The sequence below is a fragment of the Mercurialis annua genome, linkage group LG4 (genome assembly GCF_937616625.2).
Source record: "Mercurialis annua linkage group LG4, ddMerAnnu1.2, whole genome shotgun sequence".
NCBI classification, from domain to species: Eukaryota; Viridiplantae; Streptophyta; class Magnoliopsida; order Malpighiales; family Euphorbiaceae; genus Mercurialis; species Mercurialis annua.
The window spans coordinates 40530912-40602176 of record NC_065573.1 but is presented as its reverse complement, the minus strand read 5'-3'; the positions used below and the strand labels follow the sequence as shown (position 1 = coordinate 40602176).

Genomic DNA, 71265 nt, shown 5'->3' with positions numbered 1-71265 from the left:
CCATGAGAAGATAAAGGAATAGATATTGAATAAAATAACAGCACTATCTGAGAATAATAAGTCAACACCTACAAATCAAACATAGTGCAGAAAATAAACACCACATAGAGATTGAAGTATGCCCAAATAACTGACTAGGAAAAGATTGTAACCAATACAATTTGATTTCTTCTTAAATCATATCCATCCATGAGTTTAATTAACCAGAATATCCAAGAAAATGAGAAAATTTGGCTCATGAATCATGATAGAAAAATCATAATATAACAGATAAGACTGAAAATACAAATAGAATTCAGTGAAGAACACAAACAATATTTCTGAGATTCTATTCTAGCTCTACATGCAAATTATGAAAGCACGTAAATGATAAAAGTAGTGACCTAAGAAAACAAACTAGCACTTTTATTTAACATTGAAAGCATAATCCTGAGTCAGTATGGTGCCTGAACATTGCATAGTAAAAGGAGCCAAGGCAGGAGTACCTGATGGCCATCGTGGCAGGACAAGCTGCAAGCAGTGCAAACTCCAGCATTGCCATCTGGAGTGCAAGTCAGACATGAGAAAATTGCCTGTCTCTTCATATAACCTGCATTATAGGTGCATTCTTTGCCCTCATCTCCACCCAAAATCAAATCCGCTTCCTGCAAAGCATACCATCCAAAAGCAAGCAACTTATGATCCAAAAAACAAGGTTTGTGCATCTGACTAGAAAAGAGATTTTGTTACATGCTTAAGGTAAGAGCAAAAATAAAATATGTTGATTATAATTCCACGGGTAAGACAAATTCGGCCACCAACTAACAAGAACAACACTTTTTTAGCATTTGGATGCGATTTTCAGTACCAGTTCCGCAATTTGAATGTCGCATTTTTTTTAACTGAGGCTCATACGAGTATTGGTCTTATAAGTTATAATTACAACGTCGAACAAAACAATCCCAAATTTACAGCTTCTCTCATGCTAACTCAAAATTTTAGCACCAGCCTTTTTAATATGAAAAAGTAAATAAAATAAAACCCTAAAATGAATATCAGAAATGGAAGGGTATAATTTACCAATTCCTCGGCTTCAAGCTTATTAAGATACTCATCCATAGTTAAAGTCTGCTCATTCTCATCTTCAAAAGTATTATCCATTTTCCAACCAACAGTTCAAATAAATCAAAAAAAACTAAGCTCCACAGTCCGCACCTGCTGAAATTAAACGTATCAAAGCACAACATTACTGAGAATCTAGCTTGGAAATCAAGAATTTGATTCGGGGAAACTAATTAGCAATATGTACCCTAGAAACAAAAAACCCTAAATTAACCCCCAAAAAACAAAATGAAACATAATTGTAAATGAAGGTACCTTTTGTTTCAATGGTTGTTAAAGAGAGTTATGATCTGATGGAGATTTACAATGAAAGGAAAGAATTTGGAAGAGAATCAAAAATAAAAATGTATAAATTAGGGTTTTATATGACAAAGTGAAAGGACTGCACGGACATTTTCCCGCCAGATATTGTTTTAGTGGGTACATATCAAAGAAGCATACTTCATGGTCTGTTCCCTCCAAATTTTAATTTCTTTTTTTCTTTTGGATTCGTTTTTTTTGTTCATATCATGAATTTCTTTTTATATTCATTTTTTTTCACTATTAAAAGTTTTTTTAAGTTTAGAATGTATTTAATATTAAGTGTATTTTTTTTCTCACTAGAGGTTCAGTTCTAGTGAGAGATACCAAAGAATTCTAATTTCTCAATTAATATTCTAATAAAAATAGCTCAAAAGATATATAAATTCATTTTACTTGAATTTATAATTAAAGAGGGTAAGCATATAGAGTATAGACATCTAAGTCATCATTGTGCATAATATTTTACATAATCATAAAAAAACATTGAAATTATGAGTTTCTATATAAGAAAAACATTGAAATTATTAGTTTCTATATAAAAAAAACATTGAAATTAGGAGTATGAGTTTGCAAGTCCCAAAATTTTGAACATAAACACAGTTGGAAAGGTCTGGAAAGAGTGCATATTTTGACATTTGACTGGCATACATGGGCCAATGGGAGAAAACTTTATGGGCTTTATTATAGGCCTGTTTTCATTTGATGGGCTTAAAGCCTACAACAAACTACTTTAAAGCACACTAGTAAAAGAATGAAGCCTTCACTTGATTTAAAAGTATATTTTCGGAGAAATTAATTATTTAGGAAATTAAAATAAAAAATATATATTTTTTACCTAGTTTACTTACTAATTTTTTTTAAAAATTGCATTTTATTTTAAATCTATTAAAATTTAAAGTTAATATTATTCTTAATAACCACCTAAACTATCAATTTAACTAGAAAAGTAGAGCTTATTTAGATTTTTTTAAAAAATCATTTTACTAGCTAAAACCCCACGACTTCTCAAAAAGTAGCATGGCAAAAATAAAACAAATAAAAAATAAATACTATTTCTAAAAAAGTTATATTTAGTAAACTTACCCCAATCAAGTGAAGCCTAACACTTTCACCAAATATTGAGTATAATTTTTTTTAATACATTTTGATATTAGTTTTTGATTTTTTTCTCAACAAAAAAAATGAAAAATTAATGATTTTCAATGTGTTAATATATGTCTATTAAATATCTTTCTCAATAAAAAAAATAAAAAATTTGGTTCAAATTAAATCCAACTGAACTAAATTAAATCTTTTAAAATCAATGGAATTAGTTGATTTGGTCGATTTTTTGATTAATTTTGGTTACTTAATTTATTCGGTTTGTTAAAATTTAAATGAAAAATTTATGTCCAAAATAAAACAAACCAAAACTCAACTTTTTATCAAATAAAAATAAACTGAATTTATTAATTTACTTCGATCATTCGGTTTGGTTTGCTTTTTTCACATCCCTTGTAATGAACACAAAAGTTTGCTTTAAATTTTAAAAATCAATCAAAGTCTTAAGTCTATAAACTCCAAGAAAGTAGACACCCACCAAAGTTTGTTTGCATTCCACATTAATAATAATATTACCCAATTTTTTCCGGTGGGGGAGTTTAGGGTTACATCTCAAGTTTCCTTGTTTAATTTATTCATTTTCAAATTTCAAGTTGACCCATTCCATGGTTCCAGAAAGTTATAATATAATGTACTCAATATTTTACACTTAACATTAACTTAATTTAACACAATTTTGACTTGATACTCTCTAGCAAGGAAAATAAATAAATAAACATTACACCTTTAAACAACTTATTCAAAAACAACAGTTTTATATAGCACAAACTAATCAAAAATACTAATCATGCATGGTGAAGGCTATTAATGATTAAATTAATTTTTCATAATGAATTATGAGTTTCAGAAATCTTTTCATATTGTACTCAACGTATAAAATTTCTTAATAGTACAAGTTTTTTTTTAAATATTCATACATATTTTTTTATCTGAAATTCCGAACCGAATATCATATATAAAAATAAATTTATATATGTAGTAACTATTCAAAAGATAATGTTCTTATTTATATCCGATATAAATAAAAATTTATCACTAATTTACATTTCTTCCCCATTAGCTTGACTTGATTAATTCTTCATTTCTATTGGTCATTGCAAGCTTTGACTTGAATGAGATTCAGGTTTGGCTCCAATTAATTAGCAAAAAATAGAGAGATTAAATAAAAGACAGCACCACCGTCTTAATTAATTGAGCTCTTTGATACTGTGCACTGCCTTCTCTCACACTCACAGCCCACAAGATTTCATTCACACCATGCTCATACCCAAATATTGAACCTCGTTTTATTTCATTCACTCGTTTCATTTTGGTTTCATTTGTGTTTCATAATACTAATTCTCAACTCTTCATCAGGTTATCATGTCTCTGTTAAGCCTGTTCTTCCTGCTTTTCTTTATCAATATATCAAACAGCCTCCAATTCTGCCAAGAATCCTGCAGCCGAACCGGCCTAGTAATCCGATTCCCTTTCGGACTCACCGGAACTAGCTGCAGCTACGAATCCTATTTCAACCTCTCGTGCACTGGCGGAGGCCAAACTATCCTCAACCTCCCTCTCTCCGGCAACTTCTTAGTTCAATACATCGATTACAGATACCAAAAAATTCACATCAGAGACCCCGGAAACTGCTTTCCTGAGCGGTACTTCTTCAACAATTTCAGTCTTTCAGGATCACCCTTCGCTAGAGAACTACACGGAACCTTTACTTATCTGAATTGTTCATCGGACGTTTCATTTCCGTCTTCGTATAGGCGGATTAATTGCCTTAGCAGCGACAGTTTTACTGTTGTGGCGATACCCCATACCTATGATCAGGCGAACCAGACAGTGGTGTCGGCAAGTCCGTGTAAAGTTATGTCTGACAGCGTTTTTGCTCCGGTATCGTGGCATCAACGGGATGAAGGCGTTGCAGCGTTGACGTGGACGGAACCGGATTGTAGAAACTGTGAGCAGCGCGGTGGCATTTGTGGATACAAAGATGATGTTGGTTCTGAAGTTGGGTGCTATTATTATGATCAACCCAATGATAAACATGGTATGTTTTCAAATCTACTTTTATTTAGTAATTTTGATTTATCAGACAATTATCCATGATTTTACAGTCGTAAATTCATCGGAAAATTGTTAAATAAAACCCGTATGTTGCCGCTATCCGCTGTATATAAATTTTTCTGACGAAAAACACCAACCATGGATTCAAAATTCCGCAATAAAAATGTTGTTGTTGATCGATAAACCGTTTGGATCTTATTAACCAAAGAGATACGGCTTTGCACTATAGTTAGCTCAGCACCAACTAAGAATCCCCTTCGAGAAGGATTACATCCGTCCGGAATCCATGGCTGAACTCATATAGCTACAGATTTATCCGTTGTTATATGACTGATTTTTGATAATGGTCAAAAGTTAACTGCCAATTAATTTATATGTTGCACGATAATTTATCAAATTTTACATTTATTCATGTTTTCTTTTTTAAATACTTCTCCAAACTCTTGAATTTTACAACTTATTTTTGTTCTCGTTTTGATTTCCGTATATATTTTCAAATTTACTTTGTCATGTAATTTAAATTTATTAGGTCATTGTTGACAAAAAAAAATTGTAAATGTGTCGTATTTTTGTTGTAAATTCATTGAAAAATTATTCAAAAAACTAATGTTTTGCTAACGAAATTTTATTTACAAACAAAAAAGATCAAAGTGTAAATTATGATATATATAAAGTACTCTAAAGTAACTTGCTCATTTTTTTTATGAATAAAAGTCAAGATATTACTACAAGTAATCATAATAGATATAGTAGGGCAGGGCATATAGTTTTTCCTTAATAAAGAAATAAGTAATGTATTGGTGTTTCTAACTGCCACATGGTGTCAAAATGTAATGCCTAATTCATGTGAAATTTTTTCTTTTAGATAATTAATTTCAGTCTTGGAATTCAAGAATTAGAGTTGGCCATTTGTTATGGTATCTCTATTTTTGTATAAAAACTGGAAAAATCAAACAAGGCAGAAATTGACTTCCAGTTGTTAAAAGTCTTTTTTCTTTAGTGGTAGTTGTTAAAACTTAAAACATCATGTACTTGAGTATTTTGGTATTGGGGTCTTTACATTCTTGAGCTTATGTGTAAAAATCAAATTAAACCGAATAATTAAATCGAATTGATGTATTTAATTTTCGTTAGGTTTTATTTGACACTATAAAAACCAGTTATTCGGTTAAAGTTTAAAAGTAAAAAAGAATCAGTTAAATTTTGGTACAAACTGCACTAAAAAAATCAAACAGAAAAACCAAATGAACTGGCTAGTTCAATCCATTTGATTTTTTTCATTCTTATACTAACTTGCTTTGATCAGTTTTAAAAAATAAATATGTAATTTGATTCGGTTAATATAGGAAGCACAATCCAAATTAAACCTAAGTTATGAGATGACTATTAAATTTTGGCAGGTTTGTAGAAATCATGCACCCTTGGCATCAAGCTCCAAAGTCATAAACTTTGAATTCTAATTTGGACTATATGTTTTTATTTTATAAAATAAGCTCTATGGATCTCAAAGGCATAGAAAATACCAAGCTGAAGTAATATTTTTAGGAAAATTACTATCAAAATGAAAATTAGATTAAAAATATTATCGTCTTTCTGAATTTAAAAATTTATTGTTTCTATCAAGACTTTTAAATGTTTGGATAACTGATTTTTTCTAATGAAAAGGTTTAAATTATAAATTTATAAAACTTAAAGAAAATCTGTTATATTGACCTAACTATGACTACTCGACTATAAACGTGTTCATGGGCCAGATTATGATCGAGCTAGTCGGGTTATTTTATCTTTTAACTAAATTCAAGCTCGGCTTGAGCTCGACTCAGGCTTCATTTTTATTACCAAAACCCAGCCCTATTATTCTATTTTTGCGGGCTCAGGCGGGCTTTTACGGACTTACATGAGAAATTACACAAAAATCAAAGCTGGAGTCAGGCCATAAAATAGAGAGCATTTTTTGGATTTGGATTTAAACTTGGGCCAGGATTGGAATAAAAAAATTACCGTCCAAATCCAGTGCACGAGTTTAAACAGATACACAACCCTATGAACATGTATACTTAGTAGTATGAGTACCAAAGTGAATTAACCAATCTGATTTGGTTAATTTGGTTAATTTTTTAGATTGTTTTTGGTTAATTCGGTAATTCGTCATTGGTAATCATGCTAAAAGCTTCTGGGCTGTGCGTCTCGTTGTTATGATATTGGTGTACTTTATGTGATTTAAAGGTAGAGTGTAGAGGTTTGAAAATCGGTTAGCCGAATAAACTGGATTAACTAAATAATTATTGTTTTAAAATTGTTTTTATAGTTTTACGGTTCAACAAAATTAAAAGGTATAATTCAGTCTGTTTCGTTTTGTATGTTTAAAATTTCAGTAATTTGATTAATACGACCGGTTTATTTCAAGAGCTGAAATAACTCTCTAAATGTAGCTATAAATAATTTTGTTAGATTTTAGAATTGGGATTGCCTCAAGTTCATTTGAACTTGAGGGGGTCATGTTCACGATCTACACCGTTCATTATAAAATGAACGGTGTATATTAATTTGATTAATCTTGCGCTTTTTTGATCTACACCGTTCATTATATAATGGATGGTGTAGATCGTGAACATGACCCCCTCAAGTTCATTTTGAACTTGAGGGAATCCCAATCCTAGATTTTAACCTAACAAGGCTCGCTCCTACTCAAAAAATGCTTATTAAGCTGGTTGATGGTTGTTCTATTTTTGCTTTCAGCTCTGCCAAGAAGTGCAAAATATGGCATGATAATTGGTATTGGAATACCAGGACTACTCTGTATAATTGGTCTCGGTTGTTACTTATGCGGACGAGTGAGATCATATAGACACAGCCACAGCTCTAGGCGCAGCGAACTAATCACCACTATTCCGCACCAACCATCCGTCGTGACGGCTGGTCTCGACGGACCAACACTCGAATTGTACCCGAAAACCTTACTTGGCGCAAGCCGAAGATTGCCGAAGCCAAACGACAACACTTGCTCTATATGTTTATCCGAGTATCAACCTAAAGAGACACTTAGAACTATACCAGAGTGCAACCATTATTTCCATTCTGAATGCGTTGATGCATGGCTTAAAATGAATGCCACGTGTCCTGTATGTCGGAATTCGCCTGATGCTTCGTTGTCGGCTTCTTCTATCGCTACTACGCCTTCGTCTTCATTGTCTGCTTCTTCTTCTTCATTGTATTCAGGACCTTGACAATGTGGTGTCTATGTGCGTGGTTTTCTGGTAATTTTGTTTATGTAAATATGGTTTTATAGAGATTGTATTTTGTATCAGTGGGGTTTTGTGTTTTGAGTTTGTTGTATTTAAGTACAGAGGAAACAGAGGAGTGTTAAGAAGGTTAGTTTTGTATGTCAAAATCTTATTATGTTGATGGTTGAGATTGTTCAGAGTTAGAAATTCGGACTGTTCATTGCATAAATTGAGATTATTGTTTACTTTAGCTTAGAATGTAATCTTGTTAATTCGAATAGCAATACTGTCAGGTTCAAACTCGTTCGACTCTAAATTAAAATAACAAAACTTGATTCTAATTTGATCAAATCTTATTTTAGGAGCTTCAACTCTAGTCGGATTGAATCAATTGTCAATATAAATATATAAAAAAATAAGTATAAAATAAAAACATTATTACTAATATATAATTATAAGGAATAAAAAATTAAATTAATTAAAATTCAATTACGTTCTTCAGCTTGTCAAGTCTACCATTTTGATATTTAAACGTGACTAACAATTGACTCGAATAATTTGAATTTTAATTTGAATCTATTTACATATAGTTGATTCCAATTATTTTTTTAATTAATTTCAAATAGTTCGTAAATTGACTCGACTCGGTTATATTTTACTTTATCTTAACTAAAATTCAAGGATAGTGTGTGTATTTAATCACCTTCAACAAAACTTATGAATTAAATTATTTTTAGGGGAATTATGATGGATTACACATTTTATTTTTCCTTATCTTCACATTCTTTATATTCTTTCCTCAAAAAGAGCCAATAAAGAATTTAGCTTGGTTTCAGGTATCAGCAAAAGACAGTGGCTTCAAGCATTTCTTGTACAATTAATTAACTCTTTAAAGTCATAAAAATAGCAAAATTTTCTTGCATTGTAATTTTGCTCTTATTTTTTAAAAGAACATGCAATGTACATTTTACATTGTTAATTAATTTCAAATTAATCTACCCACAAGCCACCTGCTATAAATTCCCTCATTTCTTCACAATTCTAATAAATTCACATCAAATCCAACATTCAAATTATGACAATGAGGCAGCTGAGCAGGGTTTTCAGTTTGACCTTCCTGGTACTGATTATAGGATCAGCGGCGATTGACCCGTTACCACCGTGCAGTTCAATAATAAATCAACTGACGCCGTGTATTTCTTTTTTGTCAAGAAACGTGGCAACTCCGTCGCCGATATGCTGCAGTGGTGTGAGATATTTGGGTAATTACTCGAGCAACAAGGGTGACAGAGTTTCTATCTGCCAATGCATTGAGGGATCGGAGTCAATGTTTCCGCTTGTTGACTTCTCTCTTATATCTTCACTTCCGGCCAACTGTGGAGTGCGTATAACTCTGCCGCCGGTTACTCCGTCGTTTAATTGCACCACGTAACTTTCTCGACTACTCTCTTCCTAGTAGCGTGCATTTGCATATTCATTAGTCAGTAGGCTGGGCCACAGGCTGGTTTGAGCCTGGAATTGGCCCGGTATAAACCGGCCCAGAACCGGTTAAATCCGGAACTGGGCTTGAGCCAAGATTGGTCCTGAGGAAAATTGATATCGGTCTGGTTTCTTATTTGGTGGAGCGGAACTTTCGTTTCCGATTCCAATAAAAATCATGTTGAAATCCATTTTATGGGTAATTGATCTTGAAAATTGCCGAATTTCAATTTTTTTCATTTCAATTATCTACTAAACTATTTTTTTTTACCATTAAATTTTTATTTTATTTTGATCTTGGTATTTTCCGAAAAAAAATTGCTTAAGTGGCAGCCGGGCCGGAATTTATTTTTATTTACCTGAAAACTTATCATTTATGCATAATTTGATCTTATAACTCCTTTCCAAAGTAAACTTATGTGCGTATGATAAATTTTCAAAGTAAAAGTAGCAAAATTCGGCTGCCATCTAAGCATGTTTGGCCGGAAAATATCAAAATAAAAATGAAAGTTCAATGATTAAAAAAAATAGTTTAATGACTGACATAAAAAAACTTAAAAATTCAATTATAATCAGATAAATTATACCATTTTCATATAATGTTCTTTTTTTTCCATGTGAATGGAGCTCTAGTTAGAGTTTGAATGCGAATGTTGTACATAGAAGTTTGCAAAAATATAATGGAATCAATTTTGATTTGGTTTGATTTAAAAAGAAATAGATTTTGTAATTCGGTTAGTTTTAAAAGTAAAAATATCTTCATTTTTTATTCAAGCCGAATCTAAAAAGGCCAAATGACGGGTAATTTAAAATTATTAAATGTAATCTGTTTCAAAATGTTAACACATATAAATTTTAAATCGGTTTAGTTTGAAAATTTTATATTCTTATAAAAGTTTCGATTTTGTTTTAATATCATTTAGGCACCGTTTGGATTAAGGGATTTTGGAGGGAGCAAAATATGGTTTGGTGAAAAAAATAGTATGAGAATCCATGGATTATACCAATTCCTTATCTTCCAAATCCATCGTTTGATTTCCCACCTCCTAAATGGAAAAATTGAAATCCATCCCTTTTTAATGAATAATGGATTGTATTACAATTTATATATCTCAAATTTATTCTTATAAATTCAAGAATTTTGAAATTAATCCAAATAATGGAATTCATACATTTATTAATTTTACAATTCATAAATTTAAAATCTATCAATTTTATAGAAATTATAAATTTTAAAAATTCTCAATCCAAACGGTGGTGATTAGTCTTTTGTATTCTTTATGCATTAATGTGTGATTTTTTTTCTTTTGTAGGGCGTGACGTGAGGAGTAATTTTATCAACGAAATAAATTGGGTTTCTATATTAGAGATATAAATTGACAATTAAGATGGAAGACTTTTAATTATTGAAAGCAGTGTGCAAGTAACATGAATGATATGGCTATGTTTTTTTTTCCTGAAAATAAATGGTTAATGTTATTCTCTGTAATTTGTCATTGCAGGATTTATTAAGTACTACTAATGTAATGCCTATCATATATAAAAAATCTATTTTGGTCCAATCAAAATTTCACTCTTCGTATTCTTATTCAATATCCAAATTATCTTAGTAGGACAGAAGTATTAATTTTTTTTTTGAGATTCTAATATTTGTTTTTTTTTGAGAATAATGAAAATTTCATTAATAAAAAAATAAAAATACAACTTAGTCAAATATCATCAAATTTATAATAAATCAAAAGATAAAAAATAAAAAATTATTCTAAAATATATGGTGCTAATAGGTATGTGTGTGATATTTTATTAAGTAACAAATAGTCAAATACAATAATTTAATATTTTGTTTATTAATTTTTAGATGATTATATTTAAACAATAATTATTATTTATTTAAATTTAATCAAAATTATGGAAGAAACTGTAAAATAATTCAATTATAATCAATTATGTCCTTTATGATAAATTTAGAAAACAAATATAATCCACTAACAAAGACATTTAAAAAAAAACAGAATTTATTTTTCTATAAAAATAATTAAATAAAGTTTGACTCCCTATCTATACTATATATAAAAGCACGGATGGAGGGGGGGACAGGCAAATTTACCGAATAATCCTTTTCAGTTTAGTATTAAATAAAGGTTTTATAGTCATTACCTAATTAGTTATTTAATTAATCACTATTATAATTATAGTCCTAATTAGAATAGGTAGCTAACTTATCTTCAATTTAGTTTTAATATGTAAAAAATAACTAAATTGTTTACAAATTAGTAGGAATACCTATCTTTTAATTTGATTGAACTACAAAATTAAAATACTGTATGTGGTCAATATATTATTATTTAAATTTCTATCTTATTATTTCTAAAGATATTATTAATAAAATTAAGTTAATTATTTAATTATGGTTATTATAAAACCAAAAGAAGAATAAATTCAGTATCAAACAAATTTAATAACCGAATATATTATATTTACTTTTACAAAAATTCTTAACTAATTTAATATTAATTATAAATAAAAAATTGATATAATTATAATAAATTTACTAATATATTCATTGACCAGTTACGTTACGAGCCACGTGCATAGCACGTAATGCGAAACTAGTAATATTTAAATATTGACAATATTTGTAATTATTTCTAATCTATACTATATATAAAAGCACGGATGGGGGGGGGACAAGGAAATTTACTGAATAATCCTTTTCAGTTTACTACTAAATAAAGGTTTTATAGTCATTAACTAATTAGTTATTTAATTAATCACTATTGTAATTAAAATCCTAATTAGAATAGGTAGCTAAATTATCTCTAATTTAATTTTTAGTATGTAAAAAATAACTAAATTGTCTCCAAATTAGTAGGAATACCTATTTTTTAGTTTGATTGATTATAAAATTAAAATAATGTATTTGGTCAATATTTTATTATTTAAATTTCTATTTTATATTTTTAAAATATTATTAATAAAATTAAGTTAATTATTTAATTATGGTTATTATAAAACCAAAAGAAAAATTAATTCTTTGGATAAAATTAATATGTGTAATGTGTGAATGGTTTGATTGTAATCGCAGTGTCCCACTTCAAGCAACTAATCTCGAAGACATTGAGATTGGTCTTAGAGGAAGAAAGGTTAAACAAAGTTTAAGTGTTTGAGAGAGAAATATGTAACAAAAGAGAAATTTCTATTTCGATCAACTTTTTTATTTTAGGCGATTTTTTTAGAAAAATTCACCTGTTGGACAAACCTTAATTCATATTTTTATATTATACTAAAATTGATAAAATTTAAATCATTAATTACTATCAGATTCATTCAATATATCTACATCAATTTCAGTTGGCTTGCGGGAGTAGTCTGGGGATGTTGAGAATATGCCGGCTGATTATCAACGTCAAAAAATTCCATTTATACAAATTTAGAAATCATTAGCGCCTTCTCAAATTAAATTTTTTGTTTGGCTTGCACTATATAATAAAATTCCTTCTCTATATTTTTTGCTATTATGAATTGGTGGATACAGCATATAGTTTTATAGTATAGTATAATTATTTAATAGCTTCAAGATTATGAATTTATGATTACTGCATATGCTTTATAGTATCAGTATATATTAATCAAGATTACTGTATCATTATTATTGTTATTAACAATTTTTAATTAACTACTATTTAAGATATTATTTAATATTTTTGACTTAAATACAATTTATAATTATAAAAACAATTAATAATTAATTATAAATATAATTTCTCTAAATTTCTCTAAATATAATTGTAAAAATTTGGCAAATTGCACCACGAGCCACGTGCGTAGCACGTAATGCAAAACTAGTTTAGATAAATTTGTGTAGTAGCTTTTTAGAAAATTATCAGTAGAAGAGGTTATTTAATCAACGTTGGTCCAAAATTGATAAAAAAAAATAATTTTATTTTGAATTACAACAAAAAATAATGGTTAAGCAATTGGAACCCTAATCAAATGCAAAAGCCTGCTTCTATATAAGAAACTCTTTAATCATATTCATATGAGTAAACTCCATATTAAATGGAAGAGAAAAGCAAGCCAGGCAAGAGGAACAAATTGAGTAATGGCAGCGATTATATTAGCAAATTGGCGGATGATGTTATTGTACGTATCCTCTCCGAACTTGAGGTGCAAGATACAGTAGGAACCGGCCTCCTCTCCAGAAGAGTGTCAGCAGAGTGTCTTTTGAATCCGTCACTAAAATCGGCGAAATAATTCTCGTCAATTTTTAGAGACAAGTTTAGCGACGGATTTCATCCATCACTAAAATTTAATTAATTAAAAAATATTATTAAAAAAATTGAAAACATGATTATTTTTTTCTTAAAATTATTTATTATTTATTTACTAAAAAAATTATTTATTATTTTAAAAAAATTATTTATTATTTTTATATCAAAAAAATTGTTAAAAAATAAATTAATTATTATGTTGCAATAGTTTTTATATAAAAAAAATTATTATAAAAAATAATCAATTTAGAATGGGAGAATAAAGTGTGGGAGTAAATATTTTTTCTTTTTAGTTATATTTAAATATAAAACACATAGATATATAACAAAAATATGAGTTGGGTAAAATGGAGCTACGCACGGGGGAACTATATGGTTAAAGAGATATGGGTGGATGGATGACCTACTGAGAAGTTGGGAAGTCTGCAAAAATTGCGGGTCGGTGACAGTATGTGGTCTATCGCTGGTGGGTTACTAACGGTGGGCGACCGTTTAAATATTATTTTATTTTATGATTTTAATTAAAAAAATTATTTTTTTTATTTTTATAAATTAGTGACGGATTTAAATCCGTCACTAAATCCGTCGCAATTTTTTTTTTCCGTCGCAAATTTTGTTTGCAACCATATATGTCTGTCGCTAATCCGTCGCTAAACGAAATTTGGCCATTTAGCGACGGATAAATGGCTGTTTTCTAGTAGTGATATTTTTATGTTTCTATTCCCTTTGAGTTCTTGTTTTTTCCAAACATGAAACTTCTTATAGAGATCTTTGATCAGCCGGAATATTTCAGGTTTCATTTGGAGGATTAATTTATGAGTTTGAAAATTTTACAACTTAATTTAGGTTTTTTGGATTTATTATAGATCTAGACTCTTTTATTGTATTTCTTTAAATTTGTAATTTTTTTATATACCCATTTGTCTAAATTTATAGATAAATTTAGTTTTTCGGGTTTGATGTAATAGTTCGGTTTAGGTAACTCATTTAGTAGTTAAAATGCCCTTTTTTGGTTGTAATTTTCTAACCCAACGTTGTAGATTTGCGATTTTATGGTTAACTTAAGACTTTTGTAGTCATTTTTATGAGGGTTAATCTTAATAAAATACCAAACCTTTTCAGTTTGTGTCAGTTATATCCAAACCTTTTAAAATTGTTTATTTTAGCCATTTTTTGCGATATTTTAAACCTTTTTTAGCCATTTGCGAATCGAACTGAAAAAATTGACAGCTCACATGCCACATCGTTGCCCGGTCAGCAAAATTCACTGAGTTAAGCTTAGTTGGCATAATTTAAAAACCTATTCAAACTCAAAGACCGAACCACTAACCTACCCGACCAAAATCAAATCAAACCCCATATTTCAGAAGCAAAACGCATCGTTTCTGAACCCTAGAGTTCGAAATAGAAAAACACATACACCAGTCTCTTGAAAACCTTCGTCAAAACTGATTAACTCCACAACAATCTTCCCTGAAAAACCCTAATGTCTATGTTCTCGTCTCAAAGCCTTAGTTCTTCTCGTTGATCAACCCTCGCTTCTTCGATTAACAGCTCGAAGCTGTTTATGGAGAGACAAATGGCGGGAGGAACACTAAAGAATAATAGGCAAGTTATTAAATCCATTTTCATAATTTTTCCCCCTTGTTCTTGTTGTTTGAAGTATGATTTTAAGATCTCTAAAAATTATGGGGTTTAAGTTTATTTGATTCCGTTCTTAATGCGATTTATGAATTCGATAACCTTTAATCGCATTTACCGCTAAACGAATACCGCTTCTTGTATTCACTTGATCAAATCGATTTCTAAATGTTTTCTACTATAATTAATTACTTAAAATGTCGAGCTTAACTCTTAACTTATGATTTTCGGGGTCCTTGATTCATCGTTAAGATCTAATGTTCGTAAAATCAAAAGTTTAGGCCAAATATGGGCAAAATTTCCCAATTGATCCTTTGGGCCAACTGTGCGGGCGCACAAGAGACACTGTGCGTCCGCATAGTATACTGTGCGTCCTCACATGTTGTTGTGCGGGCGCACAGCCCCGAAAATCGATTTTCGAGCTGCCTCGTTGCTCCCCGACACACCCTACTCACTTCCAAAGCTTTTTCCATTAAAACCCGTATCTTAGTTCTCCAAAAACGCCAAAAACGACCTACTTATGATGAATTCGATATCTACACGTAGTGTAAAAATATAAAACAACCATCAATTCTCCAAGTTTAACACCAAATCTCAAAGTTTTACCTTGAAATGAAGCTCAGGGACGATAGAGGATCCAATTTCAAGAAGATTGACACCAAGAACGCGGGATTCAGACATCGGACAGCGAAGTTCTCGCGATCGCTGTTTCTTCGTCGATGGTTTTCTTCTTTCTTTGGAATCTTCTTCTCCTTCCTCTGATTTCTTCTTTTGAAATGGATTCTCTTATATTGTATGGTTAAAGTGGGTTTTGATCCTACATTTCTTTATTTAATTCTAAACTTTTCCTTTATTCGATTTAATCAATCACTTAATCAGTTAATACTTTAATCAATTCGTATACGTATTATTTATATCCAATAAATAATACGAATTCGAGAATTAATAGTTTTCCATCAAAATGTTTCTTAATTCCAATTTATGAGAATTAACTAGTTAATTTCCGATTGGGGACTTAAATTTTATTGGTGTACTTTTCTTAACATTTTCTTTAGTCCCAATTTCATCTTTTAATTAGTGTCTATTATCAAACTTCTCGCAATAATATTCTTAAAACCGACCTACTAAAATCTTATCTATGCTAATTCCTCAAAATTCATTCTGATGCCGCCACTACAACAACTCAAAACTTGACATATGATCCAATTAGATAATTTGAACTTATAGGGTATTACGCTAACCCAGCCATCATTAGCTTCTCCAAATCTACAGCCCCCTACATTTTGTAGTGTGGGTCCACAAGTTCTCTCAAGAGTAGTATTTGGCCAATTACTTAAATAAGCTGAAATACTTTTGGAAAAATTAAACTACATTATTGTCCATTTATCATAAGGTTTCACTTTTCATCACAAACTTCATGCACTTTGGAAATAATGAATTCTAGCCTAGACACTGGACAGCAAACTATTGAAACCAGATAAGTATATGGACAATCAACTTAAATAAGGATATATAAGCACAAAATTTGGAAGTTACAATGACTTGCTACAGATATTCTACCATCTTATGGGCATATGTTTCTACAGCATCCAAAGGGTTCCTATGAATTTTTTTTACCACACTTCTACCTATTTCGACTCTAATGCATGCTGCCACTATGGTAGCGGCAGGAATCTTCTTGTAGCTCGACTTTTTTCTCTTTTTGTAGTCATACCTTACATAATGAATCTAATAACTTTGATAGTTAATAAAGTCAAAAACACAGAGAAAAAAGCTAGCATTTCCAAAGCACATGCCTAATGACAGATTGCAAGATTCTTTGGGACTGATTTTATGATTAGCCCAAGGATGCACAAATGGACAAACTAATTTCCCATAACAATAATAAAAAAAATTATCTCACAAAATCTTGAAACGGAAAATAAAATTGAAATGAAGATCAAATTTACATCTATATCAGCAGCAACTATGATTTGATTCTCTTTTATTTTTATTCCTAAACTTGGGCGCAAAAAGAAGGATCGACATGCTTACCTGGCTCATCAAGAAATAGAATTGGAGGGTCCCCAATCATTGCAATTGCTACGAATAATTTGCGCTTGTTCCATGACAACCTGTTCAAGGCATGATTGGCAAATTTTAATTATGATAAACATAAACTATATGATTGTTAACCAAAAAGCACCTGGAAGACAAAATATGAGAGACAGACAGAGAGAGACAAGGATGTTTAAATTTTACTGCAATCATAAACTGATCAGAAAGGAATTTTTGTCCAAATTAAGATTGTTAAAGTAAAACATATTCTTAAAACAGTGATAAGAACAAACTGAAGAAAGACATGTCATATGAAAAACTTGCATGAATTGGCTTAAAAGAAGATATTAAATCTGAACGGTTTTAATATAATAGGCGAACCCCTTATAATTTCAGGGCATAAGAGTAAACTATGGATAAACCAGAAGGCGGTGACAATTAAGTACAAAATTTAAATCCACGTACATCACTCATTCTGCAATCAGCAACTCCTTTTATTCTTGCATAAAGCTCAAGATGCTCTTTAACAGTTAAGAACTCTAAGAGAGCATCAAACTGGGGGCAATACCCAATCTGCAAGCGATTGACAAAATCCAATAATTTAGTTACGATTCTACAGATAAATATTTAAACATGTCTATAATCAGGAAGCAATTTAAGAAAGATATCAAGACATACATGCTGACGAACAGCCTTGGGATTAGAACATAAGTCATTGCCAAAAATAAATGCAGTTCCATCAGTTAGAAGTTCTTCTGCTGCAAAATTTGAAGAAGGAAGAATTAATAATCTTAAACATAATAAATATTTTGCAGCATACAGAATTCCCATGTGTTTAATTTTCAGACATAAAAATCATTTACCATCGGTTCCTTTAATAAAATAAACACCATATTATAGTTTATGCAGGCAAACATAATTTAGGAAATTGGAACAATTCAGACAAGAAACGAAAAAAATATTTATCGTAATTGTTGAATACCAGATACACCTTAAATATGTGGCACAGATTTCTCCTCAAATACGGACACACAATTAAACCCTTGACATAGCAGATTGTTTTTTTTCCTATGCGTAGCTATGACTACAGACTAGTTTAGAAATAGAACTGTAGTACAAGATTAAGGAAGGACAAGATAAATTATGGAGGCATTCCAATCATAAACTGCATCACTTCATTTGTCTTTCATCCCTTGTCGTAAAAGAGCCAGTGACGCAAGTCCATCAACTGAATTTTTTTATTCAAATGAAAAGACGCTAATTTAAAGGTGGGATTTAAGTAATTAAGCCTTAATTTAAATAAGTATTTTATCTAATTTAGAAATGGATTAATTGCAAACGCATACACAAATTTTACCCTAATTTGCAATTACAACATAAATTTTGAATTTTGGCAATAATTAACTTTCATTTTTTGGCAAATTAATACACCGACCAATCACGCAATGACACATGGCGGTATATTACCATGTTCACGTTAGCGTTTTTCGTATTTGGTGTATCGATTTGTCAAAAGTGTAAAGTTAGTTAATAAAATTGCTAAATTTTAAAATTTATGTTGTAATTGCAAATTAAGATAAAGTTCGTGTATAAATTTGCAATTAAGCCTTTAGAAATTGATGAGGAGTCTCTATGGATTGATGAGAAGGAGCTATAAGTGTATAAATTAGGGAGTGTAATTGTAAACCCCGTGGTGTGTTGAAATCTCCACCCTTTGAGTAAAGCGCTCCTAACCCTAAACCCCTCTGCTGACAAAATTGAGGAACCTCAGTTAGACGAACATCTTCCTTGTCTGCAAATCAATGGCGTACAGACACAGTCTTACCTACAGATCAATCCTTCTCAAACGGAAACACCACCCTTCACCACTTAGCTTCATTATCCACCAACACAATGAAGATCCCAAACAACAATCCAATTCAAATCCAAATTTATTGCACCAACATACAAACTTCACTCTTAACTCATCATTTCAAGACAGATTAGCAAGCAGCAGCGGTTTTTCTTTTTCTTATCTTACACCAAGTATTGGCTCTTCATTTTGTCGCTATATGTCCACAATTGGCGAAGGATCAGCAGATGAAATTGGGCTAATCAGTGACGTTGTACTTACGGATTCCAGTACTGTTGTTCAATCTGTTGCTCCTGCCGTTAATGAAGTGGCGGCTGCTGCTGCTGATTCGTTCTTGCCTGTTGCTGTTCTTCAACATGTTATTGATGCGGTTCACTCTTTTACTGGCTTAAATTGGTAACCTAGTTTATTTTTTTTTTTGAATTTTTGTTGTCCATATTGAATTATATCATTTCCTTAGGTTATAAATTTGTTTATGTTAATTTATTTACTTATTGTTTCAGGTGGGCTGCTATAATTTTAACAACCGTGATGATTAGAATCGGAACTGTTCCGTTATTGATAAATCAACTTAAAGCTACTTCGAAACTCACTGTATGTTTCTTTTCTTCTTTTTGTGCTCTACTTTTGTGTGCTCTACTTTTGTGTGCTCTTATGCTTGTATAATGTACACAGAGCGAGAAATTTGTCTCTCTTTTGGAACTTTGAAGTTTGACCTTGCGTAAATTGTACATATGGTTATGGCGTAAATTTCTAGCTGAGTATGATTGATTATGGGGTTTTTCTTCTGTATTTTTAATCTTGCTTTCTCATATAATTTTGGAAAATGTCTCATGTTTGTCAATTTAAGTGGCTATACTGTCAATAAGCATGGTGGAAACAAATTTCTCTTTTCTTGAAGTACCAAAATTGCTTAGCACATCAGAATTATCGGATTTTATTTAGGCTCATCATGTTTTTCTTTGTTTTCCTATATTTATAATTCTAATCGGAAACTTCCACGTTGATAGGTAGTGCACTCTGCAGTACATTTTTCTAGATTTTGACTTCAATTTTCTGATTGTGTTGCCTTTAGTGGATGGGAGTGATGTGATTATGATCATGCTCAATTAGACTGCACCTGGATTTTTTTTATATGCACTTACAGTTTTGATACTGCCATTCTTACAAGTACCTTTCCGCACACTACCTTCATTGCTTCCTGAAACTATTATACACTTGAACACTTCTTAATTTTTCAATGTCAGCAAATAATTGTCTTTTGCCTTTTGATTTGTCTGTGTTCTGTAGCTTATGAGACCGCGTTTGGAGGAGATCAAGCAACAGATGCAAGATACCGTATGATGCTTCTTCTTTAAATTTATTGTACTTCAGTATTTCCATTAAATGGTTCACATCCCATATTTTTGGACCATCGTATGCTGTCATTATAGATCTTTGCCTTTTAATTTGGTAGCATGTTTGTTAACCATTGCCCACCCACCTTCTTTACTCTAGCAGAATCAGTTTTAAATTTATTGTACTTTTATTAGGCTCACATCCCAGAGATATTTTTGGACCATCATTGCTTACTACTGTCATTATACATCTTTGCTTTTTTAATTTGGCTGCACTTAACCATTCCCCTCACCCCCTCCCTTGTTTTCTCAAGCAGTGATGCACATTCACTGATTTATAAACATAATGAACTTCGGCCATTTTTTTTCTTTTCATACACCCACATAGACATTACTTGTTTTGACCCCTCATTGATCAACCCTGTAGCATATGATACTTGGAAATCATAACCTAACTGTATTTTATCTGTTGTTAGATTTTTTTCATGATGAGAAATGTTGATGCTTTCTTTGAATGAGGCATGTAATCTGCTAAATGCTTTCCAAGTTCAGGCTCTTATGCAAAATTCAAGCATTTTAATTCTTTTTCTCCCTCTCAGGCTATGGACCCTGCATCTGTGGCTGAAGGCCAGAAACGGATGTCTATGCTTTTCAAGGAGTAAGCCACTTTTTCATGTGCTTGTAAGGGCAATCAATTGCAAATAGGCTGTGGCCATTTTTCATAGTTAATCATGTATGCTCACTTTGAATGCATGCCACATGCTTTGAGATGCTGATAATCTGAGTTGTTTATTATAAGCTTGAATCATGTTGTACTATTATCTGGTGTTTTGCTGAATCATCATTCCCTTTGGAATTATTAAAAACGCTTATTACATATTTCTGTTGGAATGTTCTGGTAAATACAACGCTTGAGCAATTTTTTGGAACGCCTCATAAAAATAAATGATGTGATGTCTCAGCCAAGGTTACTTATATAAATGTTGCCAGCCCACTATAGTTGAATTAGTGTATGGTGTTTGGCAAAGCATGACTTCCAATTGACTTCGGTTTCTGTGTAGAAATGAATTTGTTGCTGGAACCTCATTAAGATTGAATGTTACTCTAGACGGTAATGGACTTTACAAACATTGGTTCAATATCAGATCTAATAATATCTGTTTTTTTTTTCAGTTACATAGACAATGGTTTTACTTGACCATACATAAATTTATTACTAAGAGGCATTGACAAAACCTAGGAGAGTCTGATAAGTCAGATCTACTTAATGAGATTGGCAGACCATTTGTCCTGCTTAAGTAATACACTTACGAAGTGGATTGAGTCTGTGATCTCTTTGACAAAAAAAAGTTTGTGATCTTTACAAGCCTCCATCCATTTTTCCCTCTCCTTATTTATAATTGTGTTTTTGAGCCTGCAATATTATCATTCCTTCAAAGGCTTTTTTCTTTTAATATTTTTAATCCATTTCTAATTGAAATTGCAGATTTGGTGTGAGTCCTTTTACTCCACTGAAGGGGCTCTTTATTCAAGGCCCTGTATTTGTTTGTTTCTTTTTAGCGGTAAGTTCTGATAGCAAAAAAGAAAAAGAATTATAGCCATGTAGATCTATCTTCACATTTTAATGTCTCTATAATACATATGTTTCCAGATCCAAAACATGGCAGAGAAAGTGCCATCCTTCAAAAACGGTGGAGCATTTTGGTTTGTTGATTTGACAACTCCAGATACTCTATACATCTTCCCAGTTTTGACTGCATTGACTTTCTGGATAACTGTAGAGGTGGGTTCTTGTTATATCAATTCAAGTTGTTGAACTGAAATTGTATAGTTTTCCTTTGGATTTAAACTTCATTTTAATCTTCATCTTTGTTTTACTCACAGTCTTTTTGCTTTGTACCTTTTTGTTGGATTTGATATTTAATCAACTACCTGTATCCATTCTCAGTTCAATATGCAAGAAGGTATGGAAGGGAATCCTATTGCCGGTACCATGAAAAATGTATCTAGGGTCCTTGCTGCTGCTTCAGTTCCATTGACCATGAGCTTTCCCAAGGCAAGCTATTTTTTTGGCTTAGGCAACTGTATGTTGTATGGCATCCATTTTGAATTGCATTATTTGTATCCCTTCAGTTGGTTGGTTTGACATCATCTCTTTTCTATGAACAATCCATTTTTTAAATCTAAGTTTGCGTTTTTTATCAATTACGATCAAACCTTTCAATTTTTACAATTATGTCTTAAATTTTTTGGATTTGGACTTAAATTTTGCTGGCCTGGCATATGCCACATATTGTCCTAATGGATAAAAGTTGCAAATGTTTTTATTGAAAAAGTGATTTGGTCCTTTTCTAATATTACTTCCAAATATCCTGATAAGATGAAGGTAGTTTTCTAGTATGAAAGAGATTGCTAGACTATTTTTATGAGTTCCGGAATTTTGTTATCCTTGATCCTTGTAGTTCCCCTGCCTCCACCAAATTTTTTCCTATCTACTTTCAGTTCTTTTTACTGATCCTACATGATCTTATGTGATTCTATGACTGGAGTAATGAAGCAACTTTTTACGATGGTTTCACTATAAGAGTGCTTTGATTGATGTTGAAAAATTAAGTCCATTTGTATTTAAATTGCAGGCTATATTCTGTTACTGGATAACATCGAACTTTTTTTCGTTCGCATATGGTGGAGGTGAGTTTGCAGTAGCTTTTCCAGGAAACTGGAAACTTTCTTTATATCCTGTTGACCATATAAATTATTGGCATAATATTGATGTTGCCTAATTCAGTCTCGGGTTTCCCGCTTATACTTTATATCTGTGTTGTCACTTTCAGTGATCAAATATCCTGGGGTAAAGAAATATTTGGGTGTTCCTGAAATACCTGTGGCTCCGCCAAGTACTACACCGCAGACTCCTTTCAGTCTGTCCGCAGTACTTAAACAAGCCCTGGCATCGAAACAGATACCTGCCACATCATCGCCTGTTGAATCACAGTCCAAGGGTTCAAATCAAAGAATAACTTCCACTTCAGTTCTCAGTCAGAAGATTAAAAGTTTAGAAAAACAAGTAAAGGGAAGGAAGAAAAACAAGAAGAGGTAATATGTTATTTTCCATCTCAGTGGACAACACCTTTTTTGTTCTCGTAACTGCATATTTACAATATAGACGTGGATGACCAGAAATGAGGTTGAATGGTTATTATAAAGAATGTAGCATTAGTGATATTCTTTGTTTTCCCAGAAACGGAATAGCCAAGTTAAGGTAACTTATTTATTACTAAATGGGAAAAGGTTTTGATGCCTTATTATTTGAATAAATATGAGTTTTGCCCAATTGTTAAAATATTTTGCAGTTGTATAGAATTAAGGCTGTACTGGCAGGACTTGTTCTTAGATTTTGGTTCTTGGTTTCTAGAACTTCAGAACTTCCTTTCATAAATGGTTTATGACTTTTAATGTGCCGTGGTCCATATTTTTAGCTATTGCGACCTTGTTTGGTTGAAATTGGTTCAGCTTTACATATCATTTTAATGTCATTATTATTTTTTAATCTTCACCTGGAAAAGTTAGATCTTTAGTGTTTTACAAAGCGGACTGACCAGTTCCACTGTGAATCAGAGTCTGTTTGACTTTCCCCTACAAACCAAAAATATGGTTTAACTAACATCTTTGAATCGAATACCTGCAAAAGTTGGATTCAATTGAACCAGTTAAACAGTAAAATTCATATGTTTAATTATTTACCGGTTTGGCTGCTAGTTCGGAGTTTAAAACATAGAGATCCTGGTAACATTCTCTTTATTAAAATTGTATATATTAGTAAATTTTTTAAATTTTAACAATAGGTATCTTAATTAGCTTCATTGAAGCTGATTGATGCAACAAGGCCATGCAAGTAGTTGGGCTACTTAAATTGTTAGCATTGGCACCTAGCTGAATTCAATTCTTGAACTATAATTAATGATTTTTATTTTATTTTGTGAATGTCAAATATGGATTATGGTTGGAGGGGGGCTTTTATGATTTTCTTTTGTTGAAACCCCTCTACATTGTATTATTAAGATTTCATTATTTTAAAATCCCTAATTATTTCAGTTTGAATGGTAATTTAATGACTATTGGGTCATGGTTTTATTGTTCAATAAAAAAAATCAGCCTATGATTCCAACAATCAGAATTCAGAAACAATTAGCTCAATTTAGCATGATCACAGTTAACTCTATGAAAATTAAAAAACTAGAGCTGCTAAATAATTTCTTATATAAATCAAACACAACTATATCCATTTAAAAGTGAACTTTTTAAAATTAATTTGAATTAAACGTACACACTTTCTCGTATAGAAGGCAAGATCTTAAATTATGAATTTCGAAGGTCGGTAAATTTACAGAATTCATGAACTTTCATAATCTTTTACCTTAAATATTGACTTTAAAATTAGTGAATTCATTTAAAAAGTCATTTATTTTATCACAAATATAAGTATAAATGCGTCTGACTATTTCATTACTTCTGGACAATGGTAATCCATTTTTAGACTCTTCGTTTTGGACTTTTTTTTTTCTATTTTTCAAGAAGAATGATCCATTCATGGAAGAAAATGGTTCCAAATCTCATAAATTATAATTATAATATTTTTTCTTTATAACAAAATTGAGAAAGTCAACTTGCATTTGAGTCATGAATGATGAATCAATTACTTGAAGATTTTCTATTCTCTTAATTTAGATTATATCAGATTCACATATTTAATTAAGTTGTTATTTATCTATATCAATGTCAACATTCCTTACTTGTATGATGTAATTCAAGTTCGATAGTTATAAGATAATTTTCTTTAATTTTGCATTACTTTCTGCGTGTCTCTTTCTTTGATTTTTAAGCATTAAATTAATTCTAGATTATTTAGATGAAGGTTTAGATTAAAAAAATGATGAATAGGACTGTTGCCTATTTATTCAAAGAATCAAAGCGGGATAAGGTAATTAAGTCGGAAAAAATGATGCTAAAGCAACATAAAAATAACTAAAAATAATCGGTAATTGGTGAGCGGTTCTACCCTTTTAGTGTCAATCGTGCTCCAAATAGTAGCAAGAGAGTTCGTAATCTAGCTCCAATTAAAAGATTTAGCATTTTGCTTTGATTTTCTTTGGCTTAATCAATCAAAAATTTAAAATATTTTCGTACGCTTCTATTTGCGATCTTATCTTTTAAAAACGTTTCGCATAATTTTAGTTTGTATAGTTCAAATATAGCTAGTTAGGTTTATTTTAAAAAATATAATTTTTTCAGTTATGAACGAATTTAATCTTTTTCAATCTAAATATACTTATCAATACTAAGCTACAGTTCATAAAATGAAGAAGATGTCTTTTCTTTGGAAAAAAACTTAATAGTTGATTACAATTGAAATTTAATTATCCAAATTAGATCAAAATTAACATTTTGAAAAGGCTGAGCCATAAAAAAAAAGAGTCGAACATATTGATATTTTTGTTTGGTTAGAATAACTTATTCTGTATTACAATTGAGTTATTGTAACTTCTTTTCGTTCTATATTTTTTGTAAAAAAAATATACGTTCTATATTTGAAAATTTTAAAAACATAAATAATAGAATGAAAAAAAAAACTACCAAGGAGGAAATGGTCATAGTTTTTCAAGAAAAATATGCATTATTGACATTGGAAAAAGAAAAAATATGCATTATTGACGAGTCTAATGCATAAAATTTAAATATTATTTCGTGTTGAACAAATCAAAATGAGGGATTTGTGCATAGCATAATAAAAAAAAAACTTAATTTAAAAATGTGAAGAAAACAGTGAACTCCAACGCATTTGAATCATCACAGAACATATATACTTTTGTACTTTTAGACTGAGGAATCTAATAATTAAAAAATAGACAAAATTTTATTATATTATATAGTATGTTGTTTATGGCATGGCACTTCTATTCATGTGCTTAGATTTTTAAAGTATTGTCGAATTTAAGTATATAATATTATATGAAGATGCCATAAATCAAATACATGTGATTTAGCTCATTCAGCTGCAACATACAACAAAGGATTGAGTCACAGCCATAAGTTGTTTGAAAATGTATTATTATATAAATTTTATTATTATCTATTTACCTCTTTAAAACATTTTGTATTTTTTAAATATCTAATTGATTTTTTTTCAAACATACTTATTAAATTTTAAAAAGTTGATTGTAATTGAATAAATACTTCTATTGTTTAATTAAAAAAATTCACTGTACTTAGTTAAGTTTTTGAGTTGTTTAGTTATAATTTGCAAATAAACGATTTATGATAAACATAAAACGTAATTTAGAGCATTTTCAATAAAGTCTTTAAAAGAGTCTAACTCTTTGTTTTAAAGAGTTTAATATTAAAATAGAATTCTAATAAACTCTTTGTATTGTAACAAAGAGTGTATTTGAATTTCTATATATGGAGAGCCAATTTCACTCTCTATTTTTTACTCCAAATTCAATAAATTCAAATCCAAAATAAATGATTTTTTCAATCTATATTTAGGGTTAGGTCTGATAATGTATTTTGAGCAAATTCACCATTTTAAATATAATTTATTGAATGATAGTCAACAAAAGCAAATAAAAAAAATACATACAAACTTTAAATAAATATAAAATTTAATTTTTTAGTGAGGCAAAAAAATGTAGGTATCCGCTTTTATATTTGCAATAAATGAATCCATGTTCTTCTTTGGTTAATTAAGTGGTGTAAGCATTTCCAAGTTCCAACCATGGTTATGTATTATCCCTTGTAGTGGCACAACATTGACGAAATTTTGACATAAACCTAACTACAAAATTAATAGAAAAAGTAAATTAGACTGAAAAATCAAAATTGATCAATAATTACATTAGTTTATTTTAAAAAATTAAAATTTGTAAAAATTTGATTGGGTTTAGTTTTGAAAATTTAGATTAAAAAGCAAGGTTAAGAAGATGAATTAATAGATATAAAGAAGTCAACATAGAGGGGCAGCATCATGAAATAAGAAGGGAACTCCCAACAATGTTATTAATTGCAAAAGATAGTGAGTCCAAAAATGCATGTGATAAACAAGCAATTATGCTGTAGTATCTTAGGATTGAAGCATAATCTAATTGTGTATGTTAAATTGGCAATTAACTTTTAGCAAGCAACTACCTCTAAAATGAGGCAATTAAGTCTACATATAAATTACAACCTAACTCCAACTCCCATTATAAACCTCACACTTTTGGAGTGAATGTGATGGCAAGTGGCTATGCATCAAAGCTTTTGTTATTTAGCAACTTTACCATTAAATGATTTTTCTAACCTATCTATTTCATAAAATTTGAAGTTTAATGTGTGGCCAATAAAGATTTTAAATTTAAATAGTTTTTTAGAGTGAAAATATCAACTACTTTTTTACACCCTCTTATTTAAATATAATTTATCATTGTGTTGATAAATATATAAGAAAATATATTTTCTACTATTATATAGTTTAGATTCATTGAATTTTTAAATATATATAAAAACTATGAAATAATATCATATAATATTGCTCTTTTTAAAATAATATTATTTTCATAGATGAAGAAAAGGCTAGTTTGTATGTTGTAAAGAAAAGGTCACCGGGTGTACTTTTGGTGTTTTCTAGTGTTTTTTCTAAATGTAATTTAATTTGTTTTAAATAAAAATTAGACAAATGAAAAATATTAAAATAATCAAAATATATAATGTAATTTTTAAAATTAACTTATCTTTTTATTTTTATTTTAAAAAGTGAATAGTGTACTTTCCTTTAATCAATTTACATCACATATTATTATTAATTTATAATTAAAATTAGTTTGTGACAACACAAAATCCAAATTTAATTTGGGTTCAGAAAACCAAAATCCAATTATACACGATAATACGTAAAGGGAAAAAAGGTGATGAGATGGATAAAAATTGTTGACCAAATATAACCGGAATTAGGTTTGAATATCCTGTCAGCCAGCCAGTTGAATTTTAATTTTGGTCTCCTTCTCCTTCCTGTCTCTGCATTATAAACTACTAAAAAAATATATTGTCTTCACAAAATTCACGTAATTCTCTTCTCCGCCAATCCACATACCACAGCCACATAATTTTTATATATCCTCCAATCGCAAAAAATATTTTAACACCTTCAACTTACCATTATTAATCTTTTTTAAGTATTTTTAAGTTGATTGACGGTTGAATCAATTCCTTAACAATGGCGCAACAACAACAAATGAAATATTTAGCACAAGTTGAGAATGCTAAAGAAGCTCACGACGGAAAGCCGTCCGTTGGTCCGGTTTATCGGAGTTCTTTCGCTAAAGATGGTTTTCCATCGCCGCCTCCCGGCATGGACTCTTGCTGGGACGTTTTCCGGTGTGTTTTCATTTTTCTTTTCTTTTTTACCTGAGAAAATTCATCTGATGATAAAGTAAAATATTGGTTAGTTTTTTTAGTTGTTGTCTGAAAATATTCTTATTATTTTTAACGAATTTGCTCATGTGTTTTAACTTGTCTGTTTATTGAAAAATTTAGTTTATCTTTTTCTTTTATCTCAATGTTAAAATTATTAACTTTGATCTGTTTCTTAATCACATCAATTTATTAACTTTTGATATTAAGTAGCTAATGTTTATTAATTGGTTGATGATGCAGATTGAGCGTGGAGAAATATCCTAATAATCCCATGTTTGGTACCAGAGAGATTGTCGATGGCAAGGTAATTTTTTTTTTGTGTGTGTGTGTATGAGTATGTTGTATTCTTTTGAATTGTTTCAGAGCTCTAATACCGTTAAGTATGGATTTTGGGTTGGTAGGCTGGCAAGTACGTGTGGCAAACATACAAAGAAGTGTATGATTTGGTTATCAAAGTTGGTAATGCTATTCGAAGCTGTGGTGTTAATCAGGTAAAGCCACTTATTCTGATTTTTTTAACAAAGTTTGGGCTGTTAATTTTGTCAAGCTGTAAGCAAGGTTTTTCTGTGCAAATTCCTTATAATTCATGTTTCTGATTTACAGGGCGAAAAATGTGGTATTTATGGCGCTAACTGCGCTGAGTGGATTATGAGCATGGAGGTACCTTGTGCCCCTTTTTTTTTTTGGTTTCATATAGTGAAGTTTTACATTGTAAATTGTCCATTCGGAAAGACAGACTGAAAAGATCGGGTGGGGGTCGAACTCTGAGTATCACGAATTCTTGTGTGTAGTAGTATAATAGTATTCATTTCATCAAATGACTTCATGTATCCATTTTCAGGGGATTATGACTTTGCCTTGAGTAGAACTTTGTTTATTCACCAAAAATTTCTTTATGCTGCTTATTTAGAAGATGGTGTAATTCTTTTTTCAAATCCTAGAGCAAAGATTAAGACTGTTATGTTCTTCTTAAATGTTAGCATGGCAGTGGATCGAAACCCTTAGAATCATAGTATACTTTTTCTAGTTCATATTATAGTTTCTAAATTATTACAGATTGTCATTTCCTTTCCATCTCTTGTATGCTAACACTCTATTTTGATGCAGGCCTGCAATGCTCATGGGCTCTATTGTGTTCCTTTATATGACACTTTAGGTATGAACTTTTATCGAGCCTGGAAACATAAGCACATAAATTTTCATATGTATCTTACATATTGCTAGGTTGCTATATGTTGGATTATGACCTATAAAACATGTCTATATTTTTTTTCTTCAATAATCTGTTTAGTACACAAATTTTAATTCATCTAATCCATGTTTTAGGTGCTAACGCTGTGGAGTATATCATCTGCCATTCAGAGGTGTCAATTGTTTTTGTAGAAGAAAAGAAAATTTCTGAGGTACATGTGATGCATATTTACACTTGAAAAAGCCATGGGTTTTCCCCTTAAATTTGATTTCCCTTTTGTCTTTTGAATAGTTCATCAATGTTGTATAAATTTTATTGCTAAGATTTTTATTTCATCGAGTATGTGACCTGTATTATTGTGCATTTGGTTAGGACTTGGGAGTTTGTCATTGCATGTTAATATCTTTACTGATCATAGTTTTCTTATTTTGTCTCAGCTATTAAAAACATTTCCAAATGCAGCACAGTACATCAAAAGTAAGCTGATCATGATTAAAGATGCCTTTTCCTTTCATTTATCACCTATCTAATGTTACATGTTTAAATCCTGTAGCAATTGTGAGCTTTGGCATCATTGCACCTGAGCAAAGAGAAGAGCTTGTGAAGTTTGGTGTAGCAGCATATTCTTGGGAGGAATTTTTGAAGCTGGTAGGCTTTCTTCTCATTAATTTTGTAACTTCTAATGGCTATTTTCTGCTCAGTTGTTAGTTTTAAACTGAAAAGTGAAAATATTGACCTCGAACCTGGATGTAATGACTCTGTGGGATATATCATATATTATTCTCCATTTGCTTATGCTTTAAACGTGATATATATTGAAATTGTCTTTACTTCTGTATCCTCACAGGGAGAGAATAATCAATATGAACTCCCGGAGAAAAAGTCAAGTGATATCTGTACAATAATGTATACCAGTGGAACAACTGGTGATCCAAAGGGAGTACTGATTTCAAATGAAAACATTGTGACTTTTATTGCTGGGGTGAAAAGGCTACTTGAGAGCGTCAATGAACAGGTTATTTTCTTCTCTTTCTAATTTGAACCTTCGGGAGTATGACTAATAATGTCAATGTCACTACATAAAGTTCAGATTGTTAAGAAAATGATATTAGCCCATTAAATTATTGATTTTTTTCCACCTGCAATCATAGTTATCTAACATTTTCCATATGTGTACATATGCAGTTGACTTCAAAGGATGTATATCTTTCATACCTTCCTCTTGCTCATATCTTTGATCGGGTGATTGAAGAGTTATTTATTTCACATGGCGCCTCTATAGGGTTCTGGCGAGGGGTATGCATGATCACTGCTAGTTTATTTTTTAACTTCACTTTTCATTCTGTCGGATTCGGTTTATGTGGGTCATAAATTTAGGATGAGGATGATATTTTAAGTTCCATGGCAAGAAAATATCAATAATTTGGATTTTTGATTGTATCTTGGACCACAAAACATGGGACCTTTAAACCCAACTCAATCTGAATTTGGATAGTCTTAGTTACACCCAGTGACACCATGGTCACGCTACATTTATCTGCCACTTTAGCGCAATTTATATTACGGGGGAGTCTTGCGCAACAGTAAGATTGTCGCCCTGTGACCTGGAGGTCACAGATTCGAATTGTGGAAACAGCCTCTTGCATTAAGTGCAGGTGAAGGTTGCATAATCAGGTCTGGCCCTTCCTAGACCCTGCAGTAATCATAGGATGCTTCATGCACGGGGCTGTCCCTTTAGCATAATCAATATTTAAGCTATTGGATCGCTTAAGTAAAAGTTCTACAAGTAAATGATTGATATTTTTCCATTTTCCCAGGATGTCAAGCTATTAATTGAAGATATCAGTGAGCTCAAACCAACTATTTTCTGTGCTGTGCCCCGTGTGTTGGATAGAATACATACAGGTTAACTTTTATGTTCTTACTTTCTTGTCAACTCTATAATTTGCAATTCTTATATTTGCTTACAAAATTAATATAAAGAGCTACCTGAATCTGGATGACAAAAATACCCTTCTGAGTCATGCTTGTTTGGTCCTAAGAGCTTTCAAGGTTTGGTAAGTCATTTTATAAATCTCTGGCTTGGTCAATGGGATTTAGGACCGAGTCTTTTGTTTAATTTTTGCAAGCGCTCTCCAGTCCCCGAAATTCATTCTCTCATATAGAACGACAATGACCTGAGGGATCCTTAGAAAATTAGTTTCCTTTTATTGTCCTCTTTAGTAATGCATTATATTGAAAATGAAATCATACTGATTTATTTCTCCAACTGCAACTTTTAGCTAACTACTGAGTACATTTTCAGGTCTAACACAGAAGATTTCTTCTGGAGGCTTTTTGAAAAACAAGTTATTCAATTTAGCATACGCATAGTAAGTTCTACTCCTTTATATGCTTTTAGTACATTAAAGAATTCAGATTTCATACATAATTTTTGTGATAATTCTACTTCTGCTCATATGCGGCAAACCCATATTTTAGCTTTTATATGCATATCTCGCTGTTTGGCTGTCCTATTCTTATACTTTGTGAACAATCTGTAGCAAATTAAAATGTTTGAAGAAGGGGGAACCACATGCTACTGCATCACCAATTTGTGATAAAGTTGTCTTTGATAAGGTAATTCGTTCTTTTCTCTCTCAATCTCTGAAACCAAACTAAACCATAGTTTTAGGCAATCCTGTTTAATGTTTCTGATTTTGTTGATTTTTCTTCCTCAGGTTAAACAAGGGTTGGGCGGTAAAGTACGGCTTATTCTTTCTGGAGCTGCACCTCTTGCGATCCATGTAGAAGCTTTCCTACGGGTGGTCTCATGTGCTCATGTTTTGCAAGGATATGGTATACTACTCTCAAAATCTTCTGTTGCCTTTTCTTAATCTTTTTTGAGTTTACAATTTTCCTTTTCGGCCTTTATATTTTTGTAATGATCATTTTAATTGCGAGGATTTTGGTTAATTTTTTTTGGCTCATTTATAGGTCTGACAGAAACATGTGCCGGCACTTTTGTTTCGCTGCCAAATAATATGGGAATGCTAGGCACAGTGGGCCCCCCTGTGCCAAATGTGGATGTATGCCTCAAATCTGTTCCAGACATGAATTATGATGCTCTTTCAAGTACACCGCGCGGAGAAGTTTGTGTAAGGGGAAAGCCTGTCTTCTCTGGTTACTACAAACGAGAAGATCTTACCAAGGAGGTCCTGATTGACGGGTGGTTCCATACAGGTTTGCCTCATATATTCCTCCAGAAATTTCGGGTTTTATGTTGCTTCTTAGCTAGCTTTATTAAAAAAAAAAATCTTTGTATCAGGTGATATTGGTGAATGGCAACCTGATGGGAGCCTGAAAATTATTGACCGGAAGAAAAACATATTTAAACTTTCACAAGGAGAATATGTTGCAGTTGAGAACTTGGAGAATATTTATGGTCTTGCTTATGGTGTTGATTCGGTATGCATTTCTGATGCTTCAGATATATTATTGCCACTCGCTGCATTTGGAGCTTGTGTTTTTTAACCCTGCATAGTGTCTGTAGGCTGTTGTCCATGTCCTTGGAACATTCTGAATGATATGGACTTGCAGGATAATATTTAGAAAACTTCTCCCGGCCTGTCTTTTTCATAGCTTGCTTGATCTGCATCGGTCTAACTCTCATGTTTATTTGTCTATTTCAGATATGGGTTTATGGGAACAGCTTTGAATCATTCCTTATTGCCGTTGTTAACCCCAATGTGCAAGCTCTTGAACACTGGGCACAAGAGAACGGTGTGACTGGGGACATAGACTCCATTTGCAAAAATGCAAAAGCAAAAGAATACATAATTGGAGAGCTTACAAAGATTGGCAAAGAGAAAAAGGTTTCAACTTGCACATTCTTATTATGGAAATTTTTTAATCATTTAAAATCTAAATTAACCTTTTTTGACACTTGTTGCTTTTTTCAGCTGAAAGGTTTTGAATTAATAAAAGCCGTCCACCTTGATGCCGAGCCATTTGACATAGAGCGTGATCTCCTCACTCCTACGTATAAGAAGAAGAGGCCTCAATTACTCAAATACTACCAGGTTAATCATTTGTTTTAGATCTTAAGTTTGGCTACTTAAAAAATCTATCTAAATATAAAAGATATCATGCTAAGTGAAGGAGCCATATTGTGGATCTTGTTTAAAAAACTGATGCTCGACTGTAGTCAACATAACCCATTGTGATGCTCAGTGTTGAAATTTCATTTATGAAAAATGCTGATCCAAAGTTCTATGTGCAGACTTTTATCGACGATATGTATAAAAAGGCAGCTAAACCCAGTGCGTGAGACGAGTATTTTGTTCTGCTGTCAACAATGCCCGGCTGGCTGGCTGGTCAACTGGTTTTTACATTTTTGCTTTCATATTTTTTCCCAGTGACTGTACATAGGGTAATTTCTGGGCATTTGTTATTTATGCGCCATATAGTAGTAGTATCTTTTAAAGGTTTGTAAATGGAGGCAATACAAACAGCTTATATATATTTCGATTATTTCTTCAGTTTATGTGATCAGACATTACAATTTGATAATGTATTTTATTAGCTTTCTTGAATTTGAGTTACTTTATCAGGTTTTTGCATGGATAGATAAGTTTTTTTTTCTTTTCATTATATTCAAGATTAAAAGTTTATCAGGCTAAAAACTTGAACAAAAAACCAGAAATTATCATAACCTGTTTCTGTTTAAATTGCACTATATTTCATTTTCGAACAAAGGATCAACACGCCTCTAAATTTATGACACGGGGTCATCTAACCCAGTTTATACATTTTTTGAGTAATTAACTCCAAAACTCTTCATTATTGGGTCAAATAACCCCATAATCTATATTTTTATTTCAAAAAATATATCTAGAATAATTATATCGCAACAATTAGGAAAATATCTAATTACTTTTTTTCATCCCTCACAGGGACGAAGCCAGGATTTATTTTTGGAGGGGTAAAAAAAGAAAAAATTAGATAGTTGAATGGGCATAAAAACTTAAAGAAAAATTTAAAGGATCAAGAAAAGTAAAAATAAAATTTTTCAAGGATGAAAAAATAAAAACTAAAAATTTGCGGGGGCTACTGGCACTACAAACCCCCCTTGTCTGCGTCCATGATCCCTCATCTCCGATTTTACGCGTTTTAAAAATACAATTATGTGCACAAAAATAAAGAGTTTTAGGGTTAGTCAAAAAAGTATAGATTGGGTTAGATGATCCCGTGTCACAAGTTTAGAGAGCGCGTTGACCTTTATTCTTTCATTCTCAAAAAGAAGAATGAACACTGGGATGATAAAACATTCTCTATTTTGACAATTATTAAGTACAGAGAAGATACATTTTGTGTCTAGTATTAGTTGTATGGATTGGCAACTAACCAAGTCAGCAATTAATCCTTTTCTTCATCACAATGCATCTCTGGCATTGCAAGACCTCTCTCTTGAGGATCAAGAGATACAGATTTATATTGTAATGCAAGTAATTCTTCTCTGCTATACTTCAATCTTTGATCTGCACATCAGAAAATGAACCAAAACAATTAGATGAAATTGGAATGCCTTGCAGATAGGGGTGTGCATTCTGTTTAAACCGAACCAAATTTCTAAGGAATTAAAATATTTCAAACCAAACCAAACTACTTGGTGTGGTCGATTTTTGGCTAATAATCACCGACGGTCCTCGACTTTTACCCCAAGCTTCCCAAAACCCCCTATACTTTCAAAAGCTTCCCTAAACCCCCCAACCTTTGTGGCGGCGCCATTCACGGCCCTTATAGACGAAAATACCCCTCAGCGCCGTCATTTTTTGGCGGCTGTCATTTAAAAAAAAAAAAAGGGCGCCAGGTGTCCACTGACACGTCATTAAATATCTAAAAAAAATTAAAACACCCAAAATACCCCTAAACACTCAATCAAATCGAACCACACCAATCGAACCTAACCCACCCGGTCAATTTTTCAATCACCGTAGCCCGCCGCCATAGTCCACCACCGTCGGCCGCCGCCCTCCGGGCATCTGTTCTTGAAGGAACAGATCATTCCTTCAAGATCTGTTCTTGAAGGAACGATCTGTTCCTTCAAGAACAGAGCTGTTCTTGAAGGAACAGATCGTTCCTTCAAGAACAGATCTTGAAGGAACGATCTGTTCGTTCAAGAACAGCTTTAAGGAACGATCTGTTCCTTCAAGAACAGATCTTGAAGGAACAGTCGTTCCTTCAAGCATCTTCTCAGACGAGCTGAGAAGACCACCGGTTGGTCTTCTCAGCTCGTCTGAGAAGACGAGAAGACGACCCAGCTGGGTCGTCTTCTCACCTGAGAAGACGACCTGCTCCGGTCGTCTTCTCACCTGAAAAGACGACCGGAGAGGTCGGATGGGTTGGGCCGAGTGGGATGGGTCGGGTGGGTTGGGTGTTGGGTTGATGATTTTGGTTAGGATAGATTTTTTTTTCAAATATTAATTTGGGGGTATTTTGGGTTTTTCAAATTTTTAGTGTATTTTGATGACGTGTCAGCTGACATGGCGCCGCCAATTTTTTATTTTTTTTTAAATGACAGCCGCCAAAAAATGACGGCGCTGAGGGGTATTTTCGTCTATAAGGGCCGTGAATGGCGCCTGCCACAAAGGTTGGGGGGTTTAGGGAAGCTTTTGAAAGTATAGGGGGTTTTGGGAAGCTTGGGGTAAAAGTCGAGGACCGTCGGTGATTATTAGCCTCGATTTTTTGGTATAGGTTGTTTCAATTCGGTTTGCGCTAAACTTGAACTGAATTTTTTTCATGTCTAAAACTGAACATAACCAAAATAACGAATTTTTTTATAACATCAAACCGAAGCGAACAGAATTTATCTGTTTGATTCGATTATTCGGCTTGGTCGGTTTTGGCACACCCAACTTGCAGATGTAACAATCATTGTAATAAACATTTCAATCTAATCTGTGGAAGGGAAGCATATGCACCTATAAAATGGAGAGGCATGGCTGAAGACACAGGCATCTTTCCTTGCTTCCGGCTCATTTGTGAATGTCCGGAAAGCATGCGCAACGGAGATGGACGATAAGGATTACTTTGATCTGGCATCGACATGCCAACCAATTCATGCTTTAATTCAATTGCAGGATGTTTTGCGCAAAATGACGATATAACCTCCTTGGTCAAGAGCCAACATCCCCTCAGGTCTAGCATCTTCAGTGCCACTGGAGGTCTGAATAAATCTAGGCCACAGTTTGTCAGCACAGCATCACAAACAACAAGATTTGTCAGCTTTGATGATAGAGAAGACAAATGGTGCAATGTCCCATCCGTGAGGGAAACACTTCTAAGAGATAAATGAATCAAATTTTGGAAGCTTGAAACAGGGGCTAGGGCTGCATCCGAGATTTGTGTATGCTCCAAATTTAAGCTTTGTAAATTACTGAGCCCCTGCAGTGCTTCCAGCGAAAGAGTCAATTTTGTTTCTTCATCTCGGTGAATATAACCTGGAAATGTAGGAAAATCCCAGAATAATGGCAGAATTAAACAAAGATATATCAATTACTAGATAACTTAAACTACTGGAAATTTCATCATTACTGCTTTTTAGTATTAGAATCCAAGAATCTAGACAAACTGAGATAAGATAACTTTAGAATACCTTTGATTTTTGTATTGCTCAAGTCAACAGCCTTTAGCGAAGATATCAAACCAATATATGAAAGGGCCAAATCATCGATTAGAGCATGAGATAGTGATAGATATTCAAGCTTCGGAACATGTTGAGCGAAAATTGCTATTCCAGCAGAGGTAACTCTTGTTTTGCTGAGATTTAAATTTATCAAGTTGGCTCCTATAAATGCAACAGCTTCAACTGAATCATCACCCATCATGCTACGACTAAGATCCAAGTATTTCAACATTTTCATATCAAGTAAGAAGTAGAAACCCTGAATAGATGAATTGGAAACATCCAAGAAAGACAGAAAACTGGGTTCTACGTTCGCAAAAGCTTCAGCCTCGTTTGAGAAATTGGCTCCTGATAATATCAGTTTAGTTAAAGGAGCTTTATCACCATCACCTTTAAGTATAGACTCAATAGTGCAGTTGCTCAAGTTTAAGCTTTCAAGAGATGGCATAGATGGCAACCTTGTAACATTAGTCCAGCCAATGCTGAGAAAACTCAGTTTCGGAAATAATCGAAGAACATCGACCCCTTTGTTAGATATGTTACTTCCCCAGAGGTCAAGATACTCTAGCTTTGTTAAAACCTAATAGAACAACAAACATTACAGTCATTTTACATGTGCAGTCGCATAGTCTCATAAAAAGCTAGCTTCCAAAATATAAAAGATTCAAAACTTCGATTAGCAGAGCTGCAATGAGACATAGTAGTTCTGGCGAGATAAAGTAAGAGCACCAATAATAGAAAATGTCCGTGATGAAAAACTTTAAATAATAGAAGGTGCTAGACTACAATTCAAACAAAATCATCCGAACACCATAATTCTTCTTACTTCTTGAATCTATTCCATATACATTGCAGAAAACAACTATAACAATGAAGATAATCAAAATCTAAGTTTTTTAGATGCTCATCTTGCAGTCATTTGAAAAATCAAAAAGCAGGCACATAATTTTTAAAAGTACCTGGAGAGAAGTCAATACATCATCTGTGACTGGCAAACCACCCAAATCCAAGACAGACAAATTTCTAAGAGAAGAAAGAAGTGCAACCCCGTTAGCAGTTACGCCTGTTTCTGAAAAGCGCAGTATTTCTAATGTGGAAATGGACAGAAGGTGCCTGATACCAGCATCATTAAACTTGGCACATCTTGAAAGGTCCAATTCTCTCAAATTACTAATCCCTAAATTCAACGAAAAAAAGCATTAATTCTCAGAAACATTGAAGTACTGAAATGCAGTTTCAGGAGACTAATACCACTTAAAGCCCAAATCGCAGAACTGGTGATTCTATGGCAATCAGCAAGATTCAAGTAACGCAAGTAACGAAATGCGCCCAAATAGGCCAGCCACTCTGCATCCACAGCATTGTCACCTCTCAGATCAACCACCTCCACGCTTAGTTTGAAAACTCTACAAAAAATTAAAACGCAACAATTCACTTCAAATAACAATAATGATCCTTTAAAAGTCTCTAATTTCTGCATCACCGTTCATCAACCAAATCTATTATCATCCAATTTTTATTTTTCTTCATTATGCAGGAATCTAACTGAATTCTTATCAAGCATTGTCTTTTTCAAGTCAAAATAATTAAACTACAAGATTTTAAATTGTTGAATTTAATTATAGACATGCCAAACAAGAGCTTCTATATTTTTTATTTTGACACCTAATTAAAATTAAGATTATAAAAACTTAAGTATATGATTAAAAGAAAAAAATGGATAGGATTATTACTCGAGCAAAGAAGGGTAAAGGAGGCGGCGGAGATGGAGGCGGCGAAGGAGATCGTCAGCGAGAGGAGAAGGAAGGCTCTGCAAACTCCGGCGCTGTCTCCGCCATCTTTCAACAGCATCCTTACTTTCAGAAGCTGCTTCTAAGCATAAACGCACCAATTGGGTCTCCATTTCCGAGACCTGCAATTGTTGTTGTTCTTGATTTTAGATTCTTTATAATAGGTTTAATTGATTGAGGAGCAAGGTAAAGTCTTTTATTTTTGGTAAGTGCAACATTAAAGTCTTTAAATTCATATCAATTGATTACTAAAATATTTGAGTATAATGCCACTAAATTTGCGAATTAATTATCCCCATCACCACAAGTTTCTCTAATAATTTCCCTATTCAATTTTGTAATTAGTTATAATTCATAATCTAAATTAAAAATCAATTTATAAATAAATGACATTAATCTAATATCTCAATTTTATTAATGATTTACTTATACAAATAATTATATTTTTAGTTTATTATTAAACAAAAAATTAAATCAATAAAAATAAATAAAATTAAAAGAATTATTATTACTATTTTATTATTGAATGTCATATTCAATCAATAAAGAATATTTAATTCTACTAAAAATATCACTAATTAACGTGTTATTTATTTAGATATGACATTCAATAACGCCACGTGTCATACATTTAAAGAATGATTCGCAATCCTTCGTGGCGAACTAAGTTTACACAAGTAATTTTTAACACCACTAAAATACCAACGATTAGAGTGTACGGGCTGGGTTCGGCGACCAACAAGTATATGGCCACAAATAGCAGGGCGCAGCGCGACAGCTCTTCGCGGTCACAGCAGTCAAATGAGGAGGTCGAGTGTCGTATGAGGCCAGCATCCAGGAGGGCCTGCGGCACGTTGAGGAGCGGATGGCCGCACTTGAGCGTCAGCAGCAGGCTAGCAACGACGAGCGGATGGCGCAGCTTATCCGTGCGGAGCTTGCTAAGACGCTGCTGAACCTTCTTTCAGAGTATCTCCCACAGTTCCCCCACTCCCACCAGACGATGACGACGCTTCGACTTTGTAGTGTCGTGTTTGTTTTTTTATGAACAATCTATGTTATTTTTTTATTTTATACATTTAATCTTTTATGTAAACTTTGAAATTGATTTATATATACATTCAGTGTTTAGGATCATTTAATTTGATTTGAAAATGAATTATAATTACTATATTTAACAGGTTTTAAACGACAGGGAAAAACGAAAAAAAAAACAGAGAAAACGGCAAAATTCTGTAGAAAAACTTGTCGTTTTGCGTCGAAATATTTTGTTTAGCGACGAATTTATCCATCGCTAAACACACTTGTTATGCGACAAAAATGGTATGTTTAGCGACAGTTGTAATTCATTGCTAAATAAATCATTTAGTTTCCATCGCTAATTGATTATTAATACGTCGCTAAACACACAATTCCACCGCAAATTACATCTCCATTTCCGTTTCCTGGGTTGGTTTTCTACAACGGATTTTTAAAAAAACTAGCGACGGATATTATGTCTCTAAATTGGTGACGGAAATAAAATGCGTCGTGATCAAGTTTTGCGACTAATTGAATAGTCCGTCGCTAATCCGTCTCTATAACCATATAAAAATTTAATGGTTTTATCTTTGTTATAAGTAACAAAAAGATGAGTCTTTTCCTTTATATTATTTTTAATGAATATAATTATTTCATTTTTGTTTTATAAATTTTAAAAATAAACTTAAAATATAAATGATTCTTTTAAATTTATGTTTAACATTAAAATTCAAACTAAAAATTAGACCAAATTTGTTCTATTTAACTAATTAGTTTAGTTTATTATTTTTAGTTTTTATTAATTTTTTTGATTCAATTTTTAAAATTATATTAGAATAAATTTAAATAAACCATCATATTATATATTCTTTAAATATTCAATTTTAATTATTTTATTCAAAAAAGAAGAGTTGTGCAAATTAACAATCAAATTAAATTGGAGTGAAATCCTAGCTAAAAAAAAAACCTTTCAAATTCAAAAATATATGGTATGGAAAAAAATCAAACAACATGTTATCCGACTAAATAAAATTCTGCCCGTGATTATATTTCCTTACTCCACCATTGATTATCTTTCACAGTATATGAAAATTTTAATCAACTCATTCTAATTTCATAGGTCTATACAAGTATTTCTCCAGCAATTACCCTACAACATAGGCCTCACTTGATTGGGGTAAGTTCACTAAGAAAATTTAACTTTCCAAAAAATTGTGTATTTCTTTTACTTGGTTCCATTTTATCAATCTACTTCCCGGGAAGTTGAAGGGTTGACTTCCTTTTGACCATGGAAATGACTTCCCTAGCAAAATCTAGGCTAATAATCATCAACGGTTCTCGACCTTTACTCCAAACTTCCCTAAACCCCCTATACTTTCAAAAGCTTCCCTAAACCCCCCAACCTTTATGGCGGCGCTCATTCACGGTCTTTATGGACAAAAATACCCTTACAAAAAAAACGAAATGGCGGCTGGCGGCGCCACGTCATCTGATATGTCAGAAAAAGTTCAAAAAAAAATTAAAAACCCAAAATACCCCTGAAATAAACCAATCAATTCAAAACGTAACCAAACTAATCAAACCACGCTCAATTTAATCTAACCCTCAACCCGGTCAACCACCCGCCGGCCGCCCCGCCCGCCGCTGCCCGCCGCCTCCCTCCGTTGCCCACTGGTCATCTTCCCCAAACAGATTTTTCGAAATCTGTTCTTGAGAACAAATTTCGAATCTGTTCTCGAGAACATAATTGAATCTGTTCTTTAGAACATATTTCGAATCTGTTCTCAAGAAAAATATGTTCTCAAGAAAGAACAGATCTGTTCTTTCTTGTTCAAGAACAGATCTGTTCTCAAGAACAGATCTGTTCTTTCTTGAGCAGATCTGTTCTCAAGAACAGATTCAAATCTGTTCTTGAGAACAGATTTCGAAAATCTGTTCTCAAGAACAGTTTTGGGGAGGATGACCGGCGGCGGCCGCTGGCGTTGGCGGGCGGCGGACGGCGCTGGCGGCGGACGGCGCTGGCGGCGGACGGTTGACCGGGTTGGGTTTAATTAAGTGTGGTTGGTTTGAATGAGAATGGTTCGATTTAATTAAGTTTGGTTTGGTCAGATTTGGTTTGATTGGTTTATTTTAGGGGTATTATGGAATTTAAATTTTTTTTGAATTTTTTTCTGACATGTCAGATGACGTGACGCCGCCAGCCGCCAATTTATTTTTTTTGTAAGGGTGTTTTTGTCCATAAGGATCGTGAATGGCGCCGCCACAAAAGTTGGGGGGTTTAGGGAAGCTTTTGAAAGTATAGGGGGTTTAGGGAAGTTTGGGGTAAAGGTCGAGGACCGTTGATGATTATTAGCCCAAAATCTAGGTAATTTCTACTTCTCTAATTAAATTAATTAAAATACGATTATAACCCTACATTTAATTAGACAATTTACCGTTGATGATAGCTAATAAGATACAAATTTTTAAAGAAAACTGGGGGATTAAATATGAAAAATGCTATAAGCCATTTTTTAAACTCAACCATTTTAACCCATTTTATATGACAAGGTTTCATTCGTCAAATTCTCATCTAAAAATGTATATATTAGAAAATAGAATTTAATTCATTTATTGTTTGATTGTCACGCCATACGGTACAAAAAAGTAGGTTGAAAGTGTTGAGTCATATAGCAATACTCAATAACTATTTTTGAGAGCAAAAAAATAGGATTTTCATATTATCTATCAACAATCTATAGGTGGCTAGACTTGAATTGCGTTAGAGAGCATGGCTTTGTATTCTTGTTATTTATTAAGGTTTATCCTTTAAACCATTGATCCCACTTTTAGCGAGCGGTAAGGCGGTACAGAAATGGCCGCACCACATCAACTTTTGAATACATGCGTCCAATAGATGGCTCAAACTTAATTGCAAACCGATACTTTCACTAGAAAAATCTTTAATAATGCCAAATATTAGTATTATACTCCTTATAATTTAAAAGAATAATGCTATATAATCTATTCTGTTTTCTTTTTTGAAATATACGCCTTTAGATGGAATTATATGAATGAAACTTTGCCACGTAAAGTGGGTTAAAAGCGTTATGTTAAAAAGGTGGGTTATAAAGCATTTTCCAATTTAAAATTTAACTGTTAAAAGTTAACAGTGATGATTCGGCTTATTACCGCATTTACTTTTTGTATAACGACTTTATTCATTTATAATCATTTTAATAATATTCGTTATAGTATAACGTTATTACTGATTATTATTTTCTTATAGTGTTTGCTTTCTTCTCTATGAAGAAAGGTTTGTATTATTATTGCAAGCTTTTGTGCATAAGAATATAATATTTCACTTTTGAAACCCTAGAGATAAAACGAGTGCATGCCAAATTAGATGACACCATGAGCAGGCCACCTGATATTATATGAACCAAGACTCCATTAATGACCGCACTGGTTCGATGATCTTCTAAAGATAAAATTTCTAAAAATAGAGCTACTATAAGTTCAAAATTTCAATCAAAACTGGCAAAAAAAGGCGCATTAATTTAAGTGTACGTAGAAGAACAAGTGGAATTTGCATACGCCAATTCCCAGCTATGAAATTGTTGAAAGAAATGGCAGACTTTCCGGATTCTCACATGTTTATGTTTCTATATATATATAACTCCAAATTTCACTTTTTCACTTATCCAGATTTATGTTTAATTAATCTGTGAACCCATCACTGTTACAATGAATTACATCAAAGAATCAAATTGCATACATCGATTTCAGAAATTGTAACGAGGCAGACGGATACGAGTCAAGCTTCAATCGGTTCTTAGATCGGCAACCAAAAAGGCAAATGTTTTCATTATTTAACCAATTATTTTCATATGCATTTCAATTACAATTACTTTCTATACGTCTAGTGTATACAGTAAGGTTTAATAATGGTGTCAAAAAGTAATTTTTGCTTTTTATAGATTTATTCAAGACTTTTACAATTTATAAATCAATTTCAATTTTAATAATTTTTTTATAATTCTATCCGACTTTATATAAAGTTAAGTGAATTTATCTACCCACAATTTTAATATTTTTTACTATACCATGATCTTTAAATCCTGCTAATTTTTTTTTTTTTGTGCCAGAGATAACAATATATAAATATGTATATAGAAGAATGACCATCCCATGAAGGAAATGAGTCATTCTTTAAATAAATAAGAATAAGTGGACTTTGTAGCTATTATATGAGTCATCCAAATACACATCCATTTAACAAATTAAGATAAACCAAAGTTCAAATAATTTGTTAAACAAACGGTAGAACGATAAAATAAACTGATAATATTAAAAAAAAAAAACATACCGTTAGTATAAAGGATATGACAATAGTAGTACCTTGTGAGTTTATTGCAATATGTAATAGCGTAGATTGAACAATTATCCAGAAAAAGTTCCCCAACATAGCATACCTGTTCATTTATTTTTTTAAATTAAATAAAATAATAGTTTAGCGTAATCATACCTGATGCTGGGGGAGTTTTCCTGAGTTATCTACTGAAAATAGGAGTTAGAGGGGCCGATTGGGAGGCCCCTCATATAGAATTGGTTTTTTAATTAATAATTAAATAGTTATTTTAATTAATCTATTATATTTGTAAATTAAATAGTTATTCTACAAGTCTATTGCGAAAGATAGTGAGAAATATGGAAATAATAATTGTTTTCTGATTTTGGTATTTTATTTTTTATTGATCATCATTGTAATACTGCGTTTCTTATTTTACTATAAATTAAAAATATAAAGATAACATGACCAAGTACAAATACACAAGTTCTACATGCTTTTTTTAAAAAAAAAAACATGTCTTACATTTGTTTTTAGTTTGTCAAACTTACCATTATATTGATTTGAGAAAATAGAAGTACATAATGTTTCTCAGCAATAGTTGTCGCATTTTACAAAATTTACTGAATAACTCATAAAAAGAAGGATATAAGGACTTATTAGCCACTTCATGGGCCATCCAATTACACATTCGCTTAACATGTGAAAATTCGCAAGAGATAAACGATAATGATAAGCGAACGGTATTAAAAATTATGACTTCTATTGTTCCGGTGTCTCCTTACTTTATGCTGTAATGATCACATTTAAGCAATCACCTTCAATAATTATGTTGGTAATTCAAACGATGCTATATCTGAAAACCAATAAATATTGCAATAAATAATAAATATAAATTTATCAATAATACTAACCACATAAACGGTCATTAAGGCTGAATCTTGCTTTGAAATTGATCTTTATCTTCATTGACATACATATACCTTCACCTTATAAGGAGTACAATAACCTCAGAAAGAGTATTTTAACCTCACAAGGAGTACAATAACCTCACAAGGAGTACTTTAACCTCATAAAGAGTACAATAATATCATAAGGACTATTTTAACCTCACAGGAAGTACAATAATCCCATAAGAAATACATGAACCTCACCTCAAATCTATCTTTTTATTAATGCAAAATTTGCACATGTTAACAATAAAATGAAGTTTTCATAAACAATCTACACCATTCAAAGATTCAGTCATTTAAATAGATTGACCAAAAAGTCACCACCAATCAAAAATTAAAAAATGATAAATAAAAACTTTTCAAGAAAAAAAAATTTTATTTTTTGTGTAGATCTAAAAATATGTATCATTTTAAGTCTTTTAATCCAAAATTGATTTCATTAGAAAATAATTGTTATAACTCTCTTTTTATTATTTGATCTAAGTTAAACTACATTTTCAGGAAAAAAATGCTTATAAAATAAAACATGTAGTAATAAAAATCTTACTGAATTTATAAATTAAAATGAAAACTTAAACTTGGAGTAAAAATTGGTCAACCCATTTAAGCAAATTGATGAAATGTTTGAGTTGCAGACAAAAATCATGAATTCAGAAACCAAACAACTGTAATACCAACATATATAGAACACAGATCAACTAAAAATTAGGATTAGATATTTTGAATGTTGTCTTTTCTTTTAAATAAGTTTCATAAATAAATAAGAGAGTAAGAAATCACCATTTAATGCAAATCAAAAAATTAACATATAATAACATAAAAGAGAAAAGACAGATTCAACAAAAAGTTTGAATGAGAAATGACGTTGATGAAATGGAGTTAAAAATACTCATGTCTATTTGAAAAAATTGGTGAAAAGAGGGGAGATAATAAATTGAAAAAGACATAGCAGTGTGCATGTTGACATTAAGGATTGGGATTTGAAGGATGACCATGCAATCCAAATATAATTTCATACGTAAAAATAGAAGAAACAGGTTTCCTTTTTGATTTAACGTAGGTGTTAACATTATTTATTTTGCAAATAATGGTTTGTTTTAGGCCAAATTTTCACATCACAAATATAAGAACAGAGCAATAGAAGATTTATTACTAGAATTATTTACTTGGAAACCATATATGATCGCCGATTGAGAAAATATCGCCGTCGATTTGATCCTTTTTATTGCATGCAGTTTTAGGAAATCCTGCTAATTTGATCTATCATTTTTCGATATTTGCTCCAAATAGGTCGGGAGTATATTTGGCAAAAATTTTAAAAATGAGGATCAAACTGGCAAGATCATGATATATTTGACAAAAATATTAATATTAAGGGTTGATAAATTCATTTGGCCTTAATATACATATAAATATTAATATTAATTAACGTTATCAAACAAAATTTTAAAATCATAACTAAAAAAAGTTAGTATTACGTTTAACACTTAAAATTCAGTATTAAACCTTTAACGTTTAATGCCAGATTTTGTCAAACACCACCTTCATATTAAATTATCTTAATTATTTAATAGTAGTAAGCTAAACACACACAATACTAATTTGTAGAAGTAGTCTCTTTTGGTTACTTTTTCGGTCAAAAAATGATAGATTTATTATAATTTATATGTAAATTAAAACTTAGTTTTTTTTACTAAAATTACAAATATTTTTTATTAAGTAAATGATTCATATATTTGACATATTTTATTCCATTTTTATTATGGCTCAAAATGACAACAAAAATATATAGACAGATTGTATATCAAAAATAAATAGTTAACCAATTTTATTTTGGAAAATAAAATTATAATTTGAAATATAAAAAAAGTTATCCTTTTATTTTTTTTTAATTGTTTATTTAGCCAAATGTATTTGTCTTTAATTAATTGCCATTGAAACATTCAAGATAAATTTGGTCGTTATTTTTTATAGGCTTAATTTCTTAAAAAAACCCTCACCTTGAATTTTTTTTTCGTTTATACCCTGACCTTGTAAAAACACCATTTGTACCCAATTTCGAATTTTTATGTTTCATCTCTACCCAAAAGTATTAAATTGTACTCTTTTCATTTGAAAAAGAGTTTATAACAATCCTTCGTTTTTAACTTATATACTAATTAGATATTAATGTTATTAATAGTACAAAAATACCATCTTCTTCAAAAAAATTAAAAATATTTCCGATTTTTTTTTAATTTTTTAAAAAAATATTTCCGAATTTTTTTTAATTTTTTTAATTTTTTAATTTTTTTAAAAATATTTCTGACAAAAAATTAAAAATAATAACAATTTTTTTTATTTTTTTTATTTTATAAAATTAAAAAAAATTAATTAATTATTTGGATGTATTTAATTATTTTTTAAGTTTAAGGATTTATTTGTATTTTTTAAATAGATAAAAGTATGTTTTAAAATCTTTTCCAAATGAAAAGAGTATAATTTAATGCTTTTGGGTAGGGATGAAATATAAAAACCCAAAATTGGGTACAAATGGTGTTTTTATAAGGTCAGGGTATAAACAAAAAAAAAGTGCAAGGTGGAGTTTTTTTAAGGAATTAAGCCTTTTTTATAATATACCTATTCTTAATAAACGATGCTATATTTAACTTATGAAGTATTTACCTTTTACTATAAACTAACAAACTAAAGGGGTTGTTTCAATTAAGAAATTGAAACGGAACAAACTTATTCCCTGTCCCATTTCAGCAGTTATTCTTTTAGAGGAATAACAAATTGTCATTAATCTCATTACAACCACCAATTAATCAACTTTTTTCTTCACAAACCCTTAATTTATTTTATACTAATATTTTCCATTAAACCATTAAATTAATTTCTATCTACTTCCTATATTTTCCAATTAGTTTCTATGACCTAATTTTCATATTTGCTAACCTAATTTTTCTAATTATAAATTCTCTTTCAAAATCAAACAATCTCAATTTTAAATAAGTCTTGTACAAATGAATTTAGTTTATATATTTGTAATATTGTGAAATAATTACACTAACTTGATTTTTTTATGTTCTTTAACTTGATTTATTCAAAATTAAAGATGTGATTGTCATTTTTTTTTGTTGATAAATAATTAATGAATTTTGTTTTTGGTTATTTTTTGTGAATATTTTAAAAAATAATTTGATAAAAACTAATCAAAATAATTTAATTTAGGTTATGGATAAATTTACTATTAGAAAACACCAAAAAAGACAAATGATAGAGAAAATAATTTGGGTACAACGTATGTATAAAGAAAAAACATGTTATTAATTTCAAATAAATCCTCTAGTCAATTGTTTATTAATCTTTAAATTTTTAATCAAATTTTCTAAATTAATGTCTCCATTTTTAATCAAATTTTTTTATTTAGATTTTGCCTCAATTAAATAATCTTCTAGTTTTTTTCTTCCAAAATCGATCCACCCACATCCGATTTTAACTAAATTTTTTCATATACATTATTTGTATAAATTAATTTAATTCATATATTTGCATAATAATTGTATTATAATTTTAGGTCATTTAAATTGATTTAGCTGTGGGAAATTAAAGAATTGATTAGACACATACAAAGCACGGGAATTTCGACAAAGTCGCGTTTTCCATTTCGATAATGTTTCAGAAACAAAAAAACTCTCATAAACTCATACGAAACATTCGTGTTGTCTAATAGTTGTCAAGAAAATACTCTTATGAAACATTATATTGTAATTATTTACATGTTTCTCTCACATTTTGTATTGTCTATTTAGAAAAAAAATATTTTTCCGTATCGTTTTTGTTTCCTTTTACGTTTTCATGCTACCTAAACTATAATAAGTAAGTATTTTTTAATTATAATCATTTAATTTTATTTTATTGAAAATTAATTTTATTTTATTAACAATTGATGATTTTTGATAGGATTTTTGTGATATTTTAAAAATTAACTTGATAAAAAACAATTAAAATGAATCAATTTAGATTATGGTTAAATTTATTATTAGAACACCAAAAAAAGTTAAACACTTTTTCTGGAAAAAAAAACATATTGAATTTGATTAATTGCATGTATTTTAGCCCGGGCTAAAAACAATTCCTAGTTCCGCCACTGGGTATATGAAACCAATGAGATTACATCGGAGTTCAAAAAATTAGGATGATAATTGGGAGACAATGGGAGCACTTGATTTCTTAGAAGACGATAAACATTTGGTTGGTAGATTTTTTTGTATATAATGATGAAATTAAGCTTTCTTAGTTGAAGATGAAAATGAAAGGCATGAATTAGATTTAGAATTTCTAATAAAGTTATGCTATATTTTGATTTTGTGAATTTAAAAGAATAAACTATGTATTTGCATGTTCATTTAAATTAGTAGTTTATGCTAATAACCGGTTGGTTTATGTTTTGACAAAAAAAGAATTGTTGGTTTATATATGTCGTTATATTTTTTCGTAAAAATTAGCGATTTTTGGTGTATTTAAATCTAAATAAAATTGTTCGAAGAGGGTCGGGTCTTGCAACTAACTATATACTGTTCTCCTGTATCTGCAATTCCCCTGTATCTGCAATGTAATTAAATTCTATAATATAGAACTCTGATCACTGGTGAAGATCTCTGTAGAAAGAACAGCTAGCTAGCGCCTCTCTTCAAACCAATCCTTAAACCCTGAGGCCCCCACCACAACCAATTCCCTTCCTCCATATAGACTCGCCGCCCGCCAGCAAAAACGACTCAACTCATACACTCATTATCAAATCCTTAAGCCACGTGCGCTCTCCTTCAATCTTAACCCGTCCACGTCTCTTTCTTGGTAACTCCACCTCACCGAGCTCGAACCCAAGCCCTGCTATATAAACCCCCTTCACCAGCATCTTTAGTTTCAAAACTGAATCACAGAAATCCCAACAAACCTGTATTCATGTTGGAGAATCCGACACATCATCAATGCCTGATTCCCCGAAAGAGTTGGTAATAACTTGCAGTTGTCGCAGAAGATCAAGAAACCTTGATGATCAAGAAATGAACACTATTTGCTCATCCGTTGATGCAGAAGAATATTCAAAGAGCAAGAAACGAAATTCTTGCGATCCTCAATCACCGCCAGCATCGGAATTTGAATCCAAGAACCGAACAGATGGTACCTACAAAGGAAAAAAAGGAGTAAATCGAGTAGGAATAATCATGACTAGCGGCGGCGGTGGTGATCAACGGAACGATGATGGTTTCGATAGTTCGACATGCGTGTCGCATGGTTCGATATCGGTTATCGGACGTAGGAGAGCTATGGAAGATGCTGTGATGGTTGCACCAGGAGTTGCAGTTATTGAGTTCGATCATGTTTATGATTTTTTCGCTGTTTATGACGGACATGGTGGAGCTAGGGTTTCGAATGCATGTAGGGATAGGTTACATCTTTTGGTTGCTAAAGAGGTGGAGGAGAATGATACGACTGAGACGGCTTTTGGTGATAGGAAGGGACTGAGTTATTGGGAGAAGGTGATGGGGGTTTGTTTTAAGAAGATGGATGATGAGGTGACTTGTGGTGGCCTGAGGGATGCTGATGAAGAGGGGTATTTGTTGTCGGAGAAGACTGTCGGCTCAACTGCGGTGGTGGTTCTGGTGGGGAAGGAGGAGCTGGTGGTGGCTAATTGTGGAGATTCTAGAGCTGTTCTGTGTCGTGGGGGTGTTGCTGTGGCTTTGTCTACTGATCATAAGGTGATATTTTTGTCACTTCTTTTAAATATTTATCTATCTAGTATTAATAGATATATGATCCAATTAAGTTTGATTTGTTTCACCTTTATAGAGCTTAATTATGATTAAATAAAATTAGAATACATGACTTTGTACAATTAAGAACAAAATTAGCGATAATTCGCTTGAAAATACTGAAAATAGAAGTTGAATTATCAAAATGTAAAAAAAAAAAGATGATAAACGAAGTGTAACAGTCTACAGTTTAGTGATCGTAAAAAAATTAACCCAACCAAATTTATATATATTTTGATTACTGTCATTTGCAGCCTGACCGTCATGATGAGCGACGTAGAGTGGAAGCAGCCGGTGGAAGAGTCCTAAACTGGAACGGTAGCCGGGTCCTAGGTGTTCTTGGTACTTCAAGATCAATAGGTATTTGTTTAAAGTTTAGTTTCTTGAAATTATAGTTTATAAAGAAATTTATCATATGGTGCTGAAAAGAATCTGAATTTGTTATGTATATAGGAGATCAATATCTGAAGCCTTATGTAAGCTCAGAACCGGAGGTGACAGTAGTCCAGCGAATGGAGTCGGATGATTTTCTTGTAATAGGATCAGACGGTTTATGGGATGTGATATCCAATGAATTTGCTTGTGAAGTAGTGAAGAAATGTTTTGGTGGGCAGATAAAACACAGAACATTTTTAGATGATTTTAATGGAAGTTGGGCTGCAGAAGCGGCAGCATTGCTGGCCGAATTGGCGATGGCGAAGGGAAGCAGAGATAATATCAGTGTCATAGTAGTTGAGCTCAAAAACACTCCAAAATAGATTATAGTCTTTATGTTTGTCATATGTTTTGTTTTAAGTTTTTAATATTTTGAGAGATTTTGTACTTTGTTTTGTTTTTCTGGTGTTGATGAATCCTATGAATGAATGTGGTGTTTGTATATAGGTTTGTTATTACTACCATTTGATGCTAGTTATACAATATGAGATAGCTGTTTTTATAAATATATTTAGAGACTGACAGGTGTTAATTATTCTCTTATGGTAATGTTTTTTGATTATTTTGCTTCTATTGATTAATTGAAAGGGAAATGCAAATAGTTTCTTTTTAGCAGAAATGAATATATCATTGATCAACGGTTTTATCTAGCCACATCATTTGAGCTAGAGTATTATTACAAAAACTATATTGTCTTTGAGGGCTTTCTTGCCCAACAAATATGCCATTCAATTACATGATCTTTTAACAAAACAAAACGAGTGAGGCAATGATATTTGCCCCTGAGATTTTGCAATCTTGAAAGTCACTATCAATCTCCACAGCAGAACCCTTGAGCATGGCATCAATAATACCTTTTGCTTCACCCTCAAAAATAACCTCTGGGAGCCTTAAACTGATCGCTAAACGAATGGCATCCCTCAAGGCCATCGCCTCAAGTAGGACAGGAGAAGTCACATTGCCATACCGATGAGCCTTTGAACTAATGACTTTGCCAGAATGATCTCTAGCTAACCACACATGCTCCCACTCCTAAAGCCTCTCCTGCAAGAAAAGCTCCATCAAAGTTCACCTTGTAGACTGACTGGACAGGAGGAATCCATCTCGAGTCTTCCGCATCTGATATAGGGCAGTTCAATGAATTTGTTGCAACTTGGGAAGAGACTCCATGCCTTTCGAGTTCAGCAAGGTATGACTGTGACTGCGTTAGGACCTCCACAAGAGCATTCGAAAAATTCCTGAAGATGAAAGCATTTCTAGACTGCCACAAGGACCACATCACCCACACTACCTTTGACAAGAAAGAAATACAATCTGCCGCATCTGTATGTCGATGCTCCAAGACACTGTTGCAAACAAAGACAAAATGCAAATAACTGAGTTGTTTTATATCAGATGTCTTGTTTTGAGTTGTTTTCTGCTCATGAATCAGGCAAGGCATAAGAATTTAAATTATCATATTTTAAACCATGCTGAAATTGTTCATGTTTTAAATTCAGGGTCTGAAAGTTGATTAATCAAGTTTCATAGTTCGGTATTCTGAAAATTTAACTATTTTTTCGTTTAAATGATTTTTCCGCTCTGTTTCAACAGTTGGGAAGTTGATTTATCGAGTTTTATATTTCGGCATTGTGAAAGTCTTTTACCATTTTTTCCGTTTAATGATTTTTCCACTGTCTGCTTCAACTATTTCTTTGATAATTTGTTTTCATTTTCGTGCCTCAACGCGGTTGAAACTGAAGTATTACCAAATAATGTTTAAGGGGTTTAGGTAAAAAAAAGACAATGAAATCGAGGAAAGTCTGCAATTCAATAAGAGAAAAAAGGAAGGAAAATAATGTAATTGCACAAACTATATATTCATTTATAAGGGAAATTTAAAGCTGTTGCAAAGCTTACAACATCAAAATGCAAGAAAATAACTGTTCTCAAATACAAAAGAAAATATTGCAATCTCTATTGAGAAGATGATCTTTTTCACTTCTCAATTCTCACTCTCTCAAACATTTCTATATAAAAAAAAGTAGTGAAGTGAAGGAGAAAGAGGATGAGCACTTTTTCATCGTCTCGTCGCTCCTTTCGTCCTCCAATCCTCAAGCTTATTTATAGCCTTGCACTAATCAACAAGTTGAAAATCCCAAATGAAGAACAAAAGGTGCGAATAAAAAGACCTTTCTGGACTGCTTTTTTTGTTTTGTTTTTGTATAGCTGCACAACTCTTGCATTAAAACCTCAGAAGCTATGAGAATCCATTCTATTTCTGTAATTGAAAAACTTCCATTATCAGGCTAGAATGTAGCTTGAAACAGAGACATCTGCAGCAGATGACGAATGAATATAAACAAACTCGAGACTTTTCCCGGCGGGTAATGAGTTAATCCATGACGGAAAAGTGTAAGAATTTCCAGACTGTGTGATACCCCAAATAGGACCGTAAAGCTTTGATATAGAGAGATTAATATTTTTCAAAGTTTTTGTTGACTTGTTGGTCACCATAGTGGAATATCTGTAGTATGTTCTTCCTTTGGCATACCATGAAGCTGTCATTTTCTGCTCAATAGCAATAGGAACAGAAGTTGATGCTGCAAAATAGACATCTCAATTAGTCGTCCGTTCACAGAAAGTCAATGCATTTAGAAATAAACCGATATATACCTGGAGCTGGAGTTACTTTTGGTTGCGGTGCAGGTTTCTGCTGGACAGGAGCAGGATGCGGAAGCACAACTGCAGGGAAAAAGCCATCGTCGATACATTAACAGAAATTCGTTTTTCGAGTCGATCACATTAATCAAATTCAAAGACTCAATAGTTTATATAGTATATATACCTGGAAGAAGCTGGTTGTAGCCTCCATGACCACCGTGCAATCTAGCTAATATACCAACAAGAGGAGCGTTGTTGTAAGTAGCAGGCTCGGTTTGTTCATAGTTATCTCTTTCATCAGCAAAGTCATCATACGCATCAGGGCCACCGACGATAGCACCAGCGAGAAGATTAGGATCACTTGCTTTCCGGCTAAACCAAGTGGCATAACCACCTCTGCAGGTGACAAATGTAGGATTCACCTTATAGGAAACAATAGAAGAACCCCTATGGTGAACTTGTCTAGGATAGCTGTTTCCATATCCCACCATATAACTCGTCCCTCTCGGATTGTCTCCAAGAATGTAATCCACCTGAAACGATTTTCACATCAGCTTGCATTCGCAACGAGTAATAATATCTCCATATATCATAATCTGATCATGAAATGTACCTGAGATTGAGCGAAGGATAGGAGTTGAGATGGAGCAACATTGCCCGAAGAACACCTCATGCTTTTACCGGAAGAAGTAAGATAGTCAGAGTAAACTGTGGCAAGGAAGGAGGCACTCGTAACAAACTGCATATTGTTCCATCTTTGTCGGAAAATCAAGCCACCAGGAGTTTTCTGAACATTCTTGCTGTTCTTTCCGAGGCACGAACACATAAAGTATTCAGCTTTCTGTTGGTACCTTTCAAAGACTGGTGCATAGTGGCCAGCTTTGCCTTGCATCAAGAACTGCACCATTTTCCACACAAAAACTATTAATACCACATCAAATTCTAAAACGTATGCAAACTATTCGGTTAATAAAACGTCAACAATATAGAACTCGATAACTTTCCGTTCAAATTGAATACCTTCGCGACGAGGGTTTGCACACCAGCATACTTAACATCCCAGCCAAATTCAGTCATGCCCCAGCCAGTCCCACCCATAGAGTCGCCATTTTCAGCAAGGTAGCTCAAGTAGTACTGACTGTTAGTAGCCTGATACAACCAAGCAGCTGCCCACAACAACTCATCCTGCAATTTTTATAACCAAAAATATATTAACAAATTAATCAATCAGAACGTTAAATTCAAATCATGTTTTAAAAATAAGAGACGGTTAATTAATTTCTTACATTGTAGCCACTGATTGAGCGGTAATATTTTTGTGCAACAGTAATGCTGCTGTCATATTTGCCTCTGTACTTGTCTGCAAAATCAAATAGCTGCAACCAAAATTCATGAATTAGAAAATATCAGGGGCAATTCTGTGATTACAAGAAGCTCAAGGGTGGAAAGGAAATGAGACTAAACGACCGACAGTTTTCACACGTGAGGGAAAAAGGACATAAGTGTAAAACTATATGAGCGTTTTTATGAGTGCTAACACGTGGACGGTTTAGATCTGAGAGATCAAATTAATTTGTACGGTCTTACAGACAACAAGCGTGACAGACGGTGAAATGTGTCCATTTGATCCAATATATGCGCCGAAAGATCTTTATTGAGAACCAAAATTTTCTATATGAGACAAAACGGTGTCGTTTCTTTGAAATTTCCTTTATTTTATTTTTATTGAATGGAAAGAGAAATTGAAAATTACTAATAGTTTTAAAAAAAAATTACTTTGAAGCCTCTCACATTTGATATAATTCATATTTTAGTCCCTTTTATTTGAAAACTAAACTATATGACCCTTTACTTTTGCTTCCGTCAACATTTTAGTCCCTCCATCCATTTTTAACGTTAGTCAACAAAGTCAAGGAATTTATGTGAAAATTAATTATTAAATCTGAGGAACAAAATCGTTAGCAAAAACAAAAGTGAAGGGTGAAATCATTGAAAAAAACAAAAGTGGGGGACTATATAGTTTCGTTGAATTCCTTGACTAACATCCAAACTGGATGGAAGGACTAATCGTTGACAAAACCAAAAATAAAGGGTTATATAGTTCAATTTTCAAATAAAAAAGACTAAACTGTAAATTATATCAGATGAGTGTCATAATAATTTACTCTAGTTTTGAACTAAATTGGTTTTTTAACTGTTAAAATTTACCGTATGTAAAAATATTTATGATGCCCATTTGATATGGTGCTCAAATTTGTGCCAATTATAAATGCACCGCTAACCTAAGCTGTCAAGTTGCAGAGGCTCATCCTGACAACAAAAAGCGAAATAACGCAACTGCCTTATTTATTTTTAGCACTCTATTTTGCTATTATGCGCCACCTACCTCACTAAAATACGCTTAGCCAGACACTGAACCATAACTAACCATTCACCGACAAAAGTACTAACAACCGAGCCATCATGACCCACTCAGTCCCTATTAGTGGCTCTTTGTAAAATTAAAGACCGTTTTTTTTATTTTTGATTTGGCGCTTCTTTAAATCAAGAAAACAAACTTAAGAAAATGTAATTTTTCTTTACCTGACGTGCATGAGTGAGAAGTTCATTGGCATAAGCAGGATTACTGTGGCGGAAAACCATGGAGGCAGCCGCCATAGCTGCGGCGGTTTCACCGGCGAGATCCGACCCGGGATTACTTGGGTCTATCTTATAAGCATGGCGATCTGTTGTCATGTCTTCTGGTCTTTGCCAACAGTAATGGTCAGTGTTGCCATCTCCTACCTAACCACCAAGAAAAAAACATAAAGTTAAAATTTATTTAACGACATAATATTAAATTATCATTAGTATTATTCCTAATGGCTATTTATAATTAATTAATTATTATTTAAATGTCAACCCCGTTAAAAATTAGACAATCTATGTGAAAACGACAAATAACAAAAAGGCTCAATTAAATAAAATAGAAGATGTTTTGTCGGAATTTTTTTTAGTAAACCCATTTTAAGATCTAATTTTTGCTACTGTCAAAACAGAAACAAGTTCTTGATTTTAAGCAAAAAACAGAGCAATTTCTTGAAAAATTTACCTCTCCATAAAGAACATTAGGTTCAGGGTGAGCTTTAATGAAGTAATCAGTTCCCCATTTAACAGCATCCATAGCATGACCAAGTTCACCACTACTAGCCATTTGTTTACCATATTCAATAATACTCCAAGAAACCATTGTAACAGTGAAAGCCATAGGCAAACCAAACTTCACATTATCTCCTGCATCATAGTACCCACCAACAAGATCCACCTGCAATTTCAAAACCCAAATTTTTTTCAGTAAAAATTTAAAATTTAACTAACCCAGTTGGTTTAAATCTTTAAACTTACCCCACTGGCTTTGCCATCATTTAGACCAGAGTTAGCTCTCCAGTTAACTCTTTGGTTATGAGGAAGATAACCAGATCTTTGTGCTTCGAAGAACAGAAAGCTTTTGCTTAGGGCTTGACCATAGTCATGCCCAGCAAAAGCTAAAGGCAGACACAACAACATAAACAGAGGAGCCATTGCAATGAGCTTTGTAAAGCTTGCCATGATATAAATTATGTTTAATGACACTAACCCACTAAATATTGACAATGTTGGTATGATTTATCAGTTAAAACTTCTGATAAATCCACCTGTAAGAGAATTAATGGACAGAGCTCTTACAAAAGCTTAAAAGAGAAGAGTGAGAGTTGGGGAGGAAGCAGAGAGTTCAAGGCTCTATATATTGAGGGAGGAATGAGATAAATAAATTGGTAGAGCTCAATAAATGAAGGGAAAAATTATTTTATTTTAATTTATTTTAAAGATTGTTTTTTAAAATTTTGATTTTAATTTAGAAGACTGAGAAAAACAGTTGAGGAAAGAACAGAATCATGTGGGTGTCCTTTGGCACTTCACTGGAAGGGTCGGTGTGGATTTAACGTACTTTTTGGAAATATAATTAATTTCTTCCAATTTTTAAATATTTTGTTACTGTTTTTTTTTTTTTAAAATGGCAGCTAAAGAGTCAAAAAGGCTCAAGACACTGTCTATTTTATGTTCCCAATTTGAATTTCCAAAACTACCCGTAGTTAAACTCATGCTCAATTTCTTTCAAATTAGCTAAAAAGGACCTACTGAGCATTTTGTTTGTTTGAGAAATAATATGTGGAAATATATAAGTTTTTTTGGGTAAGGTGTTCATCACCCTAAATAAAGGTTTTTTCTTTTATCCAGCTTTTTAACTTATAATAGAGGATAATCTGATTTATGAACAAACTAATTAAAGGGTTCTCAAGATAACTTTCAAGTTGCAAGTAATTCATAACCTAACATATATTTACCTGCCCTTTGACTATTTTAGTCTCATACTAACAATAGTTTGAACATTAGAAAACATATTGTATTGCTATCTAATTTAGGTGTAGTATATAATTAAATAGTAATAGTTGGTCTTGTTGTGCACAAACCAAACCAAATCGAATCAATTGACAGATTCAGTTTGGTTCGGTTTTACACTTAAAAATACTTGATATTTCGATTTGATTTGATATTGTGTATATAAAAATTCACTTAAGTTTAATGGAAATTGAACTGAATTAAAAAAAATTAACTTAATTGAGTGAAGTGATCCAATTTGAATAAATTTCCATTTTATAGATCCAATGTGATTTTTAAAAAAGATTGTGTTTAGTTTGGACTGAATGTACACCCCTAAGTAGACGGTTAGGTTAAAAAAACTAGTAAAATTCCAATCATGTACTTATATATATTTATCATCAACAATTTAACCCTTTGGTTGATTTTCAAAAATATGTACTATCAAAATGTTTCTTCAAAGCTTGTGGACTGCATATCAAAACATGTGAAGAAGGTGGATTGTATAACAATATAAATAAAGGACCACTGACTCACCATTATTTATACTTGAAGCCATTTTGCTGTTATAAATTCATATGTTTTATTCACACTGTTTATGCATTAACTCCTCACAAATTCCTGCAGTTAAAATATATATAATTTTAATTACAATGCTCAATTTATACACCAAACTCACATGTTATCAGACCTAATTTTAAAAGCTTATAAATAGTTTTGATAGATCGTTAAATACCAGCAGGACACAGTATATTTAATACACTGCCAAATATGCAAAAAAAATCATGAAAATGTCGAACTGCATTTTCTCAGCTTCTTCCTACTAATAATTTGAGGACTGATTTGAAAATCCGACAAGTTCGACAACTAATTTTCATACCTGGAAATACTATTAGTTTATATCACCGACAGTGGCCAGTTATAAATCAATTTTGATGGTACATTTGTAAAATTAACTTCAGGTAATGGACTGCTTTGTCTTATTATTTTGCAATATATAAAAAGTTAAAGGACTGGGCGATAAAAAGACAAAAGAAGATGTGGTCAAAAAGGTAGGTCCTATGTCAGGGAGCTTTATTCCAACCGCAATCAACGGTCTGCTCCTCGCGCCGAAAAAAAGATAAAAAATCAAATCTTAAATTTTTAACTGATTTTTTGTAATTTTGCTCAGTTTTTTTTTTAAATTGTAGTGGTAAATTGTTTATGAGGAAAAATAAACAGTGGGAACAGTAACAATTGACACGTAGTATAAGTCAAAGAAACAAACTTCCGTAATGACCGGTAGTCGCCGGTTCTTTCACGGCTGTAGCGGCGGTTCCCATTTCCCCATTTCATGCTCTTAACGGCTGTCGCCGCTGTCCTCATCGGTAAAATATCACCTTCCGGTGACTTACTACTAGTATCCATCTTAGATCTTGCCACGTTGTAACAAATTATTATTGGGTCCTATCATGTGAATTCGAGGGCAGAGTATTAAGTAGGGTGAGCTATCGGTTGGCTGGATTAAAAATCAACTAATCTAATTAAAATTGAATTAATCAGATAATTTTATTTTATTGATAGATTCATCAAATTTCTCAAAAACTAAATTACCAAAATGACTAAATTTGAAAACTGTTGATCGGATTAGCTTGTTAATTTGAATAAACCGATAAAAATAAAAATAAAAACTATTAAAAATGTCGTCTAATAGTTGAGACCGTTCAAAAAATCCTCATGGATTTTACCAGAAAAAAGTTCATTTTCACCAAAAGTCGCTTGAATTTTAATATATATTTTTTCTACTAAAGCTCTTTTAGTTTAACTTATAATTACAAAATCCCCCATTTAAAATGATGTAATCGAAAAATCTTACTGCCATTTTATAGCTTTTCGGTTAAAATTTCTGATCTAAACACCTATAATACAATTAATTCGATAAATATAAACTATAATTACAAAAGAGTATATATCAAATAATTGTATTACCAAATGAATGATAAGAATTTATTTACTATAACATTTATAAAATATATACTTATAAACTTTAAATTGAAATTAAATAATTTAGCAAAAAAGAAAAAGTCTAAGAACTATAGATGAACATTATTAAAAAAAAGTAGTAAATTTTCAAATGGGAAAGGAAATGGTATCTCTTACCTTTTAAATTTTACTTTCATAAATGAAAGTCTTTGTTATTCATGTTTGTTGAGTCCTTAGCTAACACTATGCCCCAAAAATAATGGTTATTGTTTCCTTCTTTTTCTTGGGTTAGGTTCTCTTTTGAAAAATTTAGGGATATGCCCACTAATCTAAAAGTTCAAAGGTTTTCATATTGTATTTCTAGTCAATCGTACAAAATATTCAAATCTAGCTAGTGCTGAATTAGATACTAAAGTAAGTAATGGTTATTGTGCTAACCAAGTTAGATTAATTTTCACTCAATTTGTCATCCTTGATTGATTGCCATTTTCAAACATGATGACTTGTTGCAATTATCTATGGAATGACTGGAATCAATGTAATATAATTTAATTTAAACTTGTAAAATATTTTATGAAATTCATATGAAGGCTCGGACATCATTTAAATTTGTTTGGCCATTAAGTCTTAAACTTAAAATCGAGTAAGATCAAAAAAAACATTATCATTACTAGAAAAAATCTCTCAATATGGTATTTGTATTTCAATTTATAACTAAAATATATTTGAACTATGATATATAATAAAAATAATTTATTTTGCCCATGACGTGTCAATATATCTGATGAAATATCATTTTAAACTAACTATTCCCAAACAGAAAGGATATCGTGGCATAAGGTGTCAATTGGTGTTCATATGGCAATCATGTCAGATCTTACGTGACACTACGTGACGCATTATTTTAATGTGTGGATAATTAAATAGAAAAAATTGCAGATTAACTTATTACATCACTTATTTTTAACGGAATTAGAAATGTTTGATAACTAATTAAAGATATTTGTTGTTATAAAATTAATTTACATATTTAAATTACAAATTAAAATAGAAGTAATGCACTCGAAGTTAAGAAATATCATGAGTAACATAAAGGCTAATCCTCTAAAACCCCCCTCACCTTTCAACCCCCTTTCGTTTGCACCCTCAACTTTCAAAATCTCCAATTTTACCCTAATTACCACCTTTCACTTTCAATTGCACCCTCGAAATATTAAATTGACCTCTTTTCACTCAAAAAATTTCAAATCAATATTTTTTATTTTAACTCATTTTCTAAATAGTACTAAATGTTAAAATTTCAACAATAAAAGCATTTTTCCTAAAAAATATTTCAAAAATTACTAAATTTCACATTCACTTTTATTTAACTTTACCGTTTTAATTCCATAAAATTAATTAAATTAGATACTATTATAATATTTATTGAAATAAAAAGTATTAATTTGAACTTTTTGCAGTAAAAATAGGTCAATTTAATATTTAAGGGTGTAATTGAAAGTAAAAGGTGGAAATTAGGGTAAAACTGGGGATTCTAAAAGGTGAGAATGCAAATGAAAGGAAATTGAAAGGTGAGGGGTTTTTCAGGGGATTAGCCTAAAATAAAATTGGGACTGTGATGTGATTGATTGCTTGTGGTATAGAGATAAGTATGTTTGATATCTTCGAGCCAATGTCTCTATCTTGTATCTTACAAGGGGCCAACTGAAGAAGCAGAATCTCAGAGATATAAGTCAAAGATACAAGAATCAAAGATACAAGACTCCAACGGCTAATTCCTTATTAGAATAATTCCTTATCAGATTATAACAGCAAATTCCATATATTGTTAGCAACAGCTATCATTTGATTAAGCTTTGTATATTTGTGATGCTTGATTTATGGTTACTATTAGAGTAACCAATCCTTAGTTTCTTTATTAAGTTATTCTCTACCAAAATTATCTCTTGTGTGTATTTGTATATATAGAAGAGGATTCCTCTCTATTTGATTCAAGGAATGAGATTTGAACTTTACTATAATCCTCTTTATGGTATCAGAGCTGTACACACAAGAGTTGCATAGTAAATTTTGATCCCATGGCCAATTCTTGCTTCACTACTGAACCTCTACTCACAATACAAAATTTCCATCAATGTTCCAGTCTAGTGACATTGAAACTCAGCCAAACAAACTTTCTTCTTTGGAAATCTCAAGTAATGCCATTAATTCGAAGTCTTGGTGTTCAAAGTCATCTTGAAGATGATGAAGAACCTCCACAGAAGATGAAATCAGACGATATAGAAGTAATCAACCCAACATACAGCACTTGGCTCAACAATGATGGCCTTTTGACCACATGGTTATTAGGAACCATTGCTGAAGATGTTCTGCTTGACTTGGATGATACAACCACAGCCTTCCGTGTTTGGAAATCCATTGAAGATAAATTATTACCAAGCTCTAAGGAAAAGGAAATCCTCCTTACTGATACTCTTATGTCCCTTACAAAAGGGAACATGACACTTGATGAATATCTTCGAAAATTTAAAGGGCTTTGTGACAATCTTGCCGCAATACGAAAGCCGCTAGATGAAACCCACAAGGTGTTTCAACTTGCTCGAGGTCTTGGCTCAAAATACAAAGATTTCCGGATGGTGATGTTATCCAAGCCTCCTTATCCTTCTTACAATCAATTTATTCTATCTCTCAAGGCTCATGAACAATCTATACAATTGGAAGCTGAAATCAATGGTTATCAAAACAATCATAATCAGGCCTTCTATAGTCGGCGAGGAAGAGGTCGTGGCCGTGGAGGACGTTTTAACTCCAGTGGTCGTGGTTTTGGTCCTGCTGCTCATCAAAATCAACATGCCTTCAAAGGTAGAACTGAAGGAAATCAATCAAACAATTCTTTTCTTAAAAAGAATGACAGCATAACATGTCAAATATGTGGTAAAGGAAATCATACAGCAATTAAATGTTGGAGCAGGTTTGATCATTCGTTTCAACCCGAAGAAGAGCTACCACAAGCCTTAGCTGCTCTTAACTTAAATGAGGAAAATGATCCTACTCTCTATGCAGACTCAGGGGCAACAACACACATCATGAATCATACTGGTACACTTACTAAACTTACCCCCTACCATGGTAAAGATTCATTATATGTTGGTGATGGAAATAGTCTCAATATTACCCATGTTGGTAAAGGTGTTATAAATACTAGAGAAGGAAATCTGAAATTAAACAATATTCTCATAGTACCTAAAATTAAGAAAAATCTTTTGTCTATTAGCCAATTAACTCAAGACAATGCATGCAATATTACTTTTACAGCTAACGAATTTTTTGTTGAGGATTTTCAGGGAAGAATGATAGCTAAAGGTGTCAAGAAAGGTGGTCTGTATGCTTTAGAAGAATCACGAAATTTCGCTCTCTCCGCCATTTCTAATACTGCATCTACAACAATTTGGCATCAACGTTTGGGTCATGCAAATTCTAAAGTTTTGAATTTCTTAAAAAATAAAGAATTTATAAGTGTTTCAAATTGGAAACAACAAGGAACCATTTGTCCTTTCTGTCAAATGGGAAAGAGTTGTAAACTCCCTTTTAATTCATCAATGAATATCTCTCAACAACCTCTTCAAAAATTACACTGTGACTTATGGGGTCCTGCCCCCATTTCTTCTTGTCAAAATTTTAAGTATTATGCGATCATAATTGACGATTTCTCGCGTTATTCTTGGCTTATTCCTTTAAAAAGAAAATCTGAATTCTTTGAACAATTTGTTAAATTACAAAAACTCATTGAAAACAGATTTGAAAAGAAAATTAAGATCTTTCAAAGTGACGGAGGTGGCGAGTTTACTTCTAAACAATTTGAAGCTCATCTACAACAATGTGGAATTCAGCATCAATTTTCTTGTCCTAACACCCCCGAGCAAAATGGTGTAGCCGAAAGAAAACACCGCCATATTGTTGAGATGGGTTTGACTTTACTCTTTCAATCAAAACTCCCGATGAAATATTGGGTTGATGCTTTTCTTACCTCAGTTTTTATTATAAATAGATTACCAACAAATAAACTCAAAATGGAGTCACCATTCTTAAACATCTTTGGTACTAACCCCAATTATGAAAATCTAAGAAGCTTTGGATGCAGGTGCTATCCATACCTTCGTAATTATGGAAAAGACAAGTTTTCTAAGAAAACATATCCATGTGTTTTCATCGGATACAGCTCAATTCACAAAGGGTATCGTTGCCTTGACACTCAATCAAATCGAGTTTATATCTCGCGGCATGTGGTTTTTGATGAAAGCAAATTCCCTTTCAATAAAGATATGGAAGATATTGATACTGCTTCTCCAGAGTTGGTATCCTATGTTGATCAGGAAATCTGGATTCAAAAAGGGAATCATCAATCCCACAATTCCAACGAGCCAATAAACCAATCCCCTATAAGAATGCCTATCTTAGATGATGAAACAGTAAATGTTCTTGATGTTATTCGAACAGCTGCAAAAGAAACTGATCGACATGAAACAACAGCAGAAAATGTCACAAACAATCTTCAAGGAGAGACAGAGATACTTCAAGAAGTAGATAATGAGCAGACCAAAATTGATATCCAGCAAGACTCAAATGTTGATCAGAATATCCAAATTGAAGAACGATCTCAGGACGATGACCATATTTCACAAACTGAACAGGATGAGGATGACTCAATACAAGCTTTATCTCCTTCATTTTTGTCAAATAACTCTCCAGATATCTCAAACAATTTAAGTACTGATCTTGATGCTCCTCTTGCAGGTACAACAGATGAACGACAACATACAATGGTAACTCGTCGCCAATTGGCTCAAAGACCTGAACTTGATCCTGAATTAGCTACAGAGACGCAAAGAATAAGAGAAAGAAAGTATTCTAATCGAATAGGAGGAAAACAGCATTATAATCATGAAGCATACACATGTTTGAATGATATAACAGAACCCACTTCATGGAGAAATGCTCTCTCTATTCCTCACTGGTATAAAGCAATGAAGGAAGAACTCTCTGCACTTCACTCAAATAAAACATGGTCTCTTGTGCCAAGACCTATTCATGCCAATGTCATTGGATCCAAATGGATATTCAAGACCAAACTGAAAAATGATGGTACATTGGATCGTTATAAAGCACGATTGGTTGCTCAAGGTTATACTCAAAAACCAGGAATTGACTATAATGAGACCTTCAGCCCTGTAGTAAGAGTCACTACCATCCGCCTTGTTCTTGCCATTGCTGTAACATCCAAATGGGTATTGAGGCAACTTGACGTGAAAAATGCGTTCCTTCATGGTGAATTAAATGAAAGCGTCTTCATGGAACAACCACCGGGATTTGAGGATTCTCAACTTCCTCACTTTGTGTGCCGGCTACATAAATCAATTTATGGGTTAAAACAAGCTCCAAGGGCTTGGTTCGACAAACTATCGAAATTCCTTATTCACTTTGGTTTTAATTGCAGTAGTGCAGATTCTTCTTTATTTATTTTACGTGACAATTCAATTATTATTATTATGCTAATTTACGTTGATGACATTGTGTTAACAGGAAATAATAACTCCTCCATTCAACAACTTATTGATGCGCTAGGGAGAGAATTTGCGATCAAAGACTTGGGAAGTTTGCATTATTTCTTAGGATTGGAAGTGCAATATACAAATAGTGGCATAGATCTCACTCAAGGCAAATATGCGAAGGATTTAATCAGAAAAGCAGGTTTGGAAACTAGTTCTCATTTTAATACTCCTATGGCTTTGAAAGTACAGCCAACAAACAGAGATCATGTTGAATTTGAAGCCAAAACATATCGAAGTCTAGCTGGAGCTCTCCTTTATCTAACGCACACCCGTCCAGATATTGTTCATGCTGTACACAAGATATGTCAAAGGGTACAAAATCCAACGGTAGGTGATTTCAAAGCAATTAAAAGGATATTGCGATATGTTAAAGGAACAATAAATTTTGGCCTTCAATTCACTCAACAAAGCTCTCTCAACCTTTATGGTTTCTGTGATGCTGACTGGGGTGGATGTCCTACAACGAGAAGAAGTACATCTGGTTACTGTATGTATCTCGGAAGCAACTGCGTTTCTTGGTCTTCAAAAAGGCAACCGACTGTCTCTAGGTCGAGTTCCGAAGCAGAATACAGAGCTATGGCTGTGGCTACAGCTGAACTTACATGGATCACATTCATATTACGGGATATTGGAATCAGACTACATCAACCACCGCAATTGTTCTCTGACAATTTAAGTGCATTATATATGACTGTAAATCCAGTTTTCCATCCTCGGTCCAAACATATTGCTATTGATTATCACTTCGTACGAGAAAAAGTTGCTCTTGGAAGCTTGGTAACAAGATTTGTTCGTTCTTCTCAACAAATAGCCGACATTTTTACTAAACCATTAGGTAAAGCTAGCTTTCAAGGTTTGCGTGACAAGCTTGGAGTTCATGTTCTCCTTCCCTCCAACTTGAAAAAGGGTGAAGAAGCAGAATCTCAGAGATATAAGTCAAAGATACAAGAATCAAAGATACAAGACTCCAACGGCTAATTCCTTATTAGAATAATTCCTTATCAGATTATAACAGCAAATTCCATATATTGTTAGCAACAGCTATCATTTGATTAAGCTTTGTATATTTGTGATGCTTGATTTATGGTTACTATTAGAGTAACCAATCCTTAGTTTCTTTATTAAGTTATTCTCTACCAAAATTATCTCTTGTGTGTATTTGTATATATAGAAGAGGATTCCTCTCTATTTGATTCAAGGAATGAGATTTGAACTTTACTATAATCCTCTTTACCAACATCTTGTGTAGCTTAATAAATCTTGAGATCAGATGCTATTCTTTAACAAGCACCTTATTATATTAACCTTTTAAATGTGAAAACGAATAAGATAAAGACTGGTTTACTCTCAACCAATTTTAATCCACCAATTCAATTTCTTACATTCTGATTCTAGCTAGTACAATGTGAATTGACAATGTAATATGTAATGTGATGTAGAAAACGAATAGTCCTATAATGTTATGCAATTTGGTTTCGGAATAATCCTCAAAATTTAACGACTATATTATGAGATTGCAATTTGGTTTCGGAATAATCCTCGAAATTTGACGACTATATTTGTACCACTGAGTAATAATACGGAAACCTAACGTCATTGATGTAAAAGGTAGCTGATATGTTCCACCCATGAATAAGGTTGTTAGTGATTGACATTGCGATTCCTCAGCTTTGGAACTAATTTATGTACTACCATAAATTCTCTCTTTAACCAGTACCTTCCTTTCACTATGTGAAAAGAAAGGCAAAAATGGTGGTAAATTTATGTGTTGTCTCCTAACATTTTTTAGGCATTACAAACACTGGCAGAATTAAAAAAAATTATGTTAAAAGAGTTAAATTGTAATATGCAATATACATTTAAGATTTAGAATAGCCAAATTATTGTTACACTATTTCGGGTCTTCCCATTTTTCTTCTTCCAATTGAGTATCTTCAACATCATGACAAGTGAGTTGGTTCTATATATAGAGAGGCGAGTAAATGGTTGGTTTATTTAATAGTTGATCGGTTTGATTAAGACTGAATTTTAATAATTATTTTGAATTAATCAAATTAGCTTAATTGAATTAATCGAATTTTTCACATCATAAAACTGAAAACTTAGTTATATATATATAATAGTAAAAATTTGATTAATTTAATTAATTCGATTAATCGATTTTTTTATTTTTTTCGCTCATCCCGTCTAATTATTGAGCCTTATTTAGCTAAATTCAAATTTGTACTCTCTTTATAAACTCTACATATAAAATTAGTCATTCATTTGATATATATATATTCTATTATATGTAATATAAATAAAAATGTTGAGACTACCAATAAAAAAGAAGGCTTAACTTATAATTAGATCTTTAAACTATTAAACTATATATCTTTTAATTAACTGATGCCTGAACTAAATTTTTTTTTCCTAATTCATGTATCTTTAAGTTTTTAGATGGATTTTCGTTAGAAGTTTCATTAGTTGTGTGGTCTTTTTTTAACAAGCAACTTGTTATTTTTGGAGCGCAAGTCTCACACTCTTAACATGGGAGTTTAATGATACATTTTTTTAATAAATTCACAGATTAAAAAGAAATAAAATTTAATATATGAACCAGTTAATTGAAGGACTTAATAATAGTTTATCTTAAAAAGAAGGGCAGACATCTAATCTAGTCCGCATGCAATGGAACCAAAGACCCTTTAACGCGTGTGTTACTGCTAGGTACTAGCTTTACATAAAATAAAACAGCAAAAAGAAAACTGAATTAATAACAAAAAAAATAAAAAAAGTGTTGACATGCGTACTATATGAAGTAGAACTTTTAGGGCCACCTTCACACGTGCGAACAACAGCCCTAACCCTAATGAGGACAGATGGCCCTTAGAAGAGATCATACATGGCCCTATATATGAGATATGCATGTTTCTTGTTGAGAATGTGAAAGCTTTTATTTATTATTCATATGGTCCTAATTAAGGCACCCCGGCCCTTCTCATCTCCCTTTACAACAAAAAACCCTTTCAGATGACATTATGAAGGGTTTTCCGTATATAGTTTTTCCAAAAAATGACTTAAAAACATTTTCAAAAATACAGTTTCACATGCGCTATAGCATATTTTATATATTAAATTCTTTTACTTTATATGCTTCATGTATAAAAAATATATCAACTTTGTACCTTTAAAATATTTAATATCTATTTGTGACGTAATTTTTATAAATAAAAATGTGTATCTTGTTTTTACTTTTAAATAAAGATAATTTTTGTAAACTTGAAATGTATTTATAACGACTTAAGTGACAATTTCAACTTGTAAGTAAAGAACAATTAATACATAAATTAATTTTGTGGGCAAATTAGTCACGAACTTGTTGATTATGGGCAATTAATCTCATTTTTGCAATTTGCTCTCTCAACTTGTAAGCTAATTGTTTGCTAAATTGGCAATTTGCCCCATGAATTTGTAAATTAAGTTGCCCAAGTGGGGTTTTTTGTTCATAATTATCAAGTTCGTGACTAATTTGCTCATAAAGTTAATTTATGTGTTAATAACCCATTGCTTACAAGTTGAGGGGCAAATTGCCATTTAACTATATTTATAACGGCTAATTGCAAACTAAATCACGAACTTTACCCTAATTTCCAATTACAATACGAACTTTAAAAATTGACAATGTTAGTAGCCAATTTTTATTTTTGGCATTGATACACCGATCTAAAAAATATTGACGTGAACATTGTAGTGTACCACCACGTGTCGGTATATGATTGGTTGGTGTATCAGTTTGCCAAAAAATGAAAGTTGGTTATTAGACGATGTCATGATAATTAGATGATAATGAGTATAATAAGATATGATAATTTTATAATAATCTATGTAAAAGATAATTTACAGAAGGACTTATGATACCAGTATGATAATATTATGATAACCAAATCTGAAAAAAAATTGCGCTATTTTCTATAAATTTTCTGTGTTGAGATAAAAAAATATAATTTTTTTTAGATAAATACATAAACTTTCCTACTAAATTTATTATTTTATGGTGCGGTCCATCACATCCCTGAATATTATGATAGATCGGGTATTCTCTTAATTATGTATAATTTGTTTGCACTGGTTAGTTGTTGAAAAGATGTTTGCATTATATTAATATCTGTTTGCTTAATTCTTGTTTCTTATGTATAATAATGTTCAATATTTTGATCATATAATAGGCCAGGGTGCAAAATTAGTGCTGCAACTTTTAATTTTGGTGGTGGGATTTGTTTTGGACTATTCTAATTATTCCAATCCCAAATCAAATCTGTGATTTTAATCAGCATTTGAATTTGTTAATAATACTTTGGACCCGTAATGTAAACTTATTTAATAGTTTACTATAATTTCTGTCGGGATTAGCACTTAATAATAAAATTTGCATTTTCTAATTTATGCTTTTAAATCGTTTTTGTACCTTTTTATTTTTCATTGATTTTTTTTGCTCTTACTTGCCTCTTCCTCCTCTCGTTTTCTTCTCTCTAGCTATCAAACTCACACAAGTATATACTAAAGTTTATACAATAAAAATCTTAAATTTTCTTTCTTATTATGTTCATTGATCTTCAAAAATTATATATTTAAATATAT

General features: G+C 31.9%; 8 protein-coding genes across 9 annotated transcripts in view; 5 read left to right on the top strand and 3 right to left on the bottom strand.

Annotated features, from left to right (window-relative positions):
* Positions 1-1573, bottom strand: part of LOC126679161 (uncharacterized) — a 3486-nt gene extending 1913 nt beyond the window's left edge. The window contains exons 1-3 of one of the 2 annotated variants that reach the window (XM_050374108.2): positions 1357-1573; positions 1060-1197; positions 486-644 (exon numbers count right to left, since the gene is read on the bottom strand). In XM_050374108.2, coding sequence (XP_050230065.1) covers positions 486-644; positions 1060-1140 — 240 coding nt within the window. In that variant the 5' untranslated portion in view covers positions 1141-1197; positions 1357-1573. The remainder of the gene's footprint in view (positions 1-485; positions 645-1059; positions 1198-1356) is intronic. The other variant, XM_050374109.2, reaches the window with a different exon arrangement.
* A 2037-nt stretch (positions 1574-3610) lies between these two features.
* LOC126679307 (putative RING-H2 finger protein ATL21B) lies at positions 3611-8034 on the top strand. The gene is made up of 2 exons (XM_050374305.2): positions 3611-4543; positions 7300-8034. Exons 1-2 carry the CDS (start codon positions 3868-3870, stop codon positions 7785-7787), a joined length of 1164 nt encoding a protein of 387 aa, XP_050230262.1. The 5' UTR covers positions 3611-3867; the 3' UTR covers positions 7788-8034.
* Positions 8035-8821: 787 nt separating this feature from the next.
* LOC126676631 (non-specific lipid-transfer protein A-like) lies at positions 8822-10831 on the top strand. Its single transcript, XM_050370864.2, has 2 exons — positions 8822-9212; positions 10577-10831. The coding sequence occupies exons 1-2, from the start codon at positions 8860-8862 to the stop codon at positions 10581-10583; spliced, it is 360 nt and encodes a 119-aa protein (XP_050226821.1). The 5' UTR covers positions 8822-8859; the 3' UTR covers positions 10584-10831.
* An 8039-nt stretch (positions 10832-18870) lies between these two features.
* Positions 18871-23719, top strand: LOC126678778 (mitochondrial inner membrane protein OXA1). The gene is made up of 9 exons (XM_050373681.2): positions 18871-19460; positions 19568-19658; positions 20355-20402; positions 21001-21059; positions 21888-21963; positions 22053-22184; positions 22350-22457; positions 23038-23092; positions 23236-23719. The coding sequence occupies exons 1-9, from the start codon at positions 19015-19017 to the stop codon at positions 23499-23501; spliced, it is 1281 nt and encodes a 426-aa protein (XP_050229638.1). The 5' UTR covers positions 18871-19014; the 3' UTR covers positions 23502-23719.
* A 4672-nt stretch (positions 23720-28391) lies between these two features.
* On the top strand, positions 28392-34618 carry LOC126676916 (long chain acyl-CoA synthetase 4-like). The gene is made up of 19 exons (XM_050371251.2): positions 28392-28813; positions 29093-29156; positions 29254-29343; positions 29456-29512; positions 29960-30008; positions 30179-30255; positions 30482-30521; positions 30598-30692; positions 30892-31059; positions 31230-31340; positions 31862-31949; positions 32350-32416; positions 32588-32663; positions 32765-32882; positions 33021-33266; positions 33352-33491; positions 33716-33898; positions 33986-34105; positions 34306-34618. Exons 1-19 carry the CDS (start codon positions 28653-28655, stop codon positions 34351-34353), a joined length of 1998 nt encoding a protein of 665 aa, XP_050227208.1. The 5' UTR covers positions 28392-28652; the 3' UTR covers positions 34354-34618.
* Positions 34619-35342: 724 nt separating this feature from the next.
* On the bottom strand, positions 35343-39722 carry LOC126676917 (uncharacterized). Its single transcript, XM_050371252.2, has 6 exons — positions 39444-39722; positions 38962-39116; positions 38670-38887; positions 37681-38290; positions 37007-37525; positions 35343-35563 (listed from the first exon to the last, which is right to left on the bottom strand). The coding sequence occupies exons 1-6, from the start codon at positions 39611-39613 to the stop codon at positions 35442-35444; spliced, it is 1794 nt and encodes a 597-aa protein (XP_050227209.1). The 5' UTR covers positions 39614-39722; the 3' UTR covers positions 35343-35441.
* A 10660-nt stretch (positions 39723-50382) lies between these two features.
* LOC126677187 (protein phosphatase 2C 51-like) lies at positions 50383-52541 on the top strand. The gene is made up of 3 exons (XM_050371692.2): positions 50383-51544; positions 51853-51958; positions 52052-52541. Exons 1-3 carry the CDS (start codon positions 50774-50776, stop codon positions 52354-52356), a joined length of 1182 nt encoding a protein of 393 aa, XP_050227649.1. The 5' UTR covers positions 50383-50773; the 3' UTR covers positions 52357-52541.
* A 1335-nt stretch (positions 52542-53876) lies between these two features.
* Positions 53877-58449, bottom strand: LOC126677186 (endoglucanase 6). The gene is made up of 9 exons (XM_050371691.2): positions 58061-58449; positions 57768-57980; positions 57260-57460; positions 55963-56052; positions 55697-55861; positions 55290-55574; positions 54861-55209; positions 54689-54757; positions 53877-54615 (listed from the first exon to the last, which is right to left on the bottom strand). The coding sequence occupies exons 1-9, from the start codon at positions 58262-58264 to the stop codon at positions 54317-54319; spliced, it is 1875 nt and encodes a 624-aa protein (XP_050227648.1). The 5' UTR covers positions 58265-58449; the 3' UTR covers positions 53877-54316.
* Between the last annotated feature and the right edge of the window lie 12816 nt (positions 58450-71265).

Excerpts from the sequence above, each read along its gene's own strand:
- LOC126679307 (XM_050374305.2), top strand. The coding sequence starts at position 3,868 with ATGTCTCTGTTAAGCCTGTTCTTCCTGCTTTTCTTTATCAATATATCA. Across the intron at positions 4,544-7,299 it reads TCAACCCAATGATAAACATG|CTCTGCCAAGAAGTGCAAAA; the intron begins GTATGTTTTCAA and ends TTTTGCTTTCAG.
- LOC126676917 (XM_050371252.2), bottom strand. The coding sequence starts at position 39,613 with ATGGAGACCCAATTGGTGCGTTTATGCTTAGAAGCAGCTTCTGAAAGT. Across the intron at positions 39,117-39,443 it reads CTTTACCCTTCTTTGCTCGA|AGTTTTCAAACTAAGCGTGG; the intron begins GTAATAATCCTA and ends AATTTTTTGTAG. Across the intron at positions 38,888-38,961 it reads TGCGATTTGGGCTTTAAGTG|GGATTAGTAATTTGAGAGAA; the intron begins GTATTAGTCTCC and ends CGTTGAATTTAG.
- LOC126678778 (XM_050373681.2), top strand. The coding sequence starts at position 19,015 with ATGGCGTACAGACACAGTCTTACCTACAGATCAATCCTTCTCAAACGG. Across the intron at positions 19,461-19,567 it reads TCTTTTACTGGCTTAAATTG|GTGGGCTGCTATAATTTTAA; the intron begins GTAACCTAGTTT and ends TTATTGTTTCAG. Across the intron at positions 20,403-21,000 it reads AGCAACAGATGCAAGATACC|GCTATGGACCCTGCATCTGT; the intron begins GTATGATGCTTC and ends TCTCCCTCTCAG.
- LOC126676631 (XM_050370864.2), top strand. The coding sequence starts at position 8,860 with ATGACAATGAGGCAGCTGAGCAGGGTTTTCAGTTTGACCTTCCTGGTA.
- LOC126677187 (XM_050371692.2), top strand. The coding sequence starts at position 50,774 with ATGCCTGATTCCCCGAAAGAGTTGGTAATAACTTGCAGTTGTCGCAGA. Across the intron at positions 51,545-51,852 it reads CTTTGTCTACTGATCATAAG|CCTGACCGTCATGATGAGCG; the intron begins GTGATATTTTTG and ends TGTCATTTGCAG. Across the intron at positions 51,959-52,051 it reads TGGTACTTCAAGATCAATAG|GAGATCAATATCTGAAGCCT; the intron begins GTATTTGTTTAA and ends TTATGTATATAG.
- LOC126677186 (XM_050371691.2), bottom strand. The coding sequence starts at position 58,264 with ATGGCAAGCTTTACAAAGCTCATTGCAATGGCTCCTCTGTTTATGTTG. Across the intron at positions 57,981-58,060 it reads ATGATGGCAAAGCCAGTGGG|GTGGATCTTGTTGGTGGGTA; the intron begins GTAAGTTTAAAG and ends TTGAAATTGCAG. Across the intron at positions 55,862-55,962 it reads GCTCAATCAGTGGCTACAAT|GATGAGTTGTTGTGGGCAGC; the intron begins GTAAGAAATTAA and ends TAAAAATTGCAG.
- LOC126676916 (XM_050371251.2), top strand. The coding sequence starts at position 28,653 with ATGGCGCAACAACAACAAATGAAATATTTAGCACAAGTTGAGAATGCT. Across the intron at positions 28,814-29,092 it reads TCTTGCTGGGACGTTTTCCG|ATTGAGCGTGGAGAAATATC; the intron begins GTGTGTTTTCAT and ends TTGATGATGCAG. Across the intron at positions 33,899-33,985 it reads AGATTGGCAAAGAGAAAAAG|CTGAAAGGTTTTGAATTAAT; the intron begins GTTTCAACTTGC and ends TGCTTTTTTCAG.